At 34.9% G+C, this 64,736-nt stretch overlaps 1 protein-coding gene, 1 long non-coding RNA gene and 1 other non-coding gene across 3 annotated transcripts; all 3 read right to left on the bottom strand.

Moving 5' to 3' along the window:
- Positions 1–15,135: 15,135 nt before the first annotated feature.
- Positions 15,136–18,702, bottom strand: LOC105048917 (uncharacterized). Its single transcript, XR_012142848.1, has 3 exons — positions 18,500–18,702; positions 16,127–16,223; positions 15,136–15,641 (listed from the first exon to the last, which is right to left on the bottom strand). It is a non-coding gene; the product is annotated as an uncharacterized lncRNA (long non-coding RNA).
- Positions 18,703–20,457: 1,755 nt separating this feature from the next.
- On the bottom strand, positions 20,458–38,742 carry LOC105048915 (sulfite oxidase). The gene is made up of 12 exons (XM_010928403.3): positions 38,563–38,742; positions 35,037–35,152; positions 34,885–34,947; positions 34,748–34,784; positions 34,574–34,655; positions 26,020–26,138; positions 25,781–25,876; positions 23,351–23,461; positions 23,146–23,247; positions 22,532–22,579; positions 22,222–22,437; positions 20,458–20,813 (listed from the first exon to the last, which is right to left on the bottom strand). Exons 1-12 carry the CDS (start codon positions 38,635–38,637, stop codon positions 20,685–20,687), a joined length of 1,194 nt encoding a protein of 397 aa, XP_010926705.3. The 5' UTR covers positions 38,638–38,742; the 3' UTR covers positions 20,458–20,684.
- A 10,606-nt stretch (positions 38,743–49,348) lies between these two features.
- Positions 49,349–49,454, bottom strand: LOC140859507 (small nucleolar RNA R71). The gene has a single exon (XR_012143045.1). It is a non-coding gene; the product is annotated as a small nucleolar RNA R71 (small nucleolar RNA).
- Between the last annotated feature and the right edge of the window lie 15,282 nt (positions 49,455–64,736).

Genomic DNA, 64,736 nt, shown 5'->3' with positions numbered 1-64,736 from the left:
GTATCGACCCTCCTCTCTTCTTTCTCTTTTTTCCTTCCCTATATTTTGCCGATCTTTCAGGACTGGCCCATCAAAATTGAGGCCGGAGATGCTGCCGAAGCAAAGGTAAGGCCCCGATCCTTCCTTCTCTCTCTCTTCCTTCTCTTGGCCTTCGGCACTGCCGCTGGCCACTGGTTTTGTTGGAAAATTGCTACAAAAAAATCCACCATTTTTCTTACCTTTCTTTTGCTCTTTTCGGCCGTCGACATCATCATCTTATAAAATCGGGCCCTAGGCTGAGTACATCGACCTCCCCACGACCCTCCACGATAAAATCATAGCCGTCGATGAACGGCCATCGAAGAAATCCAAGAATAGCTCAAATCTCCTGATTTTTGGATTTTTTTCCCTATAATCCTCTTGATCGACAGCAATTGCCGCTGGTCGACCCCTGCCCCATCACCATCGACTACTTACTACTGCCTCCATCATTGGTCCTTTGGCAACTAGCCACCACCCCCTTCCATCCCCTGTTCAGCTAAAGAAAAAAGAAAGAAGAAAAGAAGAAGAGAAGAAAAGAAAAGAAAGAAAGAGAGAGAGAGAATCCTTCTCTGTCTTATATCTCTTTTTTCTCTCTCTAAGATTTTTCTCTCTCCACCCTCTCTCTTTTTCTCTTTGTTTGATCCATGGATCCCAGTATGAACTTGAGATAATCTTTTTAAAGAGGTTTGGAATTGCTTCGATATCCATACAATCTACCGAACCAATTACCCCTACCATATTGGATATATTTGAAACTCATTATTGATGAACTCTATTGATCTATTTTGATCTTGATCCAATCCATGCTTCATGATTTATTGATCGAGTCATTTAGATTTGATTCTCAATTAGAAGGCCCTGAATTGCCCCGATGCCCAAACTGTCTATTGGACCGACCATCTAATCTATAGTCTCTTTTTTTTACGATTGAATTTATCTAATAAAAATTAATTATATTTTTAATATGTTAAATATGTTCGATAAATTCATTTGCAAAGTTTGAAAGATCAGGATAGAAGAGGTAAATAACTCCAACATTTTTTACTTCTTTTTGAATTATCGATTATGTTATTATTTAAAAATTATTCTATATTTTTATAAAATAAGGATCGAGTATATGTGTTATGAAATTCATGATTTATCATAAAATTATAATTTTATGAATATTTTAATATGAACTACTTGTTTGTGAAATATGAACTTCATATTTATGAAATTTATTTTTATCATAAAAGAATGATTTCATAATTATTTTATTATTAAAAATTATTTATGGACCATAAGCTCCATAAAATTATCTAGTATCCTATTTTTACATGATTTAAGAAAATATAATTCAATGAAATATGATTTAAAAATACTTATTTTAAGAAATATGATAAAAAAATTTAGATAGCTATGTATGATCCTATCATAGATAATAGTAGTTAGTATATGACCTTGCTAGTGGATAATAGTAATTGGCATACGATCCTGCCAGCGAATAATAGTAGTTGGTATACGATTCTACCAACGGATGATAGTAGTTACTACATAACTCTATCAATGGATAATAGTAGTTAGTATTTGTCGATGATGGCCTTATCATGGGTATAATAATGCCTTAGCATTTAGTCTGAAAAAATTATTAAGAATTATGATATGACAAAATGACAAATACTTTATGAATTTATTTATAAAGTTAATATGATTTATGAATTTGTTTATGCTATGCATTGGAAACTATGTTTATGTAAATTATATGATTTATGTACACGCAGGAGCATCATTAATTTATGATACTTTGTTACTATGAAAAGTTTTATATTCTAACGATAATCTTCTTCTTTAAATAATTGATTGACGCATGTATAAACTTATGCTTGATCCGATAAAATAGTGTAAGGCTTATTTACTTAGCTTATATATTTTTTTTTTTTCTGTCCAGATGAATAAGTTTAGAAATGATGAATGATCTAGACTTGGAGATCTATGCTAGCAAGCTTAAAAATTATTAAATGATCATGGATTTGTAGTCAATTATTTATGAATTTTGAAACATGGGTTTAGTATTTGATTTTGGATTTAGATGCTCGAAACCAATCTTGATTTATTTGCTTAATGAATGATAGAATTGAACATCGTATTATATTTTATTTATAATAGATTTTAGCTATGATTGATAAGCTTCGTATTATCATGAATTGTATACCTCAATAGCAGTATTATGTCCTAGATTTAGGACGTGACCGTCTTATAAATTGATTGACTATTATATAGGTATAGTGCCCAGGTTTGTCTGCTCAACTTTATGAGTTGGTGGATTGGTTGTCAGCAAGAATTTGTAAGAATAGTTTTAGGTCTAGTTGTTTTGATTAAAATCTGGATTTCCTAACAAAAGCTTTTTGGAATAAATAGAGGTAAGCGTTGCATTTTTTGTTATGTGACAAGAGACACTCCAATGTTTAAAATATAACTGATACATGAGCACTTTTTTCTTTCGTAAGTTTTTTTTTTTTTGGGTAAAAATTTGCTTAGTAAGTTAACATACTCTTTTTAGTTTTTAATACGCACAACTGCAGTACGTAAGGATGCCAAATCAATATGAAATTTTAATGTTCCAAATTGTTGTTACTAAACTTTTTCTTCATGGTGTGGATCCGGTGTGAACGTGACGGCATGTTATTTCAGCGATACACCGGGTCTGGTCTGGCGCTGAAGTTTTCCAAGTTATCTACATATAGCGAGGTTGTGATCTCATGGGATGAATATAGATTATTAAGATGAATTCCATAAATATTGAGTGACTAAAACCTGAGAAGAGAGGGTTTTTATTATATGGATGCTCAGGTGTCACGGATAGATGTGTTACATGCTGAAAAAAATATATACCATCATTAACGTAACCCTGGTTTTAACCCTTAACATTCATAAATTGGCAAAAAACTATCCACCAAAGCAGTCTTGCAAAAATGTTTCATTTCCAAAAGGGTCGATGTCCGGGTTTACATGACCATTATGCTCCTTGCTTGTGATTGGTACGAGAATCTATATGTGCATCAACGTGTACCACGGGCATTCGTTACAACGGTGTGCATTAACTAAGTTAAATATATGCGTTCTTTGAGGGCAACCGTGGTTCGGTAAAGTCATAAGCAAACTATTCCTCAAACTGAAATAAAAACAAAAAAAAAAAAAAACTACTGATTTGTTTTTTAAATGAAATCGTGGAATTTTTTTGCAACTAGTTTGCACGGGAAGTTGAATAAAAAAATTACAAATAAAAAAAATAATATTTTTATTAAATTACGTAAAATAAAGATGAAATATAGTTAAAAATAAGAAAAATAATTTTTTAATAGTGCTAATTGAATGCAATGAATTATAAAATAGTTAATAATTTTATTTAAATATCATAATTGAAAGTTGTCAATTACAAAATAGTTAATAAAATATGACTGAAATATTTTAATTTACCTTGATTTATTTTTCAGACAATTCATATGCAAAGATTCCTACAAATAATGAAAGATCCAATGAACATCACTGCAAAAAGTAAGTAATTAAGCAATAATCTGAAAGAAATAATTATAGACCATTGTAAACATAAAGTTCCTAAAAATTATAATATGTAAACATAAAATTTATCATAGATGCGAACCTTATAAGAGTAATGTTTATATTGCATAGCATTGGTATCATAAATTATGAAAGCCAAAATTAACAGTGTTAATTGTTAGCTGAAACAAACCCTTTTAGTTTATATTCTGGAAAACTTCTTTGAAGACAACATTTCTTGTAAATTTGACACCAACTCTTCATCTTCGGTAACCAAAATTTTCAATCCTCTTCTGCTTCTTACCTTGATATTGCAACATAAAGCTGGACATGACTGAAAATTGATTTTGGAAGATACAAACCAACATTGGAAAGAGTCTGCCCTTGCTTTTATTTATAGTCATTGCAAAGCATACAGCCAACGATATTGTCTTCGTTGAAATTTAAAAGACAATCTAGAATCAGAAGGAATCAAGTTCATTTGAGGTATGAATACTACCTTTTCAATTCCAATTACATATTTTCCTAATTGTGTCATCACCAATCTAGTTCCATTGCACAATCCTTTCGTTGATCAATGTTCCTAAGTAACATAATAGGAATTCCTCTTTCAGCATCAATTTGTAGTTATGAATACCTGAACATCTAATGCTATTCAAATATTCAGGTGTATGCACATCTTCATTTTCTTCATTTATATCTGATTTGGAAATAGAATTCGAGCTTAAATATATCTTCTCCTCAATAGGCATCAAAGATAAAATATATTCATTGATCCATTCTACTACTTCAAGAGTAGGAGCAAGAATAGCTCTCTCGTGAAAGAACTTTGGATCAGTCATATTCTCCAATAAAGAAGGATACGTGCTGTTGACTATATCAGCAAGTGGATTATTAGAATTTTTTATTAAGATATCATCAGGAATGGCAATAACAGCCTCACCGTCATTTGGCTCTCCTTCTTTTCCATCTTCTATTCTCAATATCCACTTTGAAAAATTCTGAATTCCAGCCAAATCAGAATTTGAAGATCCACTCGCAAGTCTCATGTTTTTTTGTCAATTTGAGGATCCGACAATAATTCCATAAATAAGAAGAATTAATGGTTGAATTTACAATATCTTACCTGCTCCCTTCTGAAATTATGGGAAGAATTTGTCTAAAATCACCACCGAATACCATAGCTTTTCCACCAAAAGATCTTGCAAACTGTTTGGATTGGAGAACCTCAAAATATCTCTTAAAGACCTATCCAAAGCTTCAAAACAATATTTATACACCATAGGTGCTTCATCCCAAATAATCAATTTGGTAAATAGGACTACCTTGCTTGATGTTGCAAGTGGAGTCTTCATTAATTATCAAGGATATTCCAAATCTGGATGTGCGGTTCGACCACCTGGAAGAAGCAAACAATCTCTCTTTTTGACTAAAGTTGATAAATGAAGGTTTTTCTGATTCCTCCATAACTATAAATGAAAAAAATACCACCTTTATTACTTAACATAGCATTCATGATTTTTTCATATACTGACTTCTATTCATCAGTTAGATTAGAGAAAGATTATTATGCTCTTCTGTCAGTTTGGATCTGTCATAACAAAGTTCATCCTGAATCAACCTGTTTTGTCCTTCTGAAATATGCACATCACTTGGAAAGGGCATAAAAGGATATTGCTTAAGACTCCTTCCATTATTTTGCAAAAGCTTCTCAATTTCAATCAAAGTATAATCTTGAAGCTCATCATTGGTTAATTGTAAATTTGAAAAGGAGTGAATGTAAAAAATTAATGAAGAATTTATGAATGTTACCTTCATGTTGAAGCAAGACCCTTTGTTTGTAAAGAATATCATCAGCCAAAAATCTCCATGTCTCTTTCCAAACATTTTTTGATCGAGACATAGTATTGGACAATAACAAACGTACAAATAAAATCCTAAGATAATCAGCTGATCCCCAAATACTTTCTTCTCGTATTCCATCAATAAATTCTTTATCATCATCCAACAATCCTATTGAGAAACATGCATCTCGAAAAGATTTATATGACACCCCATCAAAGGTTCGGATGTCTTCATAGCATTTGGACCCTCTTACCATATTCAACAAAATCCTCATATAATACAATTCACCACTTTCAGGAGGAACATAAAAGAGTCTTCGATTGAGAAGCCTTGTCTTGGGAACTATTTTTTGGGACCTTGTTTCCATACAAACTTATTTGAAAATTCTGCATAGGTCAACTCCCTAGCTTCCACATATTTCTGATTTGCTTCAAACCAAGCTAAGAACATTGATCGATTAATTGAAGGCCTATTCATAATAGATCTAATGTCTTCATGATCATTAAACACAACATATTGCTCATTTGGAAGGTGAAAAGATAATCTTTCAATTGGAGGATCTCTAAAATGAATATTAAATTTAAATATTCTTGAAGTTGCCTCGCATGGAGAGATATATCTACAATCCAAATATATTTTTATCTCATCAACCTCATTTTGTTGATCATCATTTTCATTCTTTGATAAAAAGCTACTGTAACACATCATGCTCTTTATTGATGTATTTGAAAAGATATTTTATTGATCTTGACTAGTTGCACCATTTCACATTGATATGAGCTAAGTACTTTATGAGAAGCTTTAGATTATATGGAACCACGAATTTGTTGTTGAGAAGAACTCCATTTTTCTCAACTATTATCCCATCATCTCTTCTTCTGAAGACAAAAAATTCATCTTCCCCAATAACTGTTTGTGAAACAAAATTTTTAGGAAAGTGCTTGGAACACCTATTATCTTTCATACATAGAGAATTCAAATTTGCTGAACCACAAGGACCATGAATCATAAAATTACTAACAGCTTCAAACAACTCAAGATTGGTTTTTTTATTAGAAATTTTAGCAACAATGATCTTATTAATATCTTCAGTAGTGAGAAATTTAAATTCAGCATTCAAAAAAAATAATATATGAGCATGTGGTAAGCCATGCTTTTGAAATTCAATTGTAGCTATCACTGGAAACAAAGTGAAATAAGTATAAAAAATATGTAAAGGATGTAAGAATCATAAAAAAAAATATCTTGAATGATATATCATTATATTAATAAATGTTATTCTGATAAATAAAGATAGAAACAATAATAACTCTAAGGAATTCAAAAAAGAATATTGAAAAAAAGCATACCAGCTCTTGCTTTACCAAAAAACTATCATTGCCTCAAATCTCTAATGAGTTCATCCAGTTTTATTTTAAAAACTCTACAAAGAATATCAGGTCTGCCTCGAGCTCGAGAGCTTTCTTTTGAAGAAATCTTACAATTTTTGGCCAATTTGGATTCCAAGTAAAAGTTATAAACAAATCAGGATATCCAACCCTTTGACAAATGGCCATGGAATCTTGATAATTCTGAATCATGTATCGAGCCTCACCAGTAAAAAAGAAGGTAAAATTATTCTCTTCCCACATGAAGAAGAATTAGTTTCTCCTCTAACAATAGCTTCCGTAAGACCCTTATAAATATCAGCTCTTAATTACTTTTGATGAAACCATATGTAAGATAGCCTTACTGATTCTATCATTGAGTAGGCATCCACTAAAAATTGTTGGAACAATTTTCTAGATAACAAAATAGTCTCTGCTTCACCATTTCTATCTTGAATCTGAAATGCAAAGTATTCTCTCATGAGATAGTTTTCTTCTTGTTGGATGCTAAACTTCTTGAATCTCATCTAAGAATATCATCTCGATAGCCATCTTCTCCATAAGAAAATAAAAGATGGTACTGCAATGTAAGGTAAACAGGATGAATTTCACTAATATGCTGCAATGATCCTCTCTGTATTTCTATAATAATATCTCTATAAGTAGTTGTGTCTCCAATGTCTTCTACAATTAATGCTGCAACTTCATCAACTTCAGGAGCATTATAAGTCCTAGCATCAAAAGCTCTCCTTGCAATCAGCCTCAATTTTACATTGATATTTTTATCTATATTAAACCTATCTCTGGCCATCCTAAATGATTTAGCCAGCATATTGTGCTCATCTAACATTTTCTTTAGTTCTTCTACAATAAAAGGATCATAGTCCCCCTCATTGTTGTCTCTCCAACTGAAATATAATAATTTATCCGATTGTATTGGAACATAAATTAAGATATTTTAAAAAAATTACGCATTCAATGTCAAAAATAATTATAATGATAATTTTTGCACATATGAGTTAAGCAGGACATATGAATTAATTTATATATAATTATGGTAATAATATATATTTGCATTTAGACTATAATAGAATATACTATCAAATCTTATTTAGATGTTCACCAAAATATGAAACAAACAAAATATAAAAAAAGAGAAAATATTATAAAATTATGAAAGAAATAATTTGTTCTATACCCTTATCTATCAAACCTCATTTTTAGTATCAAAGATTTATATTTGAGAAAACTTGGGAGTTGATCCTGGAATTGGTAGCAAACTACCAATTAAGTGATAATTCTGGCCATAAAATTTAAATGGTAAGGTCCACGACGGTGATTTATGTTTGTATCGATTTTTCCTCCCAATGATGTAAAAGCATACATATTGTTGTATCCTCGAATTAATTCTCTGAAATGTTTACTCAACCTATCATTATTTTGTAATAGATTCTTCAGTAGTTCAGGAGGATCCTTCAACATGGGAAGTTGAATTGTTTCTTGAATACAACACAAAAAGAAAATAGGATTTCTTGCTTGATGCCTCTTATCTAATCTTTCCTCGTACCATAATAAAGCATCACAAGACTTGCATGGCCATGTTGGATCTTCAATATCCCAATAAACTATATGATAAAAGATAAATTTTACTTTAGAATCATATAATATTTATTTAAGGAATAAATGATGATCATAAATATATGATTATGAGGCTTACCTTCAGTACATATTTCAAAATTTTGATTGTTAGATAGTTCAGTAAAATCATTTCCTGCATAAATACTTACCACTATTTAAACCTTGAAAAGAAACAAAAAAAAAGATGCAATAAACATAGAAATATCAAATTTAAAATACCTCCAAATATTGTTTCAAAATCTGTCTCAACTGCCACATTAGCAAAATCATTATTACATGGTTCATCTGTTTCAAGACATTTTGAAAAATCAAGCATTCTTGAAGATAAGGATTGAAGAATTATGCTATTCTGTATGATATACTTTTCATTTCCAACTCGAACTTGAGTTTCAGTCGTTACAGTGTTGTTAGAAGCATTGATTCCACTAACCAACTCAGTCTGAGATAAAGATGAGGCAATAAAAGAGTTCTTCGAAATGATGGATGATCTCAGCTTAGAATAGCCATTATGAGATTTAATATTAGAAGAGCCATATTCTGTAACACAGTTTGAGAAAAAGAGCAATAAGAAACAACTATCCGGTGAAACTATCCATATAAAAATAATAATTCAGAATTGATAATATTAATTAGTAATGGTAAATACCATTAGAAATATCTCTTAAGAAAATTCTTGATGTATTATTTGAAGACAGTCTCTCTCGAAACTTGGATGAAGAAGCAATTGAAACTGCATAAATAATTAGAATTAAGATATTTCATAAAAAATAGATCAAAAGTGCAGAGAAATAGCAAATATAATATAACCAAAATCTTGTGAGAAATTTGTTATGGGCAATGACAATGAGGTATCATTAAATCTTCTCTTGAAAGATGTATTAACTTCTTGTTGAGAAAAGTTATGATTGATAGATGAAGAAAGATTGAAAGCACAGTCTGGAGAAGGAGAATTGCCTGCATCAGGACATAATTCGTTTAAAGATATATGTATAAAATATAATTCATAGGTATATAAAATGAAAGTATCCACTTACGTTGGATAGCATAATGCCATTTAGAATGGGTTTGCATCATAATCATTTTTCACTTTAATCTAGCTTGTTTGCTATTTTCTTTATCCATTTGAAATATCTCCATTCGCTATAAATTCTCTTTCTTTCGAAGAGAGACTTACATAAATGCTGCTCAATGGCAAAACTATAAATATATTTTAAAAGATAAATAAAAATATAAAGAAAGAGATTATTCTAGAGAAGAAGAAACGACAGCTACAATTGTCTATCTAGTTATATCTTTTAAGTTAGATCTTTTTGATTTCTTTACTTTAATTTTGCTTTATTTATTTTCTTTAAAGATGAATTAATAGAGTAGTTACGCAAAATCAAAGTAGTGAACCAAAATTTTATCAAACATCTCCTGATACCCAAACAAAGATTATTTTACCTAGTCACACATGATACTGTATCCTAGGTCTTTTTTATTACATTATTCATCTTACATGCTTTACAATGCTATAAAAGTAAGAAGCAATGCAATAATCACACCATCAAAATTACTCCATGAACAAAACAAAGCTGCTAGCTAGAACACAGTGAATTCCATGGCACTGCCACTCAGCTGTGGCTGCCAGAGGACTGAATTAGTAAAAAAATTTTGAAGACTGATATTTAGTTTGTAAAATATTAAGTAATCATATAAATATTTATTCAAGAAAACAAAAGAATAAAAACTTGTATCTCTAGTTATAAATAAAAATTTATAGAATATTATGATTTTAAATATAATATTAATAATATGAATTAAAAATATGGCATCAATAATATTGATCAAGGCATCATCATTTCATAACCTTTTATGCATATCTGATAAACATAATCTAATCATGGCTTAGCAGGCTTTCTTTGATTTTATTGATGCCATACTTTTATACCATGTAAACCCCCTTTTTATGTGAAAAAATATGGGGGTTTTGTCATTTTTTTTAAATCAATCTCATTTTTTTTAGAAAATGACAGATGACAGATGTTAAATGACAATAAAAAAATGACATATATTAAATATCAGATAGATTACCAAATTATTATATTATAAATTTTTGCATTATCTGAAATCTCTTACTATCTCTTACCAAATTTTTCTATTATATACAATGATAACTCTTCAGTGTGTTGTCCATCAAGCATCCGATAATCTCATGTAAAATCATGCTAAGAAAAAGGTCTACACCATTTAGATCAAAACTGGAAATTTTTTTTTTTTTAATTCATGCCCCTGCAAATATGTTTTATTGCATATCAGGGATGATGCTAAGCCTTAGCTTGGCCTAAATAGGTACCAGACAATGCCCAGGTCCAGTTTCAACCAAGATAAAGGATGGAGAGATTCAAGAGATCTATCAACAGATTTAGATTGATATATAATATCTAAAAGCAATACAGAAATGTCAGCTAATGTAGTGTAAAAAGTTCAATTGGCATTTTGAGACTTTATTTTTTGATAGCTAATAATTATTACCTGAATGGAGAACTTTTTTTTTTTTGAAAAAAAAGACTCAGCTGTCATATTGATATCACATTAGCCAATTATCCCAAGATAAATCGTGTTATATCTTTAAAGGCCATTCTCTTGAATGTATTCTTGTACCATCCTAAAATGCCTAACCAGCTCTCACTGTAGAAGTGTTCATATAATAATAAGAATTCAAGAGAAGAAAATGTTAAGTGCCAAAAGGATTTAATATTCTAATTCAAATATGGATTGGAAACTCTTACACCGAGTGCAGACTGATAAAATGATAAACATAATTCATCCGCCAAGACGATATCCTTTCATTAAATGGAAAGACTTGTGTTGAAGAATAATAATCCCACATCGGATATATTAAGAACTCTTGTGGTACTTATTTACTCTTGAGCCCATCCATCTAAGTACCCAGTTTTCATGTAGGATCTTAACAATTTGATTCTAGGAGGAAAAATAACATAACATAAGAATAGATGCACAGTTAGATTGTTACTTGACATCTACAAAAATTGCAACTTTTCATTACATACAGAGAGACTCTCTCCTGATTTTGCAACTTTTCATTACATACAGAGAGACTCTCTCCTGATTTTTTTTTTAAATTTATTCTGTTCGCACGTTGAGAATCTGTTTTCAACGGACGTTTTGAAATTTTATTTCACCAAGATTTTTTTTTTTTTTATTTTGATTTTCAAATACAAATCTGATGCACCCTCAAGATAATTAGCGCGAACAGAAATCTGTTCGTGCTGGAAATACAGATTTTCAGTATTACTTCAGGATGGAGACTGAGTGCAAGCGAATGAGTAAATTAAAATATTGCTCTCGGGAGAGATGGATGCGGTAAATTATTCCAGATTCGAACAAAATTTTCATTCCTTCATTTTTTTTTTTTTGAATTCGAAATCGAAAGGATCAGCTGTTTCTTTGAGATTTTTTTTTTTATTTTGAATTCTAAATTCAAAACCCGACGCAAACAGAAACCTGTTCATGCTGAATTTTTCAGCATGAACAGGTTTATAATCGCTTCGCTGAATTTTTTAGGGTGCGCCACGTTTATTTTCAGCATGAACAGATTTCTGTTTGCTTTGCTGAATTTTTTTTGGTTCTCTAATTTTTTTTTTTGAATTCAAAATTCAAAAGATCAAATCCACGCGTGGAAATTTTTTTTTTTTGAATTCAAAATTCAAAAGATCAAATCCACGCGTGGAAATTCAAAGGACCATGCGTGTATTTGTGTTTGTGTGTTTTCGTGGGCGTGTAAGATACAGAGCTAGCAGGGTCAGTTTCGAATATTTGGAAGCAGCAATGCCAGTCCACCACCATTTTTTTTTTTTAAAATTTTAAGGGTTTGAAATACTTCACCACATATTGATTTTAATAAAGGCCATCTTTGTTGACAGTTCGAGATCATCAATATAAAAAGCCACAAATGTATGCAAAAACAATCATCACCTCTGCTAGATTGTGCGTACCTAAGCTTTCTTCGTCCATACAGGAAAAAAAAAAAAAAAAACAAATAACCCTTTTAGTGCTCGATCTACTATTATGCCCTGGAAAGAATTTACCGGGTCTCCTTCATCTGTAGCGCCAACTGCATCTGAAAATGAGAACTCACCATGTCAGGATTGCAGAAATGCTGGGTCAATATCTTTTGGCTAATTAATTATAACCGAAGGAACCTCATGGATAATCCAAATAGGAACCAATTATTTTGGGAGCTCAAACATGAATTAGATATTTCTATGTTTCATCCAAAAATCGAAGTTACAAAAATGAAAATTGCATTAGCCATCGCATAGTTATTACAATTATACAGACCACAACACACACATACACACATGCGCACTTGCATATATACATACATATAGACACACACACACACGAACATATATATATATATATATATATATTTTTTATATATATATATATATATATATCATTATTACACGAAAATTTTTGGTTGGTTTTAATCTTTTGGCAAAATACTATATATATATATATATATATATATATATATATATATATATATATATATATATATATATATATTATTACATGAACATGAACATACATACACTTTAAATGTATTACACGAACACGCGTGAACAGGTTTCTGTTCGCGTGAAAAAAGTTTTTATTAGCACGAACAGAAAATTCTGATTGCTAAATTTTTTTCGGTTCCTTTCTTTTTTTTTTTTTTTAATTTGAATTCAAAATTCAAAAGTCTAAATCCATACCCTTTGAGTTCAAAAAAACCAAATTCAAATCTGACGCACCCCCAAATAATCAGCACAAACAAAAATTGGTTCACGCTGTGAATCTTTATTTTCAGCATGAATGCGAAGAGAAAATTCTGGTTTCGGTTTCTTTTTTTTTTTTTTTTTATTGAATTCGAAATTCAAAGGACCACATCCACAACCTTTGAGTTCGAAAAAAATTGAATTCAAACATGACGCACCCCCAAAATAATCAGTGTGTACAAAAACTGGTTCACGCTGTAAATTAGCACGAACAGAAAATTCTGGTTGCTGAATTTTTTTTAAGTTCCTTCCCTTTATTTTTTATTTGAATTCAAAATTCAAAGAACCAAATCCATGCCTTTCGAGTTCGAAAAAAATCAGTAAATCTAAGAAAATGATAGATGACAGATTCTCAGCCATCATACCTCTGTTTTTTTTATATGTGTCGATCGTAGAGAAGAGCGGGACCGAAGAAAATAGAGAAGAGCGGTAACTGCCTGGATGAAAGCTCTTTTTTTTTCTTTTTTTTTTCAATAATGTGAATGAAATTGGGGTCAAACATATCTTTTTGCACTCACCGAAGAGAAACATATTTTAATTACAGAAGGCTAATCCTATTGTAATTGATTACAGATGGCAAAATATGCTCCATCGCAAATACGCTTTGCTCGGAGGATTTGCCATCACCGCCATTGGCGTTGGCAGTGGGGTTGGTGAAGAGTGGCTTTGGATCTAATAAACATTAAAATATCAATTTCATGATCCTCTCGTAACTAAAAATAATCGTTCCTATTTTCATCATGAATGCTAACTTTGGTTTAAAATGCATAATTCATTCTTGACGGAATTTAAGGTGTAAAACAATACTATGAAATGATACTATAATTTAATAAAATTATTATCCATAACTCAGAACTTCAAATTAACACATCCAACCATCCCATAAACTTTAAACAAAAGCAAAAAAAGGCAGATTCCTTCAACATCAAATATCATCATGCTATGTTTCTCAAAAAAAAGAAAAATAAAGACGTTCCAATAACAAAATCTTCATATTGTACCTCAATCCTTTTCTTGCTTAATAAATTTTTTCTATTTAATGCAATTAGAGGATAATTCAGCAGCCAAATCTTAATTAAATACTTCATCACCGAGTAACTCTTGGTCGGAATAAGTTTCTTAAGAGGGATCACACCACTCTCATTTTCATCTTGTTCAAAAAAACAAGCCTGAAATAATTTTAAAATTTTACAAACTAATTAATCATCTCGTTGTATAAAGAAAAGATCTTAGACATAACGATAATAAATCAATGTAATTTCTAATTCAATAAAGTAAGCACTATCAAACCTTATCAAGACTATTTTCATTTTCAAAATCATTATCAAAACTCTGAGACTGTTTCTGTTCAATACAATTATGTTGCAACAAATAAAATAATTAAATATAAAAATCAATAATATAATATAATGATTAAATAGATAATCATGCAAAAATTATGAACATATAAGTAGAAAAAAAGTAATATTTTATCGAGAAAAAATAAGGAGCAGCTCTAAAAGACTTAATAAGTTCTTCATCTAAAGAGGCCTTCATAACAGAATATGTGTTGAACTCTCCAGTTATGTTTTCTTGCTTGATTTGAACTTTGAACAGATATTATTTTCCAATCAAGATAAAAATTTCATGAGGACAAACACTGACATCTTTCCCATTCTGATAAATAAAATTTATTAATAGAGTTTATGGATGCAAAGAATTATGAAATAGTTAATAATTTTTTTAAAATATCAGAATTGAAAGCAATCAATTACAAAATAGTTAATAAATTATGGCTGAAGTATTTTAATTTACCCTGATTTGTTTTTCAGACAATTCACATGTAAAGATTTCCACTAAGTTGGAAGCCTTAGGGTCAAATATCACAAAAGAAGCATTTCTAGATTCATCAGCAACCCGTACTTAGATCTTGAATCTATATATATTACAACATATTCATATTGGGTCATAGACATATATTTTTAGTATAAAATATCTTTTAAATAATTTAAGATGAAGCATACCTCGGCACAACATTCCTGACATGACCTGGACATTTTCAACAAAAAATTCTTCCACCATCAGGCTTTACTATGACATTGTGTAGCTTGTAGGCAGTATATTTCCAATGAAGTTGATTCTCTATGCCTTCTATAGTTGCTACAGTCATAAATTTTTCAGTCTATATCAACAGTCAAATTAAATTTTAGATTAAATACATAAGTAAATTAAAAGAAAATGAAGCAAGTAGAAGCTTATATGCTATCAAACAAAATTTTAATAATCAGTTCTAACTTTTTTAGAATCTAGGATCTTATCTACAGTCATCCATTCAGTCTGATGTAAGAAATCTTCCACTATAGAATATGAGATCTAATTTGAGATCTGACTTGGTCTCTGAGAATATGCTTGGCCTCCACCAAATATGCTACAAAATTAGAAATGAAGTTTATAAAATATGAGTATGAAGCAAATAACAAATCAACATGTTATAAAATTTCAAATTAACTAATTTCAGTCATTGAAAGGACCTATTTTTTAAATCAACAAACTTAGGGCAATCACCATTTATGATTAACTGTGATTCATAAACTATATTTATAATTTGAACAATGTCTGTACATTATACTATATATTAAAAAATAAAATAAAAATATTTTAAATAGAAAATCAAATCAATATTATAATAATATGCAGTTAAATATACTAAACCTCTGTACAACTTTATCCGAGCATAGGTAATGAGCATGACAATAGGACCGTTGGGATTTTTTTCAAGAAAGAAAACAGCATCCATAGCTAATTTATCCCACAAGCATCATTTCACCTTTATTTTGCTTTTTGAAAAAGATATTCATAATTCAGAAGATATATTTTTAGACAGAGAACAAATTCTCATTTTGAAATACTTACCCCAAGCCTTCAACCTCAAGTTCTATTTTCTTCTTTGGTTTTCCATCCTTCGTTTTATCTTCTATGTCTCCCACCCCAGTAAGCAAACCAATAGCATCTGAAATCATATGTAATAACATATAATATCAAATATCATTATCATATTAGAGATGATTAGCATAACAATAATAAACATATAGAGCCCATTGTATATACCAATTAAATGAGGATATTCCTTTTCGCTGGTATTTGAAACAATATCTTCAAAAGACATGAATGAATAGCAAGTAAGAGAAATCTTGGGATCTTCACATTGATGAACAATGGTCTTGTATTGAAAGTTAATTTTGTAACGATTCATCGTAGTTCTGAAATTTTCAGATAGGACTCCTACTAAATAATGATCCAGCACATATACACCGCCTTCCATCAGCAAGGGCTTAAATTTATAAACCAATATGCTCTTCACACTTGCATGAACCTTATCACCCTAATGAAGTAGTTAGAATGATTAACAACAGAAGTTAAGCCATGTACACACAATGATAGAAATGCATCCGGTCGAACAAATAAGACGAGAAAGAGAGAGACCAGGGGTGTTAACCCAACCAACTTTGCTGATAATTCATTAAAACACTGATTTAATAATACTAAAATCTTAATAGTTATATACCAATTCATCCAAAAACACCATTGCAAGGCTGCATTCTTTCCTTTTCAGATTGAAATGAAATGGAACTCCCACAATCTTATTATTCTAACCATAATCTTCTGTGGTTCACCAATAGTAGAAATATACTTGATATGATGAATTCTTTGGGTCATCATCGAAACTGCAATTTTGCTAAGGGATCATCATTTCATAACTTTTTATGCATATCTAATAAACATAATCTAATCATAGCTTACCAGGCTTTCTCTGATTATCTATTAATATGTTGATATGAGCTTAAATTCATTAAATATAGTCCAGAAGGTCATTTCATCTAAATCCATCTTAACTTTGCACAGGAAAATAATTACAACAATGGATCATAAAGGATGATTAGAATCTATAAATCACCTCCGATTGGATATAAAATTATAGATTTCGAATTGGAATAGAAAATCTAAATTGAGAAGTGGTGACTCTTACCACTCAGATTTAGAGTTTAAGGAATGAAACGTTGCTCAAATTGAGGCTCCGATCGAATTCTTGATGCTGATCGAGATCGGAGACGACGATCGGACCTTGGAAGAAAATAAAAGCTGTTTTCCACGATACTTCTCAAAACCAACAGAAAGAAGTACAAAAGTAGTTAATTACAAAATCGTTAAGCATTCAATTCTATAGTCATTTATAAGATGATAAATAACTTGGGATGACCTTGAGCAACAATCTCTTGGCTTTCGATACCTGGGTTGTTCATTTGGACTCAAACTAAACGTTTACCAGCTGATTTTATTGATGCCATACTTTTATACCATGTAAACACCCTTTTTATGTGAAAAAATATGGGGGTTTTGCCATTTTTTTAAATCAATCTCATTTTTTTTAGAAAATGACAGATGACAAATGTTAAATGACAATAAAAGAATGACATACATTAAATATCAGATAGATTACCAAATCATTATATTACAAATTTTTGCATTATCTGAAATCTCTTACTATCTCTTACCAAATTTTTCTATTATATACAATGAAAACTCTTCAGTGTATTGTCCATCAAGCATCCGATAATCTCATGTAAAATCATGCTAAGAAAAAGGTCTACACCATGTAGATCAAAACCAGATTTTTTTTTTTAATTCATGCCCCTCAAATATGTTTTATTGCATATCAGGGATGATGCTAAGCCTTAGCTTAGCCTAAACAGGTACCAGACAATGCCCAGGTCCAGTTTCAACCAAGATAAAGGATGGAGAGATTCAAGAGATCAATCAACAGATTTAGATTGATATATAATATCTAAAAGCAATACAGAAATATCAGCTGATGTAGTGTAAAAAGTTCCATTGGCATTTTGAGACTATATTTTTCGATAGCTAAAAATTTTTACCTAAATGGAGAACTTTTTTTTTTCTTGAAAAAAAAGACTCAGCTGGCATATTGACATCACATCAGCCAATTATCCCAAGATAAATCATGTTATACCTTTAAAGGCTATTATCTTGAATGTATTCTCGTACCATCCTAAGAACTCTTGTGGTGCTTATTTACTCTTGAGTCCCTTCATCTAAATATCCGGTTTTCATGTAGGATCGGAAAAATAACATAAGAATAGGTGCACAGTTAGATTGTTAATCACATGAATAACCTTGACATCCACAGAAATTACAACTTTTCATTGCATACAGAGAGTATAATCAGATTATATAACCAGAAGATGATGTCTTTGGATACAATCATACCTATGCTTGATACCAGTCGAAGAGATTCTTAGGGGAAACACAGAGAGTTCTCAGGGGAAACAGAGAAGAAGTTTCACCAGCAGGCGCAGCAGGTTCAGTAGAGCACGCATGCCTGGAAAAACTTGACAGCAGCAGCAAGCGCAGCAGGTTCAGTAGAGCGCGCACGCCTCATGAGAGAGAAAAAGAGGATGACACAAAGGGATTTTTCACTTAAAAGGGACTCTCTCCTGATTTTTTTGAATTTTTCTAGTATTTTTTTCGTCGGTTTTTCAGGAAGGAACAACGTGTAATTTATAGCTCTATGCTCAGCGTGAAAACAGAGTTCTGTTCGTACGTTGAGAATCTATTCTCAGCGGACGTTTTGAAATTTTATTTCACCAAGATTTTTTTAAAATTTTGAATTTCAAATATAAATCTGATGCACCCTCAAGATAATCAGCGCGAACAGAAATCTGTTCATGCTGGAAATGAAGATTTTCAGTATTAATTCCGGATGGGGCCTGAGTGCAAGCAAATGAGTAAATTAAAATATTGCTCTCAGGAGAGATGGATGCGGTAAATTATTCCAGATTCGAGTAAAATTTTCATTCCTTCATTTTTTTTTTTTTTAATTCGAAATTCAAAGGACCAAATCCATGTGAGAACCAAAAATCTGTTTCACTGAGATTGTTTTTTTTTAATTTTGAATTTCAAATTCAAAACCTGACGCAAACAGAAACCTGTTCATGCTGAATTTTTCAGCGTGAACAGGTTTCTGATCGCTTCATTGAATTTTTTGGGGTGCGTCAGGTTTATTGTCAGCAAGAAGCAGTTTTTGTTCGCTTTGCTGTATTTTTTTTGGTTCCCTAATTTTTATATTTGAATTCAAAATTCAAAGATCAAATCCATGCTCTTCGAGAATCAAAAAAATCAGTAACCTCCAGAAAATGACAGATGGCAGATTACAGAAATCTGTTCATGCTGGAAATGAAGATTTTCAATATTACTTCCGGATGGGGCCTGAGTGCGAGCGGATAAGTAAATTAAAATATTGCTCTCGGGAGAGATGGATGTGGTAAATTATTTCAGATTCGAACAAAATTTTCATTCCTTCATTTTTTTTTGAATTCGAAATTCAAAGTACCAAATCCATGCGAGAACCAAAAATCTATTTTATTGAGATTGTTTTTTTTAATTTTGAATTCCAAATTCAAAACCTGATGCAAACAGAAACCTGTTCACGCTGAATTTTTCAGCGTGAACAGGTTTCTGATCGCTTCGCTGAATTTTTTGGGATGCGTCAGATTTATTTTCAGCATTAACAATTTTTGTTGGCTTTACTGAATTTTTTTTGATTCTCTAATTTTTTTTATTTGAATTCAAAATTCAAAAAATCAAATCTATGCTCTTCGAGAACCAAAAAAAATCAGCGACCCAAAAAATGATAGATGAAGATTCTCACCCATCATACCTCTATTTTTATATAATATATTGATAGTTCTGTGAGCCAATAGCATATTTTACTAAAAAGTACTTTGAAGTAAGTTATTCTGCAGCAACTTGTGAATAGTCCCTATTGATGTTCAATTAGATTATCCCTATGGGAAAAACTTGCTGTCCTGTTTGATACGTCCATTGAATGGAGTGAAATTACTTGTGCAATTGGTTTTTATCAATGGCATGCCACACGAGAAGTATTGTGGGGTCCTTTTGTGAGCCAAAGGACATCAATCATGTGGTTGGGTTTCATATCCCTCAGCGATGATAAGTCAGCAAGATCCGCTGTATTGCAGTTCCACTCTTTGATGGCTAGCTAAATGTGTGATGGCAAAGTAGTTCAGAATGAATATTTCCACAATATATATTTCCGTACCCTAAAACCCATGTCAGTGAACACTAAGTTGACATGGAGTATAATTGTGTTGTTGCAACATAACTATTGATCTTATTTGCATGGTAACCATGAAAGCCAACCTCACTTGCTGAAAAGATACGCAAATAACACAGGAAAAATTTATACAATGATATATGTCCATAAGAGGTCCCGTCTTCATCTGTGCGCAGTTATTTCATTGCATTTCATCCATGAAATTCTAAGGAGCACTGCTAGCAGAAAACCTAAAACTTCAAGTTTTATGCAAACACAAACTTGACAGGATTAGGTAAGGCTCCATGTGGATTGGTGTTACTGGGTCTATTTCTCCAATCACAGATTGGAATTGGCTATTTGCAAGGCATTTCTCACACGGACCCGATGCCATGAAGTGTTCAGTATTCCTCTCAGGTTCCATATGTCCGCTACATTTTCAGGTTGGACATTTGCTGCTGAATCAACCTACCCATCAACAAGATTAACACAAAAATGTCAGTCTAAAAGCATGAAAACAAAAGAACATAATGAATCTTCAAGCTTTACGGCAACTGCAATATGTCAAAAGGTGAACATCTGATATAAAGCGGTAGCTTATTGGACCAGATCAGAACCAATTTTGAATATCAGAGAACACTTAAGCATGTCCGTCAATAAATTTACGATGATACATTCATAACTTGAAGACATCTGAAAAGATTGTAACATGGTAAAAACTCATGTTTTAACATTTACATTATCTTCAAGAAAAATGTGATAGACAATACTGCCGCAAAGGCATTTGACAAAAGGACAATATACAGTAGTAAATAATCTTCTTATTTGACATAACATTCTAGTTAGTAAGAAGTAGCCTCCAATTATGTAATTTATAGCCACCACCAACATAATTCAGACAATAAAGAAGACTATACGTAATTTAGTAGCGACTTGAAGTCATCAGAAATACATAAGAAGTTGATGAAAATTACAAGCAATTCTTGTTGAGATAGAATTGTGGAAGAGTTTTGAAAGGCCAGAAAGCATCAAAACAGAACCACTGTTGCATTGAATTAACTTGTCTAATCATCTTTGGAGTACTTCAAACACTTTGCCAATATGGAGCAAATTAATGTGTTATATCAAATCTGCACATGCACTAATGCAGTAATCCACCAATCGCTTGCTTACATTGGAAAACTGAAAAGACTTGACCAAACAATCATATTCTGGCTTTTCTACGGAACCAAGATAATATAGCAATCCACATACATCATGGCTCAAATCAGGGTTAAGGAGCATCCAAATCCAAATGTTTTTTCCACCACAGTCATTTCAAGAGATGCTGCATCAATTATTGTTGCATTAACCATGGTATGGCAGCAGTTAGCACCATAGATGCCTTAGCTTGGAATGTAAGTATATCACACTAACAACTATCTGAATTAATTTCAGTCAAATGGAATTCTTTTTTCCTTGAAAATTCATGAAGCAGGCTAGATCATCAATGCATATCAAGGAAAAATAATGCTTCATATTGTCGTAACTAGGCCAGTGTTTCATCTAAAGGTAAAATTTAAATAATAATAAATAGTAGATAATAATAATAACAAAATAATAATAATAATAGTAACAGTGATCATATTAATAGTAATAGTGTCAGCAGCAGCAGCAGTAGAAATAATATTAATAAAAATAGAATAATACTAATAGTAATAATATTAGTAACAGTAATAATAATAATAGTAACAATAGTGATGGTAATAATAATAGTTAATAATGATGACCATAATCATGATGATGATGAACATAATAATAATAATAAGCATATTAATAATAACAATCATAATAATAGCCATAGATGATTATCCACATGATAGCAGCAAATGCCTACCGCTTTAGCAATCACTTCAGCATTTCCTGGTATCTCAACCACGGATTTAAATAGAACCCAAGCCCACTTATCACTGTTCATATCATCAGATACATATGGCTCGCTGCCCTTCTGATGCCTCTGTGCTTCCACCCACGTCTTTCCCCCATCAACAGATATGTCCACTCTCTCAATTCCACGACCACCACCAGACACAGCATATCCAGCAACAGTAATCTGCAATCCAACAATCAATCGAAAGAGGTTCTATGACCATACATCACCACAAAATCAAATGAAATCTGAGTATGCTGGAGTCTGGAGATCTAACCTTTCCTTGCTTGACATAATCCACATCCTCTAGGGAGCAAATGGCACACTGTCAGGCCACACAAATAAGAAAAATTAGCAGCTCAATTTACTCAAAAACTGTGAGAAAAGCATGTGATAAAGAGAGAATAAGCAAAATTGCACTGCTATTCAGTTAATGAAGAATATATATAGAAAACATACATGCTAGGTGAGGTTCAAATTTATCATATATCATTTATGCCCCACATAGTTTTTGACATTGGACTGGACAGTGCCCATACATCAAAGGTTGGAGTCCTCAGTCCATCATGATCTAAATGAGACTCAAAAATTACACATCAGATTGTGATCAACTAACAGGTCAGCCCAATGCAAAGAGTCAAAAGGTGAACATACCAAAAGTTTTGCCATCCACAAAAAGATTTCTCACCACCATTCCTAAATGTATTCAAAACCAAAGAACATAAGCCTATGTTGTTTGTTCTACTAGTTTTAACATCATCTAACTCTATATTATGAATAGTTTCAAATGATTTAGGTCTGAAGTTATATTTTCTTTATTGAAAATGAGTTCCATACACATGGCATAGAATTGGAGAGGTTGGGCATCAGCAAAGAAAAATGCAAATATACCTGAACTGGAAAATCCATTTGTGGCCTTCTGGTAGACCAATTGATATTGTCCCAATTAACTGATGGTGGAAACATTTTGTAATCCTTTTGCATAAAAAAACCCTGATTCAAGGAAATATGATTAACAAGAAACTTTCATGATAAATAAAATCAAAAACTGTTATAGCAAATAAAATTAAAAGAAAATTTTCAATATTTCAGTAACCTGACATTCTTCTTGAATGATGCTGATTTTATCCAACCATTTAACTGAACGTGCACCAATAACACCAGGAACAACCACCCGCAATGGATATCCATGATCACGATTGAGGACCTTTTCATAATAATAAACTTTATCAGAAAAGTTGTCATAGCATACTGGGATCAATAATGACAAAGTATCAAGGATAGTGAGTTTATTGATGCTAGAAGTACAGTTATTATTTACAAGCGAACTGCTATGTATTACTATTTTGGAGTGTATGCTGGAGCAGCAGGCAGATATAGCCCCATACATGCACATGACGAGAGAGAGAGAGAGGTGGTGCTGAGATAGAGAAAGTGGTTAGTCACCTTACAGTAGGACTGGGGTTTCAATCCTATCACTGCAACATCAAAGATGGAAGATTTAAATTGAAAACATGACAATTAAGCATGTAGGATGCCGGCAAACCACCAGTCAAATGTCTCCAGGTTTCTTAGTCATGCGTCATGTAGTTCCAAAATGGACAAGTTTACAGAATTGTGTTTTCGTTACTGGCTGATAAGCATCCTAATCAGCTGAATTTTAGTTATTGTGGTTCAAAATTCCAGACTAAGATATTGTGGATCATAATCAATGTATAGACCCTTTAACTTAAAACATCCATCACTAGTGTTATAATGTTACAGTTGAAACCTGAGACCTAGTGGAAGGATATTAGCACAACTGTTCATACGTTAACACACAAAAAACCTGAGAGAAAGCAGACCTCAAATGCTAAAACTAAAAGAAAAATTTGATGCCAAGAGTTGAGTTCTGAACATTATCTTCTTTTCTTGCTTTATTTTAAAATGCATAACATCCATTAAGTAGAGTTAGCATCATTTATAATCTTAAAAGTTCGCATATCATTAGCATCACTTTTCCACTTACACACTAATCCTTCAAAGAGAATCCCACCAAGTCGTTAAGGACAATATGCGTGCATGAATGTGAGAAGCTGCTAACACATGTTGTCCTCAAGACCCATACCTGGACACATCCTATGGTGCGCATATGCATGCATACACACACAAACATGAGTGCACAGATGGAAAGAGAGAAACCCAAAAAGCATATAACTCATAATGCATGTTAGTCCATCGTTCAGTGACTAAGAAGGCAATATTTTGGATATGTTTACAGCAAATAAAATAATAGTCGAAGGCTATCCAATAAATTATGCAAGAGAAGGATATAGGCTATATGATATCATGACATGGGAAAACTGTATCTTGGGCAACAAGCTATGTTTCACTCTTTACATTCAACATCAACAAGCAATATCCTTAGAATGTAAAACATGGCAATAAATAACAATGCCTTTCTAATTGTCCATAACCACAACTATCCAGCCTTTTTTCCAACTATATCCTATTCAAAGGACCACCTCGGATGTTATTCCAGTTGTAAGGCTGCCTTTCCAATTCTCACATGTCAATTCTTATCTTATCTTTTCTTTTTTTGTCTTCTCAAATATCTCATTAAGAAATCGACAACGTCCTTCCCATGCACAACATTACATATGCCACAGCATGTATGCACAAGTACCATGTTTTTGATAAGAGATTATCGTCTCCAAGGAAGAGGGTGTGCCTTGGTGCAACAGTAAGGTTGCTCCATTTTGCCTTGGGCATCACAGGTCCGAAACATGAAAACAGCTTCTCCAGACAGGTGGGTAAGACTGCGTACGTCTAACCCTCCTTAGACCTTGTAATGGATGAAGCCTGGTGCACAGGGTTATCATTTTAGTATTGTCTCCAAGGACTCAGTATTGATCCATTACTACTTCATGTTCTCTAAGTATCAGAAACTCTCATCTATGATAGGTTATCCAGAGTTTGCAAAATGATTACATGCCAAATAAAGTTTCAAGGACTTAAGTCCAATTTCCTTGAGAACGGCATTGTTAATGCGGTCCCCTAGGAGAATCTATGCTTTCAATCAAAAGTGCAACGATTTTCGACACATTAGATTGGGAAATGGAGGAGCTCTACCAACACGATTTTGTAATTCCAACTGACCAGCATAGAAATTTCCCAATTCATTGGCAAACCACAATGATCATTCTATATCTGTTTTACTTTCCAAGAGCTGCAATACAAGAAACATAAGAGAAATGTAAAAAGAAAAATGAGGCAGTGTAAACAAATATGGATGACAACCTATAAGCAAATTATCCATTAGCATAAAGGAAAGAGATCACATCCAATGTTATTACATCCAAGGAATTGGGTTGGACAAATAGACCAACAAAGGGAAAAAGAAAAAGAGTTATCATGAATTTTTATATGAAGGAAAAACTTATAAAAATGGCAATGCCATTTACATGAAAATCATGTGAAAAGCCCACAACTTCCTTCAAGTAGATGGCAACATGCTCAACATTCATATGAATTCAATATTCATTACCTCTCCATTCATTTCATATGCAAGCAAGACATCGGCCTCAGGATTTGTGGCCTGCCCCAGGGGAATTGATGCCTTGTAGGGACCACCATTTTCCTCCTACAAAGTTGCAAATTAAGAAAATCAAGAGTCATAATTGCTAATCATTAGCAGACAGAAGAGCTAAGGGACTAAATATCACTACCCAATTTCTTAGGTTAATATATCATAGATAGTTACCGAACTAAAGATACAATACTTACTTTGCACTTGTCAACACTAATAAATTCAACATGCTTCCCTCCTAATGATGTGACTGTAGTGAGTTTGGATATTCCAACAAGTTCAAGAACATCTGATAATTTAGCTCCTCCCCAAGTTGCTGGAAAAAGGCCAATAATGAATTACAATTTAAAGTACTACCAAGAATAAAACAAAATACATAAGAATGTACGTTAAAAAGGTACTGAACATTAAGATGCCTATGCCTATAAAAGAAAAAAAATCTGAATTACAAAATCTTTAGTGAAATGGCCTTTTCTGGGATAACTAAAGAAGGATCAACTCTTAATAGGAGAGAGTTCTTGCTGTTTGAAACATTCTATTCATCGAACTAATGAAGGAAAACCTCAATGTTAGACATACTTTAAGGAAAAATTGCAAAAAGACCCCTCATGTTAGATGGATTTTTACTTACCACCCCACTTGTGTAAAATGCCCTTAAGATGCCATGTAAAATAACAAAATCAACCTTGACCTATGGTTTCTCCATGATGCTCTAGTTTGGGACCTAGCCGAAACCACACCTACCTTAGGAGGAGATGTGAAAGACATGCCTCATAAGGAGACGGTGAAGAAGATGCTCTCGGGGATGCTGAACCTCTAGCTCGAGCCCACCCAAAATGCTTCAAGCTCGAGCAAGCTGAGTAGGCTGTCCAGCCCATGAAGAGGTCAATCAATGATCACCGCTCAACTGAGGTTATCATTGTCCCTCTGAAGTTAGCAAAGTCAAAATAGCTTGTAGGAGCTCCTCAACAGCCTCGGCAATGGCCACAACATCATTCTCCGTAAGTCGATGAGCATGTCGAGCTCCAACTTGCCATTGTTATCCCTTATCCCTAACAAGGATGGATTGTCTTTGTCCAATTCATCCACCTCTCCGATGGTCGGAGAGTTCCATGATTCTATGGCATTGGAAAAAAAAAAAGAGTATGCGGTGGACCTCTCCCTCCCATACATCAAGAACAGCATCTACTCCACCAAGCTTACTCCCATGATTGGACCCAGTGTCCCTTTGTTCACCCTGAAGAGGATGATTGCTAGAGGGATCTAAGGAAGTTTCTGCTCCTTGCCCGAACTTCTAAAGGGCACTTGTAGGAGGGGGGATGTGCAGGAATGCTTATGAGGTATTCGATTGCTGGCTCCATCAGGTGTAGTATTGCACAAGGCTCTGTATGAATGGTACCAGTTGTGCTCGCAGGTATCCACCTCTATTCTCACACTAACGAGGAACTACACCCACTTTATGTTTCAACTAGCTCCAACATACCATCTCCTCAATCTTATAACTCAGTGGCGATGGAGATGGCAATAGTGAAGACTCTCTTTCTAGGGTCACCATCTTCTATTTTAGTGATGTTTTTGATCCATCTTACACCTCCCATGTCTTCATTCACCAATGTCAGAGGGCTCGTCTTTGCTCTAGCCATAGTTGAACGTGCCTGACCTACATCTTCCAAGGAGCAATCTCCAATCCAACCTTTGCACTTCTCGCAATGCAAGAGACATGCATGTTGCTGGATTTTTCAATACTTTTAGAGCTTGAAGCAACACAACAATAGCTCACTAATTCTGATTTTCATCCTTCCAAGCTTGCCTTGGCTTGCCTTTAGCTAGGAATCAGCTATTCATTCAAAAAATGTGATACATCCAAACTTGATGACCTCTTCTTTTGCCAACATTTCTTATCTCCAAGATATAATTCTGAGTGGGAGTTGTTTTCTCGCCAACCATGTCACCCGTGCTCAATTCCAACAGCAACAACAAAGCCCTACTCTTACCCATTAACACCACCAATATGTTCTCTCCTAAAACTCCTTGGCCAATTCCAAGCCCAGCTGGGAGTGTCTTCCCCAATATGGATGTCTCCTCAAAACATGGAGCTGGTCTTGCCTTGAGATCTTGTCTCATTGCTCTTGCCACGATGAGAAAAATTAGGAAAACAATCAAAAGAGATGAAAAAAAGAGTAAAATGGAAAAAGAAAACAAGGAGAAGATGATGCCTATGATTTTACGCAGCGTTCTCAGAACTGTCCCAAACTGGACGGTTCAGGGCGTGCCGAACTGGATCGGTGGGGAATCGAAATGGTTCCAGCATGAAAAACGGCACACGCCAGTGCCGGAGAAGAAAGAGAGGGAAACAGAGGGAGAGAGAGAGAGAAGAGGAGAAGGAGAGAGAGTAAGACACTGTCGGAGGCCGACGGTGCCCTGCTGTGATGGCTGGAGGGCCGCTTCCGATTGGTTCGCCCGATAGGGCTATTAAACAAAAGAAAAAGAGAAAGAGAAGGGGGAGACCACTAGAGATGGGAGGACGGGCCGACGGAGAGGCCACTGGAGGACTCTGGGTGGCCGCCGTGGCCATCGGGCAGCGAAACCGGCGTGGGTGGTTTTTTAAAAAAATTAAAATCGATGGAGTCGGCAATCGGATTGCCGGCTTCATTTTTTTAATTTTTTTAAAAAAGCAAAAATAGTGAAGCCGGCAAATGATTTGCCACCTTCACTCTAATTTCACTTTTTTAAAAAAATCTAGTGAAACAGGGGCATCGTCCCTATTTCACGCCCACGACACCACACGCGTGAACTGCATCGTCCGACGGCAACGACAGCCAGCCAGAGGCCGTCCAACGGTCACGGCGGCTCCTTCCCCTCCCTCCTTTTCTTTCTTCCTCCCTCTCTCTCTATTTCTCTCTCTTTCTTTTTTTTTCTTCTCTCGATTTCTTTTCTTGTTTCGATTCGTGCCGGTTCGATCTGGTACGGAACCATATCGGACCGTGCCACTGGCCGACCGGAACGGCCACCGGTTCTAATTTTGAAAATCTTGATTTTAAGAGCTTAAAAGGTACCAGTCAACCATCCCAAACAATTCAGTGTATTTTAGTCCTAAAAGCAATTTAAGTCATCATGTGATAGGTGTGTGAGGTGACTGTACTAACAAAGATGAACAACAAGATCTAGTAACTCAAATGGCCCAATTAAAATTTTTTTTAAAGCAGAGGGGGTGTGAGTGCAATTCGATCAAAGTAGAGGGTGTGTTACCATAATTTTCCTTATATTTTACATAATGTTTTATACTCATGGTAGAGTAAAACTCAAAACTTTCACCTAAGCTAAACCTGAAAGTAGTTCTTATTCTCATTATTTTGAGATCTTATTGACTTTTACACACCAACCAGCAAAATTTGGCATTCCTTTTTCTATTCTTTTGATTTTTAAAAGGTAGAAAAATCCCTTGCATTTTGCATAAATTTACAAATACCCCCTCATATTTTCAATTACTGTAATGTCAACCCTACATTTTTCAGATTTTTGCAATATTGCCCACCCTCCCAATAAGATCAAGCTCACTAGTATTGCTTACTTGTTAGTTGTCATGGCTGTAACTAGTGGTGATTGGAGCTATCATCACAATCACCATTATGAACTAAACCCACTCTCAAATTCTAATCTTAACCGCATCCCCTCCCATAACCCTTTTCTCTATAATGGCCACACAGCCACTGCTGTGACCCTTTGACCACCGCTGCCACTACTCCCATCTCCCCACCCTCATCCACCGACAGTTGCTGCTCATTTCGTCCTCTCCTTCCTCTTCCTCATCTTTCCCCTCTCTCTATCTTTCCTCCTTTTTTCCACTCCCTCTCTCTCCAAAAATCCCAGCCAATGGGAAGCAGGAATTAGAAAGACAAGTGCTTCCATTCTGTGCCGATGAAAAAAGCTCCATCTTCTACAACAATGGAATCATTAGTTTATATCTCTCTTCCTCTTTTGATACACAAAGAAGCCATATGATGAGTGAGAGGGGAAAAAGATCAAGAAATGCAACTAAACTGCTTTCATAATCCCAGTCATTCGTTGTTAGAACTTTCATAAGTTAAGCCTAATAGCTTCTAAGAGCATTATTTGGTTTAGCATCCATCTCTTTGCCATTAGATGACCATAAGGATGAATCTTCTACCAACTGATCTTCGAAGCCCCAGCATAATGGAACTTGATTTGCCAAAGACAAGAATTTGATTTTAGCTGGTTTTTGACTTTTTGTTGCAGGAGATGGGCATTTCTCCAAAATCCCCTCATGATCTTAGGTGACAAAACTCTTCTAGGCCCATTCTTTGGCGGGTAAATATCATAGATAAGTTGGTCAACTTTTTCATTGACCAACTTATCCAATATTCTCACACTTCTCTAAGTAGATAAATTATTTTTCCATGGATAGCATTTATCCATGAAATGGGGGAAGTCTTAGCCCACCTAAGTAGTAGATAAGTCATTTTTCCGTCAACAGGAAAAACAATCTTTTTATTTTATTCCTAATATATCCTTAACTCTATAATAATATAATACTATCTTATATATAATATAATATAATATTGTTATTGAATAATAATATTTTATTATTTTAATATAATATTATTATAATAATATAATGTTACAGTATAATATCTTTTTTTATTATTATAATATAATATTAATATCTTATATTATTATAATAATAAAATATAATATAATAATGCATTATTTAATATATATTATAACATATAATTTATTTTGTTATATGTAATATAATTTATTGTATTATATTATATTATATATAACATATATTATCTACATTTACGAATATATATTATAACATATAAAATATAATATGTTATACTATTATATTATATATAATAACATTTATATAACAAAAGATGTTATGGGAAATATAGATAGATCTTCGCAACTTATCCAAGAACTAGTAAAGCAAAAGAACATGGATAACAAATTCCCAAGCCATTTTTCAATGCATAAAAAAATATGAATAAATTATTTTCCTTACTAAATGTTGTCTAAGAAATACTTATCCAGAACAATACAGATTTCTGGATAGATTTTTTATCCTCAGAAGAATAGGCCCTCTAGGTAAAGATGGGCTTGATCTATCAATCTATGTTGAACCTAAAGGGCTTGATATTCTTTGTCACTTTGGTTTGATCTTAATACAATTCTTTAAGAGATCTTGCTATCTATCCATAAAGGGAACACCAAGACAACATTTTATAATAGAATACTAAAAACCATAGAATTCCGTACTAGCCCAAACTGATCGGTACATGATGTATCGAGCCGGACCGACAGGAGATTGAGACAGTTCGGTCGAGGAAAATGGTACAGTGGAGGGAGAGAAAAAGAGAAGAGAAAGAGGAGGAGAGGGAGATAGAGCACGACGTCATTAGAGGCCGGTGGTGGCCCGTGTAACCGTTGGAGGGCCGGAGAAGCCTCCATGACTCGATGTCGCCTTATAGAGCTTTTAAACGAACGAGAAAGAGAGAGAAGGGGGAGCGACCATACCGGAGGGGGAGCTGATGGCGGAGGAGCTGCTGGATGGCCACCATAGCCACCAGACGGTTGAAAAATGTGCAGACAAAGCCGCAGCCGCGAAACAAGGGCGACCGCCCTTGTTCACTCATCAGCTTTTTTTTTAAAAGTTCGATAAATAGTGAAGCTGGCAATCGATTTGCCGACTTCACTTTTTAAGAATTAAAAAAAAAAAATTAAAACAGTAAAGTCGACAATGAATTTGCCGGCTTCATCGTAATCCATATTTAAAAAAAAAACATGAAACAAGGGCGATCACCCCCGTTTCACACCCACAGCACCGCAGGTGTTGAGTATGCCGTCTGACGGCCATAGCAGCCAATCGAAGCCGCTCCGACAGCCTCTTCAATGGCTTTGCCTCCCTCCTTTTCTTTCTTCCCCCCTCTCTTTCTCTCTCTTTTGCTCCTCCCGGTTCGATTTTTTTGCTCTATGTCAATTTGTACTGGTCCGATCTAGTACGGATCCATACCCACCCATACCGCCAGCCGGTCGGCATAGGTTCTGGTATCGAGTCTGCGAGCTTTGCCAAAAACTAATAGCATTTAAGAAGCACAAAATAGATGAAATATCACCTGATCCTACTATTTGGTTGAGACTCAATACGAAAAGGCAAGGGCAATGATGTATGTGTGGAATCCGCTAAACCTATAGCTTTGTCATGAGCGAGTAAAAGAAAGCAAAAGAACTTGGACCCATTAGAAGAAAATGAGAAACATTGGGTGATGCATTCAATCCCAAAAGGATATCCTGAATGCAACAAATGCCTATTTCTTTGTGCATCAAAGAAAACACTCAGCATCTTCCTCAGTTTCCATTCACTCTTTCAAATAAAGCAAGTCATCTGACAGCGCCAAGTCTGATATCCTCTTCATCCTCAAGGTGTGGAAAGAGAAGGAGAGGGAGAAGAGAAGGAAAGAGGAGCGAAAAGAAGAGGATGATGGAGGAGAGGAGGACAGGGATGGTGACGATCGAGAACCAGGGAGACATCGACAGCAGTGGCAGTGGCCTTGAGGGGTGGGGGTCACCGGCAGGGCTATGTGGCCATCTCAAGGAAGAGGGGCGAAGAAAGGGATGGAGTCAGGATTAAGATTTAAGGATGGGTTTTGTTTAAGAGGGTGATGGTGATGATAGATCCAATCATCACATAATTCCTCCATAGCAGTCAATACATAGGCACTTCTATCCACATGAGCTGATAACTAGGTACTTCCTGCAATCCACATCCATGTTAGCTGACAAATAAGCATTGCCAACGAGTTTTGGCCCCCAATTAAGAGGATGGTGGGCACCATTGCAACAATTCAGAAAATGCAAGGTTGACATTACAACAATTGGACATGTAGAGAGGTATTTGCAAATTCATGCAAAATGCGGGTTTTTTTTCCCACTTTTAAAACTTCAACTTTTCTAATTAGGTAAATTTCTATGCATGGCAGAGTAAACTCAGAATTTTTTCACCGAACTCAGCTTGAAAATAGTTCTTATAATCACTGTTTTGCCACCATATTGACTTTTACGCACCAACCACCATACTTTCCCATTCCTCTTCTTCTATGCTGGCTGGATTCTTCTTTGATTTTTAAAAACTTTGAACTTTTCTAACTATTCTAAATCTGATTATTTATAATTCCATTTCATACTAAATTCAGAGTTGGTGGTTATAACTTTAACAAATTTAATCTGTCATTTCAAGATCATTTAAAATTTTAGGCAATTTTAAACATGATATTCTATTAGCTTATTATAAAAAAATAAGTCCCCCTGACTTAAGTTAAGTGCATATCGGAGTTGGTTAATGAATTTTGCAACATTAAGTTTCTGGATTCAAATTCCACTTAACCATGAGAAAAAATATTTAATTTGTTCATCTTCACTTGCACTGGATATTACATCTTTGCCGAATAACACTAAATCGGAATTTGGCAAAAATGCCTCTAGATTAACACTTATAATGTAGTGTTGTCAGCAACAATATTTCAGAATTCAGACATTTAATACCACAAGATATAATCTTAATAAATTAACAAAATAGAATTATTATCAATGTATCTCCAACTTTTCTATTTTCCAAACTTCATTAAATGTACATTCCACATTACTTAGCACATGTGAGGCTCTAAATTATGTTAGAATTTGTTGATTTGTATCTATTTTCCCCAATTATTCCTGACTAAACTAAAAGGATATAATTCCACTAAGCGCATGGTGTTCACTTCAGAATCTTGATCCCTCTTGATTCCATCACTCCTAATTCTTAGCTATTATATATTTATCAAAACAGTCCTACTCAATTATTCGCATCCAATAGTTCATTGTTATATGTAAATCAGAGAGGCTTCCTGAAAGTATCCTACATCTTTTTTCATCAACATAACTTCCATGCTCTTAGCCCCAAATGCACTCCCATGACCACAACTATTCAACCTCAGCCAATTAATCTTAACTTGACAGTGTCTGCAAACATATAAACTTTTCCTTCTGTTTCTCTCAACCTTCCTTTCATATCATGATTCTAACATCCTTTCAGCATCTTCAAGCATATAAATTTTTCCTTTCCATTTCTCTCAACCTTCCTTTTCACACTCATGATTGTCATATCCTTTCAACACCGTTCCCTATAATTTTCCAATTTCTTATTCTACTCCACCCCAAAATTTTGCCAAATTTCTTCTCTATATGTTTGTGAAGCAATCCATAACTCCTGTGGACATAGGAAATAGACCGGTCCGGTTCAGGCCGAATTTTCAGAAAATGGCATGAACCGGACCGAACCAATCGGTTCCGTACAGTATTAGCCCGAACCGATCGGTTCGGTCTAGTTCGATCCAGTTCGACTTGGTTTTCTTTTTTTTTTTTGTGCTGTTGGATGGGATTTTTTTTTTTTTTTGATTTTTCTATATCCAGTACGGTATGATACGGTACTGTACCGAACGACAACCGGCACGGATTCCGATACCGAGTCCACGAACCTTATGTAAGATAGTATCCACAGTACCAGCTGCAAGTAACTAAGATAACTGTCCGTCATCATCATGCTGTGACAGAATTTCAAGCATTTTTTTCAAAGGAGAAACTTTTATTCACAATAAAGGTCTTGAATATAAATATTAATGTAAAAATTTCCAAACAAAATACACATTGCACATTCATAGTTATCATTAAATGCATGAAAATATGCATTACCATTTCCAAGAGCAGCAACATCCCAACCAACACCTTTCACTGTGCGCGTTTTGCTCATTGCTGTCCTTCTATTACCTGCACACTGCATAGCTTATGATTAGTTAGACCAATGTTTAATTCTCATGTTTTCTGACCAAACAATAAGAACCTACTAGGCACCACATGACATTTTACCTGTAAAGTGGCAGTAACATCGTACTTGGGCAGTTTCCTGCGAATCAAGTCATAATTTCACTTCTTGTTTGAAAGCAAGAAACATCTTATTGGCTGTAAATGTAATACTATAGCATAATCATGATATATTAATTTACCTAATATCGGCCATGGATAGCTGTATAGGCTTCTTGACCAAACCATCTATGGAAACACGGTATCTGCTATGCCAAACAAATACAAGCATTCAATTTACAAGCATTTAAAATGTATGTCATTGGACTTGAACATGCACTGCATAGAAATTGACCTCTCAATGTCATCAACTATTGGAATTGGTCCATGATTTCTCTTATAGAAGAAATCAATAGGAGTAACATAGGATGAAATAAGAGCTGCTCGTGGAGGTTCAGCATTAAATGGCTCCTGCACTCCAGAAGCAGATGCAAAATATTTATAATGCAGCTTTTGGACACATAATTTCTAAATTTAGATCCTAAAGAATTGTAATATAGCAGTTGTTTGCAAAGAATGGAAAACATAAAAGAGAAGTAGAGACTTAAAGAATCCCTGAATGAAATGACCTCTGAAGCAAATGACATGCAGAATATTGCTGATGCAGTCTAGTATCTAGAAATATCACACAAAAAGTAGGTATCAACTTTGCTGCTTAACAAAATTTTCAAGTAAAACAGCTATGCATGGTACCAAATATATAGTAATATTCATCATGTAATTGATACAATCTCATCAGAAGAATTGTGGTAAAATGATTATTATCATCCCTCAATACGTACTATTAAGCCCACTTTAAGGAACCCTGTTTTAGGTAGGCCTGCAGCACTTAGATCCAAACCTGAACCCTGATCCGTGTAAACAGTTTATGAAACATCAGATGGATGACATAAGAGGTAAATCATGTTCAAATGCTTTCGTTAGGATGAAATGCAGCAGCTTTCAGAGTATTTACGTCTTCAAAATGAAAACAGAGGACCCAGCAAATGGGGTCTAACAGGCCCTAAGCAGACAGCCATAACATCAGGGGTGTTTTGGTCTTTTGACCAATGTGTCCAACCAGCCCCCCCTCCCCAGTCCACCAAAAGAAAAAAAAAAAAAAAAATCAGGCCTTCTATTCTTAATCCTTCTTTTTTTCTTCTTATTTTTCTTACCCTACATCATCAGTCTGCAGTCATGATTGGATTTTCCCATATCTAAATATTGTTTTCCTGAAAGGAACTTAAGAACCAGAAGTTCTATTCGGGACAGCAGCAGCGCCTGCAACCTGCACCATCGACCAAATTTCACCTACTATGTGATATTTTTATGATTTATCACAACAGTGCCATCCAATTATCATAGGATTTATTATTTATCATTATACGAATAAATGTATTACTTTTGTTTCACTCTAACCTTTCGAAACGAGAAATTACCAAATACAATGGAATACAAATATTTCTGTTATTTTAAATTAACATATGTAGCACTGTATCATCTAACTTTGTTGAGAGCATCAGTTTGCATCTCTCATATCAGCTCATGATGTAGACTACTTAAGGACACTTTCACTCTCAAACGCTTACAAAACTCCTTACAGCTATCAATTCTTTAAGGTAAGCATCAATACAACATTTTGTAATTCCATAATCGTGACAATAAGCAGCATGCACCAAAGTCCAAACAATCGCTTGCCTCTACCAATAACCAATCACCATAAATCTCAGGAACCATAAAATCTGCTAAATAATGCAACTATATGACATTTCCATCCCATCTCTAAAAAATAATAATAATAAAATAAAAAAAGAAAGAATCTTACAGCAGAAGTTATTGCAAAAGGTAAGGGAGACCTTAGCACAGCACATTAACCACATTATTGTTTTGCTAATGTTACGAGTTTTAATTGCACAAAAGTTACTTCTATGTATAAGATACTTTAAATTAGTATTATATATTAAAATTATGTTATAGACATATTTTTATAAGACTTTCTAAATGTTCCTTGTAACAATTACTTAGTTCCAAAGCAATACAAATTTGTCACCTAACTTGTGTTTCTTATTAGCTTCATATGATATTTTTCATTTGTGTCAAGATTTGCCGTCTCGATACCGGACCCTATACCAATACCATCATATTACAATATCCGTATGTGATTTGGTATAGTACGATATCGCATTATACGAGATAGCATACCGAGCATCGGTACAATACAAGATACCAACCAATACAAGATCGATATGGTATGATATAGGATAGGAGTGTACCGGACAGTTCGGCCCAGTACGGCATTCCATGATTTGTATATTTTCTATAGTTGTAATAACTTTATTACATTTAGTCATTTGAAGCTCCATCATTAGAACTAAGAGTATCAAAGTCAGCTAAACTCTGTCATAGATTTTGTTAGTTTTAAAATTTTAATATTTTAATTACAAGTGAGCACTATATATGTAACATTTTATATTAAAACAATCAGGTATTTTCTTGAGTTAAAAAGACATTTTCTATATAAATGATAGGATAAATTATGTCGTTTCCATGTCTCAATATCTTTCCATGATATTCTAGAGTTAACTGTTAAATTCCACAATGCATTAGCTAAAATATATGTAATTTTATGTGTCGGTATGACACGATTACCTTCAGTGGCCTCTTACATCTTTTTTGATCTATCAAGATATCTTACTCCAACAATAAGTTTCAACTGAAAACCTTGGTAACATAATGCCCAAACAGAAGCTTGTCAACTCACTAAGTTAAACCATTAACTTCCCCTAATTGGTTAATCCCAGAGTATAGTAGCATCCTGTAACTAAACAATCAGTACAAAACCATCAACTGTTCTCCTGTAAAAGTGCAATGCTCTCAACCAAGCTACAACCAGTGTCCCCTCATTTTCCCACTAACAAGCATGTTAAATTTTGATCCTTGCAGCCTGTGGAAAGGATGATTCATGAAGTGATCAACTTTGTACATTGACATGCTCTTTAGAAATATCATATGATTTGATCGTTAGCAGACAAAACCAAAATTGTAGATGATCAGAAACTTATCACACTGAACATAAATTACATCAAAGATCAATGAGGAAAAAAGAAACCTATATATGGTTACAGAAAGTCAGCTAAAGTGGCAGCGATGAGGCCCATGATTGGAAGAGAATGCAAGGTATTAGCATCTTGTAGAAGCCCTACATCATAGCAAAAACCATCCAAAGGGCCAAACTTTCAACCCTTCGTTTAATCTTACTTCTCGAAAAAGGCGCAAACGCTCAATCTCCAATTTATTTGCAATCAACATGCAATTTTCCAATTGCAGATAAACTCACAAGCTGAGTTTACAATTTCCAGAAAAAAATATGTTTTGTAACAGATACCATAACGACTATTAAGGTCTCCACTAAAAGATCAACAAAGTGTTCCGACTACTCACACTTCTAGGTTTTCAAAGAATGTCAAAGTCCAAACTTGATATTAAAGTAGATTCAATCTAACAAAAATTCCAAGAATTTATTTAATAAGATGTGAATTAGATGGATCATCCAAGGATTCATAAGAGCAAATTAGAAGCCACAATACAAGAACAAAAATAATGTAGACGTAGCAATTTTCTTTAGTTCTCCCATTTTTATATCCAGATTCGGATCCATTTCCGGTCGTGTTCTCCATATAAAAAGACGTGATAAATTCCAAAGAAGACAGTGCCCGCAATTTTATGATCTAACATATATTTTGAGCTCATAAAATTACTCAATTGCCTCCGAAATCAAGAGAAAAAGAGGAAAAAGAAGAAGAAAATTTTGGGAACGAATGGGTCGGGAAGCGATCGATAACCTTGGAGTTGATTCTGAGAGCCGGGTGACGAGGGGGCTCCTGAGAGTAATCCGAGGGGCTTCTGAGGCCTGTCATTTTTCTCCCTAAATTCTCTTCTTCTGTTCTTTTCCCCTCTCTCCCTTATAATCGGAGGTTCGGGGAACTGGCGACGACGGATATCGACAAACGAGTACCATCGGAAAGCACTCCGGGAGCAAAATATGAGGAAGTAGCGCGTTCCGATCACGTGACCTAAGTTGCTCATCAGCTGTGGCTTGCAGGGCTGGATATGGGCTCAGACCAGCTCGAGACCCATTAGACCGGTCCGATTTTAGATCGAACTTTGAATTTGGTCCGAAATCATTCAAGTCAGGTTTAAGTTTAGAAATAAAATTTATTTTTATTTTAAGTCGGGCTCGAATAGACCTATAACCCGATCCGGATCTGAGCCCGAAAATAAAGGTTAAAGCCCAAGCCCCTTCTTCTTTCCCACATTTCTCTCTCATCCTCCTCCTCTTTCTTTCCATCCTCATCTCCACCACTACGGCCTGCCTTGATGTCGAACCCCACCACCTGCCGCATCGCCGACATCACCCTCTGTAGTGAGTCCGAATACCCCATCCTCACCCACGTCGGTCTCTCCGACAGCATCATGTCCGATCGCATCTCCTCCAAGATCGATCTCCTTCGACTGCCTCATCACCCTCATCCTCGCCGATTGGAAGTAGATCTCCAGTCCCATCCCCCCTGCATCACCTTTCTTCCCCTCTTTCGCATCCTCGATGATCGAGACTCGATCTCATCAGCAACCACCTCTCCAGTCAGATTGGTCCCCTTCTGGCCGACATCAGCCATCTCTCTCGCCTCACCGTTTTAACATCTCCAACAACCAGATCTTCGACCAGATCCCCACCTCCCTCTCCTCTCTCTCTCTCCTCTCTGTTGCACCTCGATCTCAGCATGAAGGAGGGGTCGGTGCCACGATGGTCGTCAGAGAGGAACTTGCGACGGTGGAGGATTGTTGATCTCATCGTTCAAGTAGCAGAGGTGGTGCTCATCGAGGCCCTCATTCTGGATTCAGATGTGGTCGTGGAGGATCTCAAAGTGCCATCGATCGGCCTCGACATGGTCACAGCACTTGGAGGTGTCGTCGTGGTCGGCCATCGGAATGGGTGGGTGCTCCAGTGGCAGTAGGTGGATGCGACGACGGCCATGCAGGCATGGCTAGGGCGGTCCTCATGGGTGGCAGTCGATGGAGTGGATGTGGAGGAGAGGGTCGATGTTGTGAAGAGTGGGCTCAAGTTGGCCCAATTGGGCTCGAACCAGGTTTGGACCTATTTTTTTTCAAAATAATCGAGCATAAGCCTGATCCGAAGCTCGAAAATTTTTTTCGAATGGACTCGGATAGGGGTATGGTCCGACTCAGTCTAGTCCACTTCTAGCCCTAGTGGCTTGTGTGCTTTTCCATCACGATATCCTAGAGGTTGTGTTTGGTGCATCACCAGATAGACAGGGTAATATAGATTACCTTCAAGGTAGATTATCATTATTAAATTATTATTAATATTGATTACTGTATTTGATAAACATAGATAATGCTACAGTAAAAATTATTGAAAATTTTGATTGACATGTTTGATATGACAATCAGATTATTAGCAATATGAAATTAAATTTTTAAAATACCTCTAAATCAAATTACTGTGTGTTTGGTATAAATAAAAACTGCAGTGGCCCTTGCCTGATCCAACAGCGATGTGTATATGAAAATAAACCTCACATGTTGAACATGACCAAAAACTTGGCCTGGTGCTCTCCCTTGAAGGTCAGCCCCATTGCTAGCCACCGCCCGCCGACTAGATCTGGTCATAGGCTAGCCTCGCACTTGCCATTGGCAATAAGAGCACTTTTGTGGTCCAGTCCATGGGGCCTCCAAACGAGATCGCAAATGTAGATTGAGATGGGGGGAGATGGACATTGCAAGGGTCTCAACTCGGACGGAGGTGCTAAAGAAGCACGGGGTGTCGGCGACGGAGAGTTGGAGAAGAGTAAAGAGGCAGCGGAGTAGCATGAGAGGATCTCAGGCTTTTGCTTGAAAATCTTCTCCTTGAAGGTCTTGGAGTTCGCGAGGAGCCCGTGCTCTTCATCGTCGTTGCCCTCATCATCATCTCTATGACTGTGGGAGGAATGAGAGGAGTCCATTGAGATAGACGGAGGGTCTTAGACCTAGACAGAGGGGCCAAGACAATCTGGATTGTCAACCAAAAAGCATACCAAACAAAATAATCTAGTAGGCCCACTTTAAATTATCGGTAATCTGGATAGATTGTCACCTATCAAATGCAACATAAGAGAAACTTGTGTAGGCCAGAATGAGCTGGCCCAGATTGAGCTGTGCTCAGGTCGAGATCCTCGAACTTCATGACTAACTTTTTTTTCTTAAAAAAATATAAAAAATACTTAAAATGCTTAAAAAAAATGTGACATTTGTATAATTAAATATCACCAGCAACTTGCAATTTCTCTTCTTGAAAAGGAAAGGAAAACTCAACTCATCTCCAAAATTTAGCAAATTTAGTAAAAAGTCAAAGAAAAATTGTCTAAATTATATAAAAAAATTTTAAAAAATTATCTAGATACGTTAAAATTATCTATGTTAAACATTTTTATATATACTAAAATTATAAATATATTAAAAATTATTTTAGAAAAAGAAATAATAGAAAGGCATACATTTATAGTTTCTACATAGAAATTATTTTAAGATAATACAAAAATTTTAGAAAATATTTGAAGCCATCGGTTTAGAGTTCTCATGCAGAGTTCTTATATATTGGAAGCTATTAGAAATATTACCATATATGAAACTCTTCTTAATTATTTTAGGAGAAAGATTATTTGAAGCCATCTATTTAGAAATTTCTTATCGAAGAAAAATTATTTTAGAAAGCCTGATTTCTCAAGTATTTTACGAAATACTTTCCTCCATATAAAAATTTATTTATTATTTTAAGAAACACAAAAATGTCCTTATTTATTTTTTGCCGAGACTATTAAAGATATGCATAAAGTATTTTAGGGATGTAAAAATTTTAGAGAATATTTAGAGTCTCTATACATCAAAAGCCATTAGAGATGTCATCACTAGACTCTTCCTAATTATTAAGAAAATGAGGAAAAAATTATTTGTAGCCATCTATATAGAAATTTCTTAGATGAAAAAAATATCTTATGAAGCTTGCTTCTTAAATATTTTAGAGAATATCTTTCTTTGTGAGAAAATTTATTAGATATTTCAGAAAACATAAAAACTCTTTCTGTTTATTTTTTATTGAACCTATATATGAAATACACAAATAATTTGAACCTATGGCTTTAAAGCATGCATCGAAATCTGTTAAAAATATCACTTGGCATTGAAATGTTTTTCATCATTTTAGAAAAAGTTATGAGGAAAGAATTATTTGAAGTCATCCATTAAGAAATTTCTCAGAGGAAAAGCCTCCTTAATTATTTGAGAAAATATTTTCTTCCATGTAGCAAGTTTTATTATTTTAGGATACACAGAAAATCTTATTAATTATTTATGAAATGCACAGGCTCTTCTTAATTATTTTTTGCCAAGCCCTCTTTAAGTTTAACATTAGAAAAAAATCCTAAAAAAATACATGCCAATCGGGATGAAATTTCTTAATTATTTTGGAAAATGCTGAACCCTTACAAATTATTTTAAGAAACACGGAAACTCTTCTTAATTATTTTTTGTCAACTCTTGTTTAAATTTGATATTCAAAAAATAAAAAAAAAATCACTGTAGTCAACGTCATGGTGATCAAAGCGATTTGGAGAGTTCAAATGCTGGTTGATGTCACACAATGGTTACTAATTTATTGAATATATTCCATTTATAATTTATTTTATTCTATTTTCTAAGAAATTATTTATTTATTCTATTATACAAATTTATATTTATATTTTTTATTATCTTCCATGTGTTGCGCGTGGGTATCATTCTTGTATATATTTTCCCATTAAATTCACATATCAACAATAATTATTAATTAAGTCTATAAATATATCAACTATAAATAAATAGTATATGAAAAATAAAGAAATCGAACCAGGCCAAGCTGGGCCGGCCTTTAGCCCCAAGGCCGAGCACTAGCGATATATGAAATACGCCTATTTTCCAAGCCTCACGCAGCCCAATGAGCATAAAACCTTGACCCCAGCCTACGCAAACGGTTTTGGGCGTGAGCGCTAATTAAGAATCTTGTGGCAAAAATGGAAATCTATTTCTTGAAGAGCTCATGCTGAGATATGGAAGCTTCATTTCTCGAAAGGTCGGTGCAAAGGCAGTTTGAGAAGTTGATTCAGACGAGGGTTTAGGATCAAGTTATTTAGTAGTCGAGATAAACCGAAAGATGATAAGCCAATATCTCACTTGACTGCATCGTCTGTTGAAAAATGAGCTTGGAAATTTTCAGACTTGATGGCACTGTGATAATTAATAGTAGCCATTTATTGATCAATGACCTTTGGACATAACAAATTTATGTGGTTTGATCCTAATTTGTTTAACTATTTGATTAATGGCATATAATAACAGTGCACCAAGTTTATGAAATTCATAATTAAATATAATATAACATGTCTTAGTTTTTCAATAATCCATATTTGTGGCAATGAATTCATATTTGTAGAAATGAAATAATATTATTCCTTCCCAATATGATATATGATTAATTAAAAATATCTACGATTTATCTTCTCTATTAAGGATCCAAAATACCTTACTTATGCATCATTGGAAAGTGCATTAACATAAATAAGACAAAAAGAAAAGGCAATACAAAAGTATGTAAACTATAAAAATGAGTTAAAATGGATTAGCCCACACTAAAACTTCCACATAACAACTCTACGAAAGGCGATCCTATTATAGAAATAGCTTCAAATATACTTATCACAATTTTTACGATCCAATAACTAATTTGGTCCCGAGTAAGGAATAATCAAATACACCATGCAGTCAGTACAGCTAAAACCATACCTACAACCCAAGTTAATTCATGGGGTATTTTAAATCCACCTATAAGATCTACAGGAAATCCATACAGGATAACCATTATAATCATCATACTTGTTGACCACCGATGAACTGATTGAAACCAATCAAAATTAGCGTCAATCATTATATATTGAACTTGATAATTTATTTAATCGATATAAATTGTGACTCAGATCTCACAAATATTTTGATTCTAGCAAATGACGACGCTATAGCTTCAATTCGAATGATTCTTAACAAATTAGTATCTGCAATTTGTGAGGGTCGTTCTAGCTATATAAAAAAATTATTGCTTATCATTAAAAATAATAGGATTACTTATATTATTTGGCAAAAGGAGAAAATAATTAAAATGATAGCAACAACATTAAATAAATAATGCACTAAATAATTATATTGAATTAGAGTAATTATTTGAAACTAGGATAGCAATTAAGTGCGAACATGTACATTTTAATCTGTAGGTTTCAAAACCTTGAATGTAATTATTAAAGATATACACATAATTTTAGATTTTTATAAAAGTTATACATGTAAAAAGAATAATTTATAAAGGTATATATGGAAATAATAGAATTGCAAGAGTATTCATATTATTTAAAATATTTATAAGAATATATATGCAAAAAAAATTCTATTAATTATTGCATAAGTTAAGAGGAGCGTCATTATGCTAGACATTAGATAAGCCTATCTAAAAGTTATATGAACCAAAATATATAAATACCCTTTAATTATTAATAATTGCAAGAGTTATGAGTTTTTAAATATTTTCTTTATTTACTTGCAAAAAAAAATCCTATTAATTATTGCATGAGTTAAGAAGAGACATTAGAACAATCCAAGGAAAAAAACTACGTTAGCTTGCCACAAATTGTGCGTTTTGAATTTGTTCTTCCTGAATTTGTTCTTCTTATATCTAATAAATAGAATCCAATTCTAAGTTATCATTACTGTATAAATATATTTGAAACTTTTTTTTAAGGGGAGGTCCATGTATGAATAACTAACATCTAAATCATTGGAATGATAAAATCTCAAGACTTATTTTTGTAAGAATAAATAAAATTATGAATTATTATTCTTTAAAATCTTTAATCCCATATTGAAAGAATTAATGCAAATGAATTTGCATTTTTGGCTTCTCCAACTGGTGTACTCTGGTTCAATCTATCTATAGGCCTTTTACCATAAATAGACACTCATATTTTTTTATTTTGATATTATTGACAACTTGAGTTAAGAGGGATTTCATTATGCTAGCCATTGGAGAGACCTTTATTAATTGGCTAAGCTAGCTGTTTGTTTTAATTTCATCCAGTTATTAACTAAGATTTTTTAGTATATATTCTTATAAATATCTAAAATTATATGTATACTCTCATAAATTTACTATTTGTGTGCATTCCTTTATAAATTATTCCTTTTACATATATACCCTTACATATATTTAGAATTTCCATGTATATTCTTACAAATTTTTTATTTGCATGTTCTACCTTGTAAACTATTTCCATATGTATACCCTAGCAAATTTACTATTTGAATGTATTATGTTATAAAATATTTTTTTCACACATGTACCTTTATTAAGTTAAGGTTATCCATGCAAAATAAATAATTGAGAAGGATATATAGGGAACAAAATAATTTAGAAGGTTATATATGCAAAGTGAAATAATTTATAAGGGCATACATGTAAGTACAAAATTTATGAGAGTATACATGTAATTCTTGATTTTTACAAAAGGTATACATGTACGTGGAAGAAACAATTTAGAAGGATATATATGTAAATAGAAAATTTGTGAGGGCATCCACATATTTTCAAATCTTTACAATTGTATACATGCAAAAGAATCCTATTAATTATTGCATGAGTAAAGAGGCGGGCCGTTGCACTAGCAATTAGATAAGCCTAAGCTAAGAGAAGCATGACCATTGTGTTAGCCTTTCTTTTGTTGATTAACTAACCATAAGAGTTAGGACGAGTCTTATCATGCTAGCCATTGGTAAGCCCATTAGAAAAGCTTGGCTAGGAGTTACATGACAAACTCTATAAATAGACCCTCATATGGGGGTCTATTTACAGACCACGTCCGAGGTAACTCAATAGCTCCTCAACATCTAAGATATTCCATCACTGATTCCTATTGTACTACTTTCACGCTTATGTGCTAATATTGCCCATTAATTGTTGGAGATACCTTCTCTCTTCTACCTCCCTATGAAATGCAACAGCTATTATTTTACGTAGGCTTCTCTGCGGTTCACGTTGGAATGATTTGTTTTTCTCTTGTTTGCCTTAAATGGCTGAGACGTTGTTTTTTTTCTTTTTTGTCTCTAAGTTCCATATGCCTGAGTTATTTATTATTTTTTTGTCTTTTATTATGATCAAAACTCATAGCTCGACATGTAAGGTATTGCCTACTCTGATCCATAGACCTCATGATTTTATCTTTCAAAAGATGCCAGAAGAATTATCCCTTCCTATATAAGCCATAATTTTTCATGACTCATAATCAATGTGGGATTAATAATGCCCATACGTGAGTTAATGTTATCTTTGCCTTTCATTACACTCATGGCTCGATATGTAAGGTATTGCCCACTCTAACTCATGAGCCTCATGATTTTGTCTATCAAAAGATACCTCATATGAGAAGGATGATCCTTCTTATATAAGTCAGAATCTTCCATGACTCATAACCAATTTGGGATTAATAATGTCCTCTCTTCTACGGTACAATATAGTTTCTCAGACAAGGAAAATTCTGTGTATGAACGGAAGCTGCCCTTCTTACCATAGGCAGAAGGAGGCCCATAGTCGAAGGGATAGTCCCTTACCTAGTGTGCTATCATTATGGTCAAAGACTCATAGCTTGACACGTGAGATATTATCCGCTTTGGCCTATGAGTTTCACAATTTTATTCTTTAGAAGATGCTTGATAAACACTTAATTTAAGTCATTTAAAGCAGAAAATCATATTTAATTTATTTTATTTATTAAGAATTTGATGCTTCTTTTTATGTTTTACAGAAAAGATGATCGCCGATACAAAGAGTCCGATTCATAGATCAAAAAGACTCAAGTTTGAAGAAATTTAGATTTAAAATAAAATTAAAATAAAAGAAAGACGCATCCGGTATTATAGAAAATGAAGATACTATGCAAGAAATCCAAAAGAATATAGATGTCATTGTAAAGAAACAAAAGTTTCTTTTTGGTATGTGAAAAGGTTGGTTCACGTTGATTTTCCCTGGGTGTGCGTGAACGTGGGCGTGCGTGAATGCGGGCGCGCGTGAACGCGAGGACGCGGCGTGGACGCGGCGCGGATGCGGGCAAGACGCGGAACGAGTGAGGAATGGACGCGGCGTGAGCTCGTGGGCGCGCGGGTGAGCGTGGATGCGGGCGGGACGGATGCAAGCAGGCGCGCACCGCAGACACAGTGGCGAGCAAATTAAAGGAAAAAATTTTTATTTGGAAATACCTCAAGTGAAAAAATTTATATTTTTTTTTTAGTCCTACATCGAAAAACCATGTAAAACTCCTCCCTCCTAATATCTATAAAAAGACTTTTGTACTCCCATTAGAGGGGGGAGCCCAGAAATTCTTCTAGAGCCTTGCATAGAGGAATAGAAAGGGACTACTTCATGAGCAGCTAGGCTGGCAGTCTCGGGAGTGGAGAAGAAATTTTGTAACGACACAGAAATGGTTTATTGTTCTAAACTTTCCTGTATTTCTTTATATGCAATAAAGATTATGTTTTTTATTTAAATTGTCATGAGTTCTTTAATTGCTCTCATTTATATGTTTTTATTTATGCTTTCTTGTTAGATTAATATTAGGAATAGCTTTTACTTTCCGGAGACGCACCGTGATCTACGGATACGGGGCGTGCCGAGGAAAGAAGAGTTATTTACCCAATACTTTCTGGAGATGCGTCGTGATCTATGGGTACGGAGCGTGCCGAGGAAAGATAGGTATTTTTTCTAAGATTAATCGCATCCATTTAATTAAAAAAAAAAAGAAAAAGAGATACAACTCTGCTAGTGCAAAGTGATTCAAAACTCCTAAGTTCTTTATTTTCTAATTACCTTAATTTTAAGATAATTTATTTTCTAAATCAAAAATAATGTTTCTTTCTTTTATCTTGCAATCTCAACTTAGCCCAAGGTCCCTGAGGATACGATCTCGACTCATCCTACCTACGTAGTGAGTAGAGTTATTTTTGGTGCTATCAACGACTACGCATCAAATTTTGGCGCCGTTGCCGGGGATCTTGGTACGGTTGAATTAAAAAATTAAAAAAAAAATTTTTTTTAAAAAAAAAATACTTTTCAATTTTTATTTCTCGTTTTAAAATTTTTTTTTAATGCTTTCTAGCTAGATAATCTTATTTGCATAATTACATAATTACCTTGCATAACTAATTTACTATTTAGAAATTTTTCTGCTTAGAATAATTTGCTACTTTTTATAGCCTAGTGATTTATTGCTTTTTAGACTTAATCACTTAAATTTATTTTCTTGCAAAACTAAAAAAAAAAAGAAGCCACTGACATTTCATAACACTTAACTAAAATAGCGTAACCTCAAATATAAAAATTTCTAACTTGATTGGACACCTTGTTTATTTGCATTGCATCTCCATAATCAATCTTAAGGGCAATAACCCATTAACCAGATAAGGTGGGGATTTGATCACCCTTCCTTGGCCCACAAATCATCCCCTTGCATTTGCATAACCTAGACCTTAATTTAAAATCAACTAGACGTCAGCCCTAGGAATTTCGAGCTCAATAGGATAAAGAAAGCTCTAGAGTTGAACCGAGTGCGGATTGGTTAATTACTCGGTGTCTAAGGCAAGTGGTTAAAGAAAGTGGTTTTCAATTGGTTCCGTTGACTGACCTGGCCAACTCAGTTGGTATCTAAGGAAAGCAACGAGCAGAAAACCTCCCACATCTTACGCTTACCTGGCCGAGTCAGTTAGTCAGTCTTGAGCTTGGAGTGCTCAAAGGCGGTCTTGAAAGTTAGGAGCTGTCTAGATCTAAGTTAACCTTAGGATAGAGAGTCTACGATTGTTTAAGTTGATTGCAATTAACATCTAAACATTAACTAATTTCTCCCTTTTCATAGATTTAAGATTCTTAGGTTCTTCTCTTTAGATTTTCTTCATTCTTTTCTCACTTTATTATAAAAATATATATTATAAAAAAAAAATTTTCTGTGTTTGCTCTACAGTATAATTGTAAGGTGTATGCTTGGCCGTAGATCGTTACGACCAGAAATCCAACCTTTTGATCCAGAAATAGAAAGAACCTTTAGAGCCAACAGACGTAAAAATATGGACCGAAATCAGGAGAATGATCCACCCAAGCAATTGAAGGAGTACTTTACTCCTTCCACATATACCTACTCTCCTTGTATTCAAGTGCCCCCTGTGGAGGCCACTCAATATGAAATTAAGTCCAGTATAATCCAAATGTTACCTTCATTTTATGGACTTAGTAATGAGGACCCTTATAAACATCTTGAAGAATTTCTTGAAATATGCTCAACTGTCAAAATTCACAACTTCTCCGATGATGCTCTTAGGTTGAAATTATTCCCTTTTTCACTTAAGGACAAAGCCAAATACTGGCTACATACTTTGGATTCCATGACTATATCAACCTGAGACCAGCTGCAAGGAGAGTTTCTCAAGAAATATTTTTCCATAGGAAAAACGAATCAAATAAGGAAAGCCATAACTAGTTTTTCCCAATTAGATGGAGAAATATTTCATGAAACATGGGAAAGATTAAAGGACCTTATTAGAAAATATCCCCACCATGCTGTACCCAAGTGGCAGTTAATCCAATATTTTTATGATGGGCTCTCTGAAAGACATCGACAAATGATCGATGCATCATGCAGTGGGACATTCATGCTGAAAAGTGAGGATGAGGCATGGCAACTGTTTGAAATTTTAAGTGAAAATTCATTACATCATATGTCTGCCTCTATTAGAGATAAACCCATGTTAAACCCAAAAAGAGGTGGAATATATGAAGTAGGAAATGCCATAGATATCCATCAAAAGGTAGATGAACTGTCTCAAAAATTAGATCGTCTTCTAAATACTGGACAATCCCCGATTCCACCTAACCCAATCCAAGAAGTTTGTGCATTGTGTGCAAGTCCGAACCATTTTGTTAGTGAATGCCCAGCCGCACTTCAATTTCCTGAGTTTGTGCACGAGCAGGTTCAGCAAGTCCAACAAGCTCGCAGACCAGAAAACGATCCATATTCGAACACTTATAACCCCGACTGGAGAAACCATCCAAATTTTTCCTGGAGATCACAATCAGTGGTTGGTCCTGCCACACCTCGACCTCAATATCAAGACCCAACATATAGGCATGGATCATACCATCAATTTCAAAATGCTCCTCAACCATCTACTACTGGTCACAGCTCAGCTTTTGAGGAAAAAGTTCTGAAAGCACTAGAATGATTAGAAGTCAACACTCAGATCCTTAACTCCCACACACAATCCATTGCTAAGCTAGAGACCCAAATAGGTCAACTAGCAACTGCATTCAGTAGGAGGGAAGGAGAAAAATTACCTAGCCAACCCGAGAGCAACCCAAGAGGGCAATTTGTGATTGAGAGTTCTAATACCCCAGAAGCTTTTTCTGAACATGCCAAATCAATCATGACTCTGAGAAGTGGGAAGGTCATTGAACACACTAGTAAAACTAATGAGACTGACCCTAAACCTCTAACCGAAGCCAAATCATCCAAAAACAAGGAGGACCTGAAAATAGAGAAGGAACCAACTGCACCGGAATTATCTTACTTGCCTAAAGCCCCATTTCCGGATACCCTGAAAGCCCCTATTCCTGCAGATAAGAAGGGAGAAAAACTCGATGAGATGTTGGAATTGTTTAAGCAAGTCCAAATTAATCTTCCCCTTCTAGACGCAATCAAACAGGTCCCTGCTTATGCCAAATTTTTGAAGGATTTGTGTACCCAAAAATGTAAATCTAAATCACAAATTCTAAAGAAAGTACGCCTCACTGAACAGGCTAGTTCTGTCGTCCAGCATGCCACTCCTCCAAAGCTTAAGGACCCAGGAGCCCCCATCATTTCCTGTGTTATAGGAGATTATCACATTGAAAAAGCTCTTCTGGATTTAGGGGCAAGTGTGAATCTTTTACCTAGTTCGGTGTATGAACTTTTTGGATTCGGAGAACTGAAACCCACATCAGTCACACTGCAGTTAGCCGACAGATCAATTAAGGAATCACGAGGAATGCTTGAGGATGTCTTGGTCAAGGTAGATGAGTTTTACTTTTCAGTTGATTTTCTAGTTCTCGATATGGAATTAAGTGGCAACCCCAGACAAATTCTCATTATCTTAGGACGACCCTTCCTAGCTACAGCAAATGTATGCATTAATTGTAGGACAGGAGTCATGGACGTATCGTTTGGGAATAAGAAACTAAGACTGAATGTGTTTGGTGCTTCCCAAGGACCATCAATGGATAGTTGCTTCGAAGTAGATACACTAGAAGACATTATAGAAGATGCAACACCCACAATTCTAGCACCTGACCCCTTAGATACTTGCTTGGCTCACTTTGGAGTGTATGACTTTAAGGGATATATGAAAGAAGTTAACATATTGTTGGATACACCACATGATAAAACCACTCCTCCATGGACAATCAAGTATGAGCCATTGCTTATCTTTTATTGGTTTTATTGCATATGACGTCTGGCTGAAGACGTAAAACTTAGCGCTTTTTGGGAGGCAACCCAAATTTCTTCTATTTTGTTTTAACTGATCATCATTTTTTTTAAAGAATAAAGGACCACTCTGTATGGAAGAGTCTGTTAATAAACTTGACGTCTGGCTGAAGACATAAAACTTAGCGCTTGTTGAGAGGCAACCCAACGATTTCATATTTTTTACTTTACCGCAGCTGCAGGAATTTAGAATAAGAGCCTATTAATCAATGAAGCTATCTTCAACTTCCGAAGCAAAATTATCCTAGGTGCACTCTCTCCTGTTATTTTCTTTGCTTTCCTACTCCATTGAGGACAATGTAGATTAAGTTGGGGGGGAAGGAAATTAATCAAATCCTCGAGTATGGTCAGAAATAATTAGTTTTGTGTATTCAAATTTTCTTTTGATTAAGAGTCAATTAGGCATCCTAATAAATGAATGATTAACGGTCAAGATAATTCTAGAGATACTGAGGAATAAATTATTAAGAAAACCCAATGAATGGTAGGGTTTAAACTAGACCAAATTTTAGGAGTGATTCTACAACCCTCTTCTTACTGATCTCAATAAAGAATCTGATTCATGAGAAATTGGATGGAAAGATCGAGGTATGCAAAAATTCTCCTTAAAAAAAAAAAAAAAAAAAACAACATTGGTTTCCTACTGAGTAACCGGGTCCTTTCGCCTAAGTAAGCATTGTGGTTCGCGTAAAAAGGTAGGCAATGTTATATATATATATATATATAAATAAATAAATAAATAAAAAATAATAATAATATATATATATATATATTAAGGAGACTAAATTGCAAGAAGATAATAAACCTCTTTTTCATTAAGTTAGAGGATTTAAAGAGTAAAATGGGGAGTTGGTGAAAGAAAAGCTCTGAAATTTCTTTAGTTAATACTCAACCACTAATTGGATCAAATTGATAATCCAATGAAATATCTCTTTAATGGTCTGACCAAGTATCATCTACCTTTTGGGATGCCTAACCTAATTTTTGATTCAAAACCGAGTCGGTACACAATGCTGATATATCTATTTTACTCGAGGACGAGCAAAATTCAAGTTGGGGGGTGTGATAAACACTTAATTTAAGTCATTTAAAGCAGAAAATCATATTTAATTTATTTTATTTATTAAGAATTTGGTGTTTCTTTTTATGTTTTACAGGAAAGATGATCGCCGATACAAAGAGTCCGATTCATAGATCAAAAAGACTCAAGTTTGAAGAAATTTGGACTTAAAATAAAATTAAAATAAAAGAAAGACGCATCCGGTATTATAGAAAATGAAGATACTATGCAAGGAATCCAAAAGAATATAGATGTCATTGTAAAGAAACAAAAGTTTCTTTTTGGTATGTGAAAAGGTTGGTTCACGTTGATTTTCCCTGGGCGCGCGTGAACGTGGGCGCGCGTGAATGCGGGCGCGCGTGAACGCGAGGACGCGGCGTGGACGCGGCGCGGACGCGGGCAGGACGCGGAACGCATGAGGAATGGACGCGGCGTGAGCTCGTGGGCGCGCGGGTGAGCGTGGATGCGGGCGGGACGGATGCAAGCAGGCGCGCACTGCAGACACAGTGGCGAGCAAATTAAAGAAAAATTTTTTTATTTGGAAATACCTCAAGTGGAAAAATTTATATTTTTTTTTTAGTCCCACATCGGAAAACCATGTAAAACTCCTCCCTCCTAATACCTATAAAAAAGCTTTTGTACTCCCATTAGAGGGGGGAGCCCAGAAATTCTTCTAGAGCCTTGCATAGAGGAATAGAAAGGGACTACTTCATGAGCAGCTAGGCTGGCAATCTCGGGAGTGGAGAAGAAATTTTGTAACGACACAGAAATGGTTTATTGTTCTAAACTTTTCTATATTTCTTTATATGCAATAAAGATTATATTTTTTATTTAAATTATCATGAGTTCTTTAATTGCTCTCATTTATATGTTTTTATTTATGCTTTCTTGTTAGATTAATATTAGGAATAGCTTTTACTTTCTAGAGACGCACCGTGATCTACGGATACGGGGCGTGCCGAGGAAAGAAGAGTTATTTACCCAATACTTTCCAGAGACGCGCCGTGATCTACGGGTACAGAGCGTGCCGAGGAAAGATAGGTATTTTTTCTAAGATTAATCACATCTATTTAATTTAAAAAAAAAAAAAAGAGATACAACTCTGCTAGTGCAAAGTGATTCAAAACTCCCAAGTTCTTTATTTTTTAATTACCTTAATTTTAAGATAATTTATTTTCTAAATCAAAAACAATATTTCTTTCTTTTATCTTGCAATCTCAACTTAGCCCAAGATCCCTGAGGATACGATCTCGACTCATCCTACCTACGTAGTGAGTAGAGTTATTTTTGGTGCTATCAATGACTACGCATCAATGCTTCATGTTGAAAGAATAATTTTTTTTTTATATATAAATCAAAATTTTTTTAACTCACAACAATATGGAACTAATGATATCCTCCTTTCTATATTATAATACTTTTCATTTTCTTTTACACTTGCTTCACTTTATCTCGTATACTCTATTTTCTATTTTTTTTGTTTTATGTAGTTACTTCTCTTTCCTTATGGTCAGAACTCCTGTTTTCTTTTTGGATGTTTATTGAGGTATTACAACCCCCCCCCCCCCCACCTTGAGAGAATTTACTATTTATATGTATACCATATTATAAATTATTTTATTTCTTATTTCTATTTTTATAAAATTAAGGACATACATACAAAAGAAATAAGTCATAAGGATATGCATGCATATATACAAAATAGTCTAAATCATTATATAGGAGAAAGATTAATTTATATAAAGATGCATATGCAAGTACTAAATTTATGAGAGTATAGACATAATTTTAGATTGTTATAAAAGGTATACATATAGAAAGAGCAATTTACAAAGGTATGTATGCAAATAATAGATTTATAAGGGTATTCACATAATTTCAAATATTTACAAGGGTATAGTTGAAAAAAAATCCAAATATGTATTTCATGAGGAGTGTCATTGTGCTGGATATGCTATAAATGCCTTTTAATTATAAATAACTGCAACAGTTACTAGGAATGTCTTTTTTAAAATATTTCCTTTCTTTACTAATAATGAATAGGGTTGAGACGAGTGTTATTACGTGAGTCATTGTATATGCTAAAGCTAAGAGGAGTGGGATCATTGTGTTAGCCTTTCCTTCATTTATTGAAAGAAAAATTCTTTGTACACCACAGACGGTGCAAAAAATATGGCATGAAGTATACTGCTTTATGTGATTAGTACACATAGCCATCGCTTTCCAATACATATTTAATACCTGTAGTTCTATTTTTTTATTTAAAAATTTTGTATGACAAAAATATCTCTATTCTTTAAAAAAAATTATAAGATCCTATAGCATATTATGATTTTCTATATGCAGAATATCATAATATAGCCTAAAAAATTATGACATCTTGTGGCAAATTATGACATCCTCATCAAATTATGACTTCTTATATGCAGGATGTCATAATATGGTCTAGGATGTTATAATATAGAAGGGACATTTTTGTCCAACCACTTTTTAATATGCAATTAATGCCTGCAGTTCTGCTTTTTGATTTAAAAATTTTGAATAATGAAAATGTCCTACTCTTTGAAAAAAATTATGATATCTTGTGGTATATTATAATATTCTGCATCAAAATTATAACTTTCTGCATGTAGGATATCATAATATAGACATAAGATATCATAATTTTTTCAAAGAGTAAGGGTATTTTTATCATTCAAAATTTTTAAATAAAAAAATAGAATTGTAGATGTTAAATGTATGTTAGAAAGCGATGATTATGTAGATCAATTATATAAAATAGTATACTCCACGTCAGATTTTCTATATCGTGGTGCATAAAAAATTTCCTTTTACTGAAAAGCAAATGAGTTAGGAGGAGTGCCATTGTGTTAGCCATTGGACAAGCCCATTGGAAACAAACAGAAGCAAGCTGCATTTTTAGAAATTGTATAAATTCTATATATATTTATACAAGATGAATTAGTATTGCTAAAAATTTTGTAAACTTGTAATATCACCTTTTTGGTTATATTAAGGCTTGTTGTAGTTGTAAATGTATTTCGAGTATTCTTAGAATAGCAATAATTAGTAATACAAAATTTTAGGGTTACACAAGCTATATGTTATAGAGTTTAATAATAATAATAATAATAATAATAATAATAATAATAATAATAAATAAATAAATAAATATTAAAAATAATTATTAGTACTATAATAAATGAATAGATAATGATTAAACCATTTGAAAATATTGACATGATCAAATTACTCAACAAGCTAAAGTTATAAGTAATAAGGATAATTTTCGCAAAAGGAAGAAGGGATCTGGGCTGGGTATTTGGTAAATGGGTTGCGGGCGGTATGAAACTTGGTGTACTGTATTGTTACCTATGATTTTTTTTTTTAAATTTATAACTTCTCTTTTTATTTTAAGAATTATCCAAAAAAATTGACAAGATTCAATCGAGGAGCTACGTAAAAATTTAGAGAGGCCATGACCATCGTCGTAGTATCTCCCTATTAATATCCTCCTTCATACTTTCTCATCTTAAATTGTTGGAAGGAATCTAAAATAAAAAATTCAAAATTTTTGTAAAATTCTCCTTCAATCATTTTAACCTAATTTTTTAATTTTATCATTTAAATATTTATTACCATACTTTTAATATCTGACCGTTGGACTCCTAATTACAAATGGTCATGTACATTTAATCTCATTTCTATTTTTTGACCATTGGGCTTCTTATTAAAGGTTTTGACCGTTGGATTTCTTATTATAGATCTTAATGGATCAATAAAAGTTCAAATAGTCATATTGGATGGCTATAAAAAAATCATTTGAGATATAATTTTAGACATCCCATCTAAGCCTCTCTATCTCTTCTTTTGGCTTTTTATTTACAAATCTTTTTTTTATGATTATTTTTTTGGGTACTGAAAAGATCTCCATCAACTTCTTCACAGTCATGCTCGTAAATGGAAGATCCTGATTGCATCTTGGGATAGTTTTTTCGGATATTCCTATACAAGGGATGGGAATATATTTTAGGACAGTGTCCAACATATTTCTACAAGTCATTTATAATTCTTCTACAATAAAGTTTTGTTAGTTTTGTTTTGTCTTTTAAATCACATTAGGAATTCTTTAAGTCATGTTTCAACAATCTAAGGCATAATCCTTATCAGCTGAATGCCTGCTAAAATACCCATGCCATAATTAGGAACTGTAATATAAGCTACAAATACTACCATAATAGATATGTATTGCACTACTTTTGTCATGTTTCATATAATAGATTTGCTAAAGATATGCTTCAGCATATTTTCTCCTAAGAAAATCATGTATCTGTAACCCCTCCATGGCACTACGCACCTAAAGAATCTTCTTGAATGAGCAACATCACCCATTCCTCATGGTTCATACATAGCTTTTCCAAAATTACAATGATACTGTTTTCATAGTGTGTTGAAGAAAGCTTAGCAATCAAAATATTTTTAGGAAACATGAAAAATTGAAAATGAAAACAAAAGCTTGTTGTACTTGAAGAGCAACCCATAAAGCAAAAATGCTGTTGCACCTGATAAAACATCAAGGATCTGTTTTTTGAGAATAAAAAATTTATTCAAAAATCTATATTTTTTTAGATAAATATTTTTCAAATAATATTTAGAGAGAAAAATAATTTATTTATATTTTTTATATATTAAAAGATGATTCAGATTTCTTATGTTCTTTTGCATTACTAATTTTTTAGATAAATTATTAAAATCTATCTATATTTTCCATAATACCTTTATAATATAAATATTATTATATATAATAGTATAATATGTATATTATATTATAACATATTATAATATATGAATATATAATAATATATTATATTATTATATTGTAATATATTATGATTATAATATATTATAGTATATTATAATATAATATATTATATTATGTTAAATATCTTATATTAACATAATATAATATATTATTATATATAGTAAAATTATATTATAATATCATTATTATAGTATTATATTATTATAGTATTATAGTATAATATAATATATTAAAATAAAATATAATATATTATAATAATATATTATAATATATTATATAAATATTATTATATATAATAATATATTATAATATATTATATTATATTATATTATATTATTATAAGATTAAGGGTATATTAAGAATGAATTAAAAAGGTTATTTGCTAGTTGATGAGAAAATGATTTAGCCATTCTTAAGTGAGTAAGATTTTTCTCTATTTGATGGGTTAATGCAATCCATAGAAAAGTAACTTATCCAAGTTGAAAGTACGAGAACATGGATAAGTTAATTAATAAAAAAGTTAATCAATTTTTTTATAATATTTATTTATAAAAAAATATACTTCAAAAAAAAATAACAATGAGAAATGCCCAAAAAATTTAATGACAAAATCTGGTATAATAAATGAAAATTCACAACATAACTGTCCCTAAAGTGTCCCAGTAATTTCTATTTTGCTAATTAACATGTTTCTTTATTGTAACATTGTACTTTTTTATGTACCAGCCAAGTCCCTCGGTGTCTATGTGGTTGACCAAGTGTCCAGGCAAGTTAGGAGGATGATGACAGTTGCAACTCCGATAAGCCAACTAGTCAGTAACGATGAATGACAAAAGTTAACCACCATCCTTCTTCTTCTTCTCAAATCCCGCGCCACTCTTATTAATCAGTAAATCTAAAACGTGAAATTTGAATGAGAATTTATTATCTTAATGGGGACAAGTTCCACTGCTATTTCTACGCATTATTATGTATAGATGCATTTGAGGAGCAATATGGATTGATGTGCATCTATATTGGGCTTTGGCAACCAAAGCAGCTCCATCTTTTTCTTCAAAGATTTTTACTTTACCCCTTTTTTGTTCTCTAATCTCGTGAAACACATCAGAGTATGCTGAATGTCCAAGACAAAATCTAGGAGAGTTTTGCCGTATATCAGTGTGGATTTCTCTAGTTTCTGTTCTTTCTTGTTAAGTAATTGATAATGTTACACCTCCTTCCTGGCCCATCACGCCTCAAAAACAGCATGTGGTGGATTGAGTTGCCATCTTTATTACGCTGGACCATTATTGCTCGTAAACCCCTCAACATATGACCACAATCAGCTAGTTCACTGCAATTTTAGAGAGAGCTGCTCACGTCCTGATTATTTTAGATCACATTCATTTGTTTTAGTTTCCTTATTCAAATTGGTCTCGTTATAAGTATTGGATGGATATCTGGTCAGGACACCGTCTCCAAAGACCTTTTCAGTACCACGCGATACAACAGGAAGAAAGAAAAAACAAAACAATCAAAATACGTGGATCAGCCACAAAAGGGCTCGCCTCCACGGGACATGCAAACTTCACTATGAAAAAAATTTTTTTTAAGAGGAGACCTCACCCTCAACCCTTGTACATCCAATTCTCTCTCACTAGAAGTTCCCCTCTCAAAAGCTCTCTCTCTCTTAAAAGATCCCCTGAACTCCTGAAATAACCGGCGTCCGCTGTCCAAGAGCCTCCTGTTCCTTCTCTCACAGCATACAGCCTTCTCTCTCTCCTTCACGGGCCCCGATCTTCTCTGGTTTCCGCACGAACACAGTCCTCACGGATTTTCGTGAGATAAAACCAAGCCGTCTACTCTCTGTTTCATCGATAAGCCCTATTTAAAGGGCTTAAACCAGATTAGAGAGGGATTAGGAGTCCTAAACAAAGCCAAATAACCCCTTAGACCGTCGGATCAAGACCGGGAGCCACCCACGCAGTCTAATCATACTCCGGTTCATGGAATAGTGCCGTGGACCACGAGAAACATGTGGAAAATGTCCACGCGGTCCACAGGCCCACGGTCCACGATGGACCGGGGTACAGGCCCAAGCAAGGCACTTGGGCTTGGGCCGGCCCGCGCGCACGGGCCCGAGCATGGGCTGGGACGCGCGCCCGCCTGGGCCACGCGCTCGCTTGGGCTGCACGCCTGGGTCGCACATCCCGCACGTTGGCCCCGCCTAGGCTGCGCGCCGCCGCTCCACCGGCCCGCCGCCGGCGGTCCTCTGCTGCTTCGGATCTCGTGTCGATTTCAAAAGCTCGTATCTCCTCCATCCGAGCTCCGTTTGGGGTGATCTTGGTCTCGTTGGACTCCGTTTTTTTTCGCAAACCTTACTGTGGGCTCAATGTAGACTGAATCTCGAGGTATCAAATCCTAACAATCTCCACCTCGACTCGATATTCGGCCTCCTCCAAACTTCGAGAGCTTCTGGATCTTCTCGTCCCCATGCCCTGGGGCAATCGCTTGTTGATCATGGATGGGCAAACATGAGAGTCGAGCCAGACTGCTCGATCCCATCTCCATCGTATGCTATGCTTCTCCTGACCTGAGACCTGCTCGGGGCATCGTCATGCCGTAATAGGAATCTCACCTTGCGACGTCGCCTCTCGTCCTCCCGAGTCTCTTATCTCGTGCCCGATCCGCCTCCACCTGGAGCTCCACCTCGCTCTAGACTTTGCCTGGCTCCCGAAGCTCCACCTCGCATTGGGCTCCCTATCAGGTAATAATGTCCTCTGCTCCCCTTCTTTCCCTCCAGCATAATCTTATTGCCGCGTAGCACCCTCAGAATTTCTCTACCAAATACCATCCTGTAGCCTCTCGAATCCAATCTGCTAAGTAAGATAAGATTCTATCTGAAATCGGATATGTATCGGACCTCCCCCAATCTCCTCACTACCGTCCCAATACCTCTGATCGCACAGCTCGATCCATCCGACAGATATACAGTGCTCTCACTGTTCTCTAGGGAGTCAAACTGCTCCTTTCTGCAACATACATGATAGGGGCATGTAGAATCTAATGTCTACTGCTGGAAAGAAGTAGATATCTTATCAGATATCTCTAGGACATCTCCATCTGAATCACTGCCGGCCGTCGCTACAGTAGCCACCGTCTGATTTTTGAGTTGAGGACAATCTCTAGCTAGATGCCCTAACTCCTCACACCGATAACACCTGATTTTGCTCAAGTCCCTCCTGGACTTGGATCGCCCTCGTTGCAATCTCCTGTCGCTCCGTCTACCGCCTCTTGCTCCTCCAGAAGCCACCAAAGCTGAGCTACCGCCACCTGAGCTCAAAGTTGGGTTCTTCCTCCTGAGAACCTTATTCTGGAGTATCGCTGCGGTGACCTCATCCATCTTGATAGTGCTCTTTCCCACTAGAAGAGCAGTCACCAAGGACTCGTGCGAAGAGGGAAGCGACGCTAGCAAAACTAGCGCCTTGGTCTTCTCTTCAATATTCTCACCAACGTTGAGGAGATCGGTGAGAATATTCTGGAAATGGCTTAGATGCTCCTGCATGCTTTATCCCTCAGTCATCCGCAGTTAGTAAAACTGCCTCCAGAGAAAAAGAGTGTTGGTGAGAGACTTTGCCATGTACAACTCCTCGAGCTTTGACCACAGCACCGTCGGAGAAGTCTCGCTCAGCATATGAATCACCACCTCATCCGTCGGTACATGTGGATGGTGCTCACCGCTTGCATCTGTAGCCATTTTCAATCCCGCACCTCCATGGTGGTCGGCTTCTCATCGCACAAGAGAGCATCGGTCAACCCCTGTTGGATGAGCACGTCCTTCACCCTTGCTTGTCACAATGAGAAATTACTCTTACCATCGAACTTGTTGATCTCCATCTTGATTGTTCCTGTCTTCTCCATCTTTAGTCTTGCTCACCACCGCTGTAATCTGCATCTTTGTACCGCCTTACTCTGATACCACTTATTGGGTGGATGTCTGACCAGGACACCACCTCTCAAGATCTTTTCAGTATCACGCGATGCAGCAGAAAGAAAGAAGAAACAAAACAAAACAATCAAAATACGTGAATCAGTCACAAAAGGGCTCACCTCCACGGGGCATGCAAACTTCACCATGAAAAAAAAATTTTACAAGAGGAGACCTCACCCTCAACTCTTGTACATCCAATTCTCTCTCACTAGAAGTTTTCCTCTCAAAAGCTCTCTCTCTCTTGGAAGACCCCCTGAACCTCTAAAGTGACTGGCATCCGTTGTCCATGATCCTCCTGCTCCTCTCACAGCATACATCCTTCTCTTTCTCCTTCATGGGCCCCGATCTTCTCTGATTTCCATACGAACACAGCCCTCATGGATTTTCGTGAGATAAAACCAAGCTGCCTACTTTCTGTTTCACCGATCAGCCCTATTTAAAGGGCTTAAATCTGATTAGAGAGGGATTAGGAGTCCTAAACAAAGCCAAATAACCCCCTGAACCGTCGAATCAAGATCGGGAGCCACCCATGCCATCCGATCGCGCTCCGATCCATGAAATAGTATCGTGGACCGCGAGAAATGCGTGAGAAATACCCACGCGGTCCACAGGCCCACCCATGGACCGCCCAGTCCACGGTGGACTGGGGTACAGGCCCAGGCAAGGTGCCTGGGCCTGGGTCGGCCTGCGCGTGCGGGCCTGGGCCGCGCGCCTGGCTCGGCCACCCGTCCACCTGGGCCGCATGCCTGGGTCACACGTCTCGCATGTTGGCCCCACCTGGGCCACGCGCTGCCACCTGTGGCCGCACCGCCGTCGCTCCACCGGCTCGCCACTAGCTGCCGGCGGTCCTCCACCGCCTCGGATCTCGTGTTGACTTCAAAAACTCATATCTCCTCCATTCGAGCTTCGTTTGAGGTGATCTCGATCTCGTTGGACTCCGTTTTTTATCGTGAACCTCGTTGTAGGCTCAATGTGGGCTGAATCTCGAAGTGTCAAATTCTAACAGTAAGTCAAGCACTTATTAAGGTATTCATTATTGAATAATTTTGTTAGTGTGACTTAGAGGTTGCTTTCATTGCACTGGAAACTTGAGTATCATGTTGGTTACTATTGCGGCTTGTTTCTGATTGACGCCAGAAGACAAGGAGGCACAGCGCTGAAGCATCCTATAAAAAAGTCTGGGCCGGAGGATTGTGCTTCGGTGAGGACCTTCCGACGCTCAAGTCAAAATACGCAAATAGAGAAACAGAGTTTTAGCTCTTTGAGATAGATTATTTACTTGGATCATCAGAGTTTGAGGATTTATAGAGGAGGCAACTGTGTCACCATTTTTGGTAGATAGGCTGGCCAAATCTAGTATGATTATTTGGTTGTGATTCTCAGGATCAGATGGTTACACCTGAAAGATTCTCAAGATCAGACAGTTACACTAGATAGTATTGAGAGCTATGGCCAGATAGTATTGACAGCTGTGGCCAGTTGGCACCTGCCTTTTGAATCTGAGCCTGATTAATTCACTTCTGAGGAGAGATCAGAGAGTGTGGCATGCTGATTAGGAGTTGGGACTGATAGTTTTCCAATCAAGGCTTTGTTAGATGGATTGATCTGGAAGACTAACCAACCCGTAATTGTTATGCTGATCAGAGATTATTCCGATATGCAAACCATGTAGGGATCAAATGTGATTGGAGATCGACCAGCTGATTCTCTAATCAATGGTTGGACCAAACACACGCTGACCAAGGATTGGATGAGTCATAATCAATCATACGACTGCACTGCTTAAGGTGTGTAATCCGACTAGCTCTTTTAGATCAAAAGTCAGATCAAGAACATATCGACGAGAGGTCGGACAGAAAAACCTTCGATCAGGGGTTAGGACAGATATTTATCGATCAGAAATCGGAAAAACCACCATAATTAGGCTGCTTGAGAGGCACTGATATGAACCTGATGGGTCATAATGGGTTTGAATTTTTATACATCATCAGTTCATTTTAAATTACTTTTAACAGATACCCCCTACTCCCTAGTTCAAGCTCTGATCGAACTATGGAAGTATTTATCTTGACATTCTGAATGATCGGGAATGTAAAGAACTATTTTTAAATCAAATGTCTGTGCATGATTTTTCAGATAAAAAAGTTGAACTAATGATGAAATTTTCGAAATCTGTACAGATGCCACTCTTCTCTGCTAAGACGCATTAAATGCAGAGACTATCGGCCAGCTTTGAGCTAATGAAGGCTTGATGCATGATCCATTTTAGGAATACATACCAACTTGACATCCTCCAAGAGACGTGCGTCCCTCTATTTAAAGGGGTGGCTTTCTTTGTTTTATTTCTCCTTAGGTTTCTGTTTCTATGGTGGGTTCCAAAAACTCTGTGAGCGAGAGTCCCATGTGAGAGAAAGTGAAGGATCCAAAAAGTCCTAGGTCTAAAATCAATTCTTCGATCGGACCTGAAGAGATCTAAATCGAGTTGACCTTGGGTGACCTGGAGTTGCTTTGAATCCAATTCTCTATTCCAGACGAATTCCATCTTGAACTTCCTGATTCTGTTGCTTGAGTTCACAGTCCACCTCCAGGCCGATTAGCGGTGTATGAGAAAAATCTTCGAACAGATTTTAGATTTCTTATTTTTTTCTTCATCTTTGATCTTTTTAGGTTCTATGAGATTGCTTTCTATGCTGTATCCCCAAACTCCTCTAGATACATCATAGGATTTTTTGTACTTTGCTCTCAAACGGGAGTTTGATCTTTAATTTCTTTTTTTTGAGCTCTCTTCACATTGAAGAAACACCCATATGCTGACTGGCTGTTTGTTTCCTCCCAGAGGGGTTTCTCTTCCCTGATCTCTGACGCTCCTTCATCCATTCATGGATGGAAGAGCCATTTCTTTTTTGTTTCTTGTGCTTTGATAGACGACTGAGAACTTTCAAACTAGGGTCGGATTGAAGCTTCATCCTTGAAGCCCGTAGAGTTGAGTGTCGAGAAAAAGAGAGGACTTAGAGATCTTTTGGATTGCAATGCTCCTCATTTGGATGAGCTTTTATCCGATGAATTTCTTTTCTCGGCAAGGCTTTCCTCTAGCGACTCCAAGAGTGAATGGGGTCATTTTATACTTTCTTTATATATATATATATATATATATATATATATATATATATATATATATATATATATATATATATATATATATATGTATATATATATATATATATATGTATATATATATATAGCTTCTTAATCTGACGTTTGTTGAATAATTGTAAAAATAGAACCCTCGGCAAAGGATATTGTGAAATTGAAGGCCTCTCTTCTACAGAAGAAGACTCGGGCCGTCAGGATCGAGAAGAAGAAAAAGCTAAAACCTGTTGAACTCAGCCAAGAACCTGTCACTATCGACCAAGCAGTCTCCTTCGAGGTCAGAGTAGTTTTAACAACATCTGCACCTACTTTGACCCTGACCG

Source organism: Elaeis guineensis, chromosome 7 (genome assembly GCF_000442705.2).
Source record: "Elaeis guineensis isolate ETL-2024a chromosome 7, EG11, whole genome shotgun sequence".
In the NCBI taxonomy this organism is placed as follows: domain Eukaryota; kingdom Viridiplantae; phylum Streptophyta; class Magnoliopsida; order Arecales; family Arecaceae; genus Elaeis; species Elaeis guineensis.
The sequence above is the reverse complement of the archived record's forward strand: the minus strand, read 5'-3'. Positions and strand labels throughout refer to the sequence as shown.

What these genes read in the sequence shown, in the direction of transcription:
- LOC105048915 (XM_010928403.3), bottom strand. Translation starts at nt 38,637, where the DNA reads ATGACAGGCCTCAGAAGCCCCTCGGATTACTCTCAGGAGCCCCCTCGT. An exon ending in ATAGTTGATGACATTGAGAG is followed by an intron (nt 34,948 to 35,036) that starts GTCAATTTCTAT and finishes TTGGCATAGCAG; the next exon opens with ATACCGTGTTTCCATAGATG. An exon ending in CATATGAAATGAATGGAGAG is followed by an intron (nt 23,462 to 25,780) that starts GTAATGAATATT and finishes TATTATGAAAAG; the next exon opens with GTCCTCAATCGTGATCATGG.